A 72,089-nucleotide genomic window follows, 5' to 3' on the forward strand; every position below is an offset into this window, starting at 1 on the left:
TGAATCCAGCATGTGCATGTGAGTGTGTGAATGTGTGTGTTCGTGTGCATATGTATCATGCCTAGCTGGTATTTATCCCTGGGATACAATAGGAAATCTATCAGTATCAGTGTATTCTAAGACGCTAAGTGAGAAAGCAAAAAAAAGAATAAAGAAAAGCTATTCAGAGAAGAAATACAGGTGACAAGTAAATCCATCTGATAAATTAATCTCACTGATAATCAGACAGAAACAAATTTAAAATACTGTATTTTTTTGCCAATTAAATTGGGAAAAATAGGAAAAATTGTACCAAGCAATGATGTTGCACCCATGAGATGAGGGTGTAGATTATCACAATATTCTGAAGGGGGATTTAGCAAAACAGATTACAATTTTAAATAATTGTGGTCTTCATCTCAGAAAGTCCATTTCTAAGAGTATGTTTTAAGTAAATAATTGGACAAGGGTACAAATACCGTCTGTAAAAATATTTATTTTTCAAATGGTCTTTTTAGGTGAGGAAATATTGGCTTTTATTTCCTGTCACTCCCAACTCTGGATGTGATACCTGAGTTAGGTCATTAAATTGGACTTAAGGTGAGGATCTGACAGAGCTCCATGAATCAGGAGACAACTCATAATGTCAAAATCTTCTATTTTTGTGCATTTGGGTTAACATCAGTTATTTGCTTCCAAAATATTAATTGTTGACTATTAATTATCAACAGATGGGAAACACTTAGGAGTAACCTGAGCTACTGGCTCTCAAATTAGCGTGTGCATCAGAGTCACCTGGAGGGCTTGTTGAACCACAGATTGCTGAGACCCACCTCCAGAGTTTCTGATTTAGTAGACCTGAGAATTTGCAGTTCTGACAAACTTCCAGGTGTTGCTGATGTTGATAGACCAAGGACCACATTCTGTGAACCACTGCTGTAAGAGAAGCCTGCTGACTCTTTCTGTTTATTCATGGAGTAACTGACTAGAGAGAAAATAGAAAGAGACTCGAGGGCATAAGCCATTCTTACCTCCTCCTCTCTTCTGACATTCTATCTTTATTTTACTTTGAGGGACCTTTACAGCATCAGTTCAACATACGTGCTCTGAAACCTCACTGTAACACCCTCCTCTTCCTGTATAAAAATAAAGATTAAAAAACAAAACAACTTGGGCATGAGGCAAGTTCTTCCTGCAGCTCAGCTAATAGGATCTAATTACCAAAGTACCAGGATCTTTCTAAAAACCCCAAGAGCACGCTTAATGGTCTCTACTCTATTGACACTGGAGTCAATCTAAGCAAGGCTCTGTCTCGTATTAGAGTCTTCACAATCTTGGGCTACACTTTTCCAGCAGTCTCTCTACTCGTGGCCTTCTTATCAAAAGGTAAAGAGAAATAATGATAAAAGATAAAAATATGATTTGTCTATTTTACTTCTAACATAACCACCTTGAGAAAAGATGCAGAAAAAGAAGCATTTGGCACTTTGGCCGAAGTATCATGATCTGATCACCTGCATCAGTGGGGAAGATTGGGAATCAGGTCTGTCCAGTTGATCCTTTGCCAGAGAACACATCAGCACTTTGAGCTGATGACTGCACTTCATGGTCTAACTTCACATTTTATTAAACTATAAAATGTAATTCAATATGACTGAGGTAATGAGGCTTAATATGTTGGCTTGGTACACGTTAAAAGACGCAAATCGCTGGCAACCACAGTTCCATGTTTAACCCACCATCCCAGCCAGCGCTACCTGCCTTTGAAGCCTTTTTGTTCTCCTTTAAATTTTGAGATAGTAATTTTGTTTCTTTAGTCACATCATAAATTTCCAACTCTATATTTGCTAGAACAATTTATAATTAGAAAAATAGCCAACTATTCTCCCATAGTCAGTCCTTTTTTCTCTTTTATCTTTGTCAAATATCTTGGTAGTTAAGAACAGAGTCTCAGGCACGCTGTCACCAGAGTTTAAATTCTGGCCTTGCCATTTGTAGTTGTGTGACCTTGGGCAAGTCAGTTATCTTTTGTGTGAGCCTTATTTTCCTCAACTGTTCTCATTGGATTAAATGAATTAAAATATGTAGAATACTTAAAACAACACTTGGAATTTAGTATGTGCTTAGTAAATGTTAGCTCTTATTAAATATTAATTTCTTAGATGTTTTGGTAGCAGTCTCTGGGACAATCCTGTTTAGGGGACCAGGCCCCTAAACAAATGCAGCCTCATTTTTAAATAAGTGGAAACCGGTAGGCTTTAAATAAGCTGACTGACAAAAGTAAATTATAATATAGGAGCTTAAATTTAGCTTCCAACATTATTTTTTGTTAGAATGTAAAAATGGAAAATCTTTTAGCATTAGTTTTTAATTATTCATGGGTGACATGCTCAACAGATGAGCCTGTAGATAGCTGACCTGAATGGTTTCCCTATGGTTGGGCTTGCTGAGACCTGCCTGCCTAAGGAATTGCTGCTCCTTCCTGGACTGGACACAATGGACACAATGGAGCCTTATTTCCTTGGGGCCCTGTAGGCTGTCAAAAGAGCTCCACCCACCGCTTCTGCAGGATCAGCAGCCTCATGAGGCTCTGTGGGTGAAGACTCAGCCATGCAGAAAAAAGAACTCTGGGAAAACTGTTTCATTAAACTGATATATCATTATGAATTCATTCAGATAAATATTAACTATTTAGTTGCCAGCCACTGTGTTAGATTTTTAAGTTCAGTGACAGTAAGATGGATAGTTTTTCAATGATACATGAAAGAAAGTCCCTAATTAAAAAGTTTATTTATTCTTTAGCTTTATTGAGATTATAATTGATATATAACACTGTGTAAGTTTAAGGTGTACACAGGTTGATTTGATACACTTATATATTGCAAAATGATTACCACCATCACATCACATAATTATCATTTCTTTTTTCTGATGGGAACATTTAAGATCTATTCTCTTAGCAACTTTCAAGTATGTAATATGGTATTATTAACTATAATCATCATGCCGTACATTACATCCCTAGAACATATTCTAAAAAGAATTTTTAATTTAGAAAAAGAGGTAAGAGCTTTTCATTCTTTATTTTCATACAAAGATCTTTTCTTTCAGCAAATTCATGGCCTGCTAATATACAAAATTTTATATTATGTCATATATTGTTACATTATATATAAAACTTCTACTGTTATAAAATATCTTCATTCCTTTGCTCAGGAAAAACAGTATCTCATTTGTGATTTACTTTGCATTCCTTGATTACTAGTGAGAGTTAATATTTTATTGTCCCTTTGTAATTCTTCTTTTTTGAATTTATTAGGTTTTTTGCCCTTTAATTTTTATTGGCATCTCTCTTTTTTTTTTTTCTTTTGGCTCCGTTGGGTCTTTGTTGCTGCATGCGGGTTTTCTCTAGTTACGGCAAGCGGGGGCTACTCTTCATTGTGGTGTGCAGGCTTCTCTCTGCAGTGGCTTCTCTTGCTGTGGAGCACAGGCTCTAGGTGCGCAGGCTTCAGTAGTTGTGGCATGCGGGCTCAGTAGTTGTGGCTCGTGGGCTTAGTTGTTCCATGGCATGTAGGCTCTTCCTGGACCAGGGATCAAACCCGTGTCCCCTGCATTGCCAGGCAGATTCTTAACCACATCGCCACCAGGGAAGCCCGACATCTCATTTTTTAAGTAAAAAAATAACTTCATTGTATGTTACATGTTATAAATATGCCCTTTTTGTTTTCTTTTTGTCTTTCATTTATCCTAACGTCATTTCGCATGTACAGGCATACCTTGTTTTATTGGACTTTGTTTTCTCATGCTTCACAGATACTGCATTTTTTACAAATTGAAGGTTTGTGGCAACCCTGCATTGTTAGATGATGGTTAGCATTTGTTTTAGCATGAAAGTTTTTTTTTTTTTTTGCGGTACGCGGGCCTCTCACTGCTGTGGCCTCTCCCGTTGTGGAGCACAAGCTCTGGACGTGCAGGCTTAGTGGCCATGGCTCACGGACCCAGCCGCTCCGCGGCATGTGGGATCTTCCTGGACCGGGGCACCAACCCGTGTCCCCTGCATCGGCAGGCGGACTCTCAACCACTGCGCCACCAGGGAAGCCCCCAACGAAAGTATTTTTAAATTAAGGTATGTACAATTTAAAGACAATGCTATTGCACAGAATGGACTACAGCATACTGTAAACATAAATTATATATACACTATGAAACCAAAATATTCCTGTGACTAACTTTTTCCTGATATCTGCTTTACTGCAGTGGTTTGGAACTGAGCTTGCAGTCTCTGAGGTATGCTTATGTACAAACATAATTTTTATGTTGGCCAATCTATTATTTTTCCTTCTTTGGCTTTGCCTTGAATGTGAGGCTTTTAAAAACTTCCCTCTTCCAGTATATACTAGTATATAATAAACAAGTGTGTTTTTTTTTTTTTTCTTACTGTAAGGGTTTTTTTTGACATGTGCTTTTAATCTATCTTTAATATATTTTGAGGTATGGTATGATGAAGAGAAAATTATTATTTTTTTAATTAGCCAGTCAGCCTGATAGTATTTATTGAATAATATAACATTATAAGTTAATATTTTCAAAGATAATTTTGATGAGTTTAATTTTTGTTTCTTTTTTTAATTGTAGTCGATTTACAATGTTGTGTTAGTTTCAGGCATACAGCAAAGTGATTCAGTTATACATATTTATGTATATTTTTCAGATTATTTTCCCTTATAGGTTATTACAAAATATTGATTATAGTTCCCTGTGCTATATAGTAGGTTCTCGTTGGTTATCTACTTTATTTATAGTAATGTGTTTATGTTAATTCCAAACAACTCCTAATTTTTCCCTTCCACCCACCTCCTTTCCCCGTTGGTAACCGTAAGTTTTCTATGTCTGTGGGTCTATTTTTTTCTGGTATATAAATTCATTTGTATTAATTTTTTAAAAAATATTCCACATATAAGCAGTATCATATGATATTTGCCTTTCTCTGTCTAGTTTAATTCACTTAGTATGATCATCTCTAGGTCCATCCATGTTGCTGTAAATGGCATTATTTCATTCTTTTTTATGACTAATACTCCATTGTATAAATACACCACATCTTCTTTAACCATTCATCTGTTGATGGACATCTAGGTTGTTTCCATGTCTTGGCTATTGTAAATAGTCCTGCAATGAACATTGGAGTGCATGTATCTTTTCAAATTATAGCTTTCTCCAGATATATGCCTAGCAGTAGGATTGCAGGATCATATGGTAACTCTATTTTTAGTTTTTTAAGGAACCTCCATACTGTTCCCTATAGTGGCTGTACCAGTTTACATTCCCACCAACAGTGTAAGAGGGTCGCTTTTTCTCCACACCCTCTCCAGCATTGTTTGTAGATTTTTCAATGATGGCCGTTCTGACTGGTGTGAGGTGATACCTCATTGTAGTTTTGATTTGCATTTCTCTAATAATTAGCGATGTTGAGCATCTTTTTATGTGCCTTTTGACCATCTGTATGTCTTCTTTGGAGAAATGTCTATTTAGATCTTCTGCCCGTTTTTGGATTGGGTTGTTTGTTTGTTTTGCTATTGAGCTGTATTGGCTGTTTATATATTTGGAGATTAATCCCCTGTTGGTTGCATCATTTGCAAATATTTTCTCCCATTCTGTATGTTGTCTTTATGTTGATTTATGGTTTCCTTTGCTGTGCAAAAGCTTTTAAGTCTAATTAAGTCCCATTTGTTTATTTTTGTTTTTATTTCCATTACTCAAAAGGTATTGCTGCGATTTATGTCAAAGAATGTTCTGCCTTTGTTTTCCTCTAGTTTTATGATATCTGGTCTTACATTTAGGTCTTTAATACATTTTGAGTTTATTTTTGTGTATGGTGTTAGGGAATGTTCAAATTTCACTCTTTTACATGTAGCTGTCCAGTTTTCCCAGCACCACTTATTGAAGAGACTGTTTTTCCTCCATTGTATATCCTTGCCTGCTTTGTCATAGATTAATTGACCATAGTTGTGTGGGTTTATTTCTGGGCTTTGTATCCTGTTCCATTGATCTTTATTTCTGTTTTTGTGTCAGTACCATACTCTTTTGATGACTGTAGCTTTGTAATATAGTCTGAAGTCAGGGAGCCTGATTCCTCCAGCTCTGTTTTTCTTTCTCAAGATTGCTTTGGCTATTCAGGGTATTTTGTGTTTCTATACAAATTGAAAAAAATTTTGTTCTAATACTGTGAAAAATGCCAGTGGTAGTTTGATAGGGATTGCATTGAATCTATAGATTGCCTTGGGTAGTATAGTCATTTTGTCAATACTGATTCTTCCAATATAAGAACATGTTATATCTCTCCAACTGTTTGTATCATCTTTGATTTCTTTCATCAGTGTCTTTCTTATAGTTTTTAGAGTACAGTTCTTTTGCCTCCTTAGGTACATTTATTCCTAAATATTTTATTCTTTTTGATGTGTTGGTAAGTGGGATTGTTTCCTTAATTTCTCTTCCTGATCTGTCATTGTTAGTGTGTAGAAATGGGACCGATTTCTGTGTATTAATTTTGTATCCTGAAACTTTAACAAATTCATTAATGATCTCCAGTAGTTTCCTGGTAGCATCTTTAGGATTTTCTATGTATAGTATCATGTTATCTGCAAAAAGTGACAGTTTTACTTCTTCTTTTCCAATTTGGATCCCTTTAACTTTTATTTTTTTCTTCTCTGATTGCTGTGGCTAGGACTTCCAAAACTATGTTGTATAAAAGTGGTAAGAGTGGACATCCTTGTCCTGTTCCTGATCTTAGAGGAAATGCTTTCAGCTTTTTTCACCATTGAGTATGTTAGCTGTAGGTTTGTCATATGTGGCCTTTATTATGTTGAGGTATGTCCCCTCTATGCCCACTTTCTAGAGAGTTCTTCCCATATATGGATGTTGAATTTTATCAAAAGCTTTTCCTGCATCTGTTGAGATGATCATATGGTTTTTATTCTCCAGTTTGTTAATGTGGTGTATCACACTGATTGATTTGTGGATATTTGAAAATTCCTTGCATCCCTGGGATAAATCCCACTTGATCATGGTGTATAATCCTTTTAATGTATTGTTGGATTTGGTTTGCTAATATTTTGTTGAGGACTTTTGTATCTATGTTCTTCAGCGATATTGGCCTGTAATTTTCCTTTTTTGTGGTATCTTTGTCCAGTTTTGGTATCAGGGTGATGATGGTTTCATAGAATGAATTTGGAAGTGTTCCTTCCTCTGCAATTTTTTGTAATAGTTTCAGAAAGATAGGTGTTAAATCTTCTCTAAATGTTTGGTAGAATTCACCTATGAAGCCAGCTGGTCCTGGACTTTTGTTTGTTGGGTGTTTTTAAATCACACATTCAATTTCAGTACTTGTAATTAGTCTGTTCATATTTTCTAAAGGCAAGAAATCATCCACACACAAATATGACCTCTAAACCAATAATCATAAGAGGAGGAGAATAAGGATATTTGAAATGTATTTGAAATAAAGTGATCATCAACTTAAAACAATTACCTGTCTATATAAACTGCCATATCAAAATGTCATGGTAACTGCAAACAAAATATCTATATAAATATTCACAAAAAAAGAAAAGAGAATCTAAACATAACACTAAAGATAGTCATCAAATTACATGAGAAGAGAACAAAAGAAAAAAAAAGGGAAAAAAAGACCTACAAATCCAAAACAATTAACAAAATGGCAATAAGAACATATATATATCAATAATTACCCTAAATGTAAACAGATTAAATGCTCCAACCAAAATACAGAGACTGACTGAATGGATACCAAAACAAGACCTGTATATATGCTGTTTACAAGAGACCCACTTCTGATCTAGAGACACATACAGACTGAAAGTAAGGGGCTGCAACAAGGTATTCAATGCACATGGAAATCAAAAGAAAGCTGGAATAGCAATACTCATATCAGACAAAATAGACTTTAAAATAAAGACTATTACAAGAGACAAAGAAGGACACTATATAATGATCAAGGGATCAATCCAAGAATAAGATAGAACAATTGTAAATATATATGCACCCAACATAGGAGCACCTCAATACATAAGGCAAATGTTAACAGACATAAAGGAGAAATTGACAGTAACACAATAATAGTGGGGGACTTTAACACTCCACTTACATCAACGGACAGATCATCCAGACAGAAAGTCATAGATCATAAGGAATCATAGGATCATATGGAAATGCAGGCCTTAAATGACACATTAGATCAGATGGACTTAATTGCTATTTATAGAGCATTCCATCTGAAAGCAGCAGAATACACATTCTTTTCAAGTGCACATGAAACATCTATCCATCCAGGATAGATCTCATGCTGTGCCACAAAGCAAGACTTGGTAAATTTAAAAAAATTGAAATTGGGACTTCCCTGGGGGTCCAGTGGTTAAGACTTTGCCTTCCAATGCAGGTGGTGTGGGTTCAATCCCTGTAGGGGAGCTAAGATCCCACATGCCTTGCGGCCAAAAAACCAAAACGTAAAACAGAAGCAATATTGTAACAAATTCAATAAAGACTTTAAAAAAAATTAAAATTTTTAAAAAAAGAAAAGAAAATTGAAATCATATCAAGCATCTTTTCCAACCACAACACTATGAGATTAGAAATCAACCCAAGAAAACAGCTGCAAAAAATACAAACAGTATGGCTAAACAGTATGCTATTAAACAACCAATGGATCTCTGAAGAAATCAAAGAGGAAATCAGAAAAGACCTAGAGACAAATTAACAGGAAAACACAACAATCCAAAACCTATGGGACACAGCAAAAGCAGTTCTAAGAGGGAAGTTTATAGCGATACAAGCTTACCTCAGGAAACAAGGAAAATCTCAAATAAAAACGTAATATTACACCTAAATCAACTAGAGAAAAAAGAACAAAACCCACAGTTAGTAGAAGGAAAGAACTCATAAAGATCAGAGCAGAAATAAATAAAATAAAGACTAAGGAAACAATTGAAAAGATCAATGAAACTAAAAGCTTGTTCTTTGAAAAGATAAACAAAATTGATAAGCCTTTAGCCAAACTCATCAAGAATGAAAGGGAGAGGGTTCAAATCAACATAATTAGAAATGAAAAAGTTACACCCAACACCACAGAAATACAAAGGACCATAATAAGAGACTACTACAGGCAACTATATGCCAATAAAATGGACAACCTAGAAGAAATGGACAAATTCTTAGAAAGGTACAATCTCCCAAGATTGAACCAGGAAGAACTAGAACTAGAACTAGAACTAGACAAGCTTAAATTTTTAAATATTTTAAAAGTAACTTATTTTAAAAGTAACATATGGCCATGTTAGAAAGACTTTAAAAAAACAAAAAAAGTCGAAAATTATAATTATTATAAATTACATAAGCTATAAGTAATTATTTCACTTTTTAAATAGGAATAATCTGGTAGTTATATTTGAATTACATAGAAAGAAAAGAAATTGAGTTGAAATTTTAAAAGCTGCTAAACTTCAGCCAAAAGTTCTCTAAAGCTAGAGCAAAACTAGAGCTGTTGGTTCCTAAAAATTCATTATAAATTAAAAAGAAGTTATGAAATCTTTAAGATATTGGGGTTATTTTTTTGAGCTACATGTTTCTTACATGGGAATAAGTTTAAATTTTCCAGAAGATAAAATTTAGTCAGTTGTTTCTAAAAAATATTCACAAGTAAAAATCCAAAAATATCCTTTATTTAAGCCCTTTTATTTTTATAAAAGAAAAACAAATTTTAAGATGCAAACATATTTTTGAATGATTTTCCATAAATGATTAAAAGGGAAAGAATGTTCTGTGAACAAATATGCTATCAAAGTGACAACTCACTTTCAGGAAAAATACAAATTCATCACAACAAAATAAATATAGCTGTTTTGCTATTGGCCCAAGTACATTACCTATGAATTCTGAGTGACATTGGTCATCTCCTCACTCCTGAATTACCCAGCCTGCGGGGTTGTAGCTTAGTGTTTCAGACAGTACTTTTCCTTGGACATCATTTGCTAAATCTCATGCTGTGTTTGGGTGATGATTTTTGTGTGTGTATTTCTTCTAATTGCCTTTCTTTGTTCTTATTTATCAGAAGACATGTATGTCTTTACTTTATCAATACTCTATTGTACTTCTAAATTGTATAAGTGTGTAATGACACTTGTTTTCTTATTGAAGATATTCTTCCTGTAGCCTTGTTTGCTCTAATATGTATCAACTTCTGTCAGTTAGCTGCCTAGCTGTCAGAGTAGGATTTCTTGCATTCACTTCTTCATTGCACGGTGTGCTATATCTTATATTCTGAATGTTTGTCTTTCTTCTATCATGTTTTACAACAATTTCATTGACATATAATTCACATATCATACAATTCACCCATTCAATGATGTTTATTATGGTCACATAGTTGTGCAACCATCACCACAATCAATTTTAGAAGATTTTCATCACCACAAAAGAAACTTCATACCCATTAGTAGTCATTCCCCATTTCTTCCCACCCAGCCCCCACCCCAGCCCTAGGTAACCACTAATCTATATTATGTCTCTATATATTTGCTTATTTTGCATATTTGATTTGAATAGAATCATACACTTTGTGACTTTTTGCATCTGGTATCTTTCACTTGACAATGTCTTCAAGGTTCATCCATGTTGTAGCATGCATCAATACTTCATAATTTTTTATTGCCAGATAATATCCTATTATATAGATATACCACATTTTATTTATCCGTTCATTGGTTGATAGAAATTTGAGTTGTTTCCACTTTTTTGCCTATTATGGATAATGTTACTATGAATATTCATGTACAAGCTTTTGTGTGAACATATATTTTCATTTTTCTTGGGTATATACCTAGGAGTAGGATTGGTGGAGCATATGGTAAGTCTGGGTATATCTATGTTTAATCTTTAAGGAACTGTCACTGTTTTGCAAAGTGGCTATATCATGTAAAAATCCCACCAGCAGTGTATAAGATTTCCAGTTTCTCCACATCCTCATCAAAACCTATTATCTATTTTTTTATTATAGCCATCCCAGTAGGTATACAGTGGTATTACATTGTTATTTTGATTTGCATTTTCCTGATGGCTAATCTTTTATTACTGTTTAATTTTGCTAAAGTGTATCCAAAAGTAATTTTTTTTAGAAAAATACTTGTATGGGCCGAAATGCCCTTTTATGGGGTGGGGTCATATTTTGCAGTTTATTCTAATCTAATTCATGTATTTAAGCCACTTGAGACATCTTCTTAATTACTTAACACCCTCCCTATGGAATGAATATTTTCAAATTCACTTTTATTTGCTCTTTTCGTTTTTCTGTAGACTTGTAGTCACATAGGAAATGTTTCATGTGTTCACAGGAAAAGCATAGAGTGCATAAAAGCGGCATTAGAACATTATAAATTTCTTTTTTAAATTCCTATTTGTGTTTTTGGGCCAAGATGAAGACACACTTACTAAAAGGTGACTGGCAATTGAAAAAACAATGTGTGGGTCCTGGAGTATTCTAGAAGCTCAAGAAAAGAGACTCCCTCCCCCAAAAAAAAGCATAGTGTTCGCCTCTTACATAACAATTTCTATTTCTAGAAGCTATATAAAAAAGATAGAACTTCATAATTGAACAGCAATTTAAATACATTATTGACCAAGATTTCTCCTATTTGTAGTGGTTGAGGCATGGGCGTTTCTAAAGTGGTCAGTTTATCGGGGCTGCTGCCTATGGTCAAAGTCTGAGTGTACATGTCTAGGCATCACGTATGATCCTGGGTTGCACAAAGACACGTACATGCTAGAGCAGGAAAAATTTAAAAAGCTTCTGATCTAGGCTGCCCCCCCTTATTTATAGATGCAGAAATCAAGGTCTAGAAAGATTCAAGTCTTAAAGCTTGTTTGTAGAAAGAGGAGGCTTGAATGCAGGTCCTTTGACTCTTCAACCACTGTTCTTTGAACTAACCAGTGTTTAAGGTAGTGAAACACTTCCCATTTAATATACCTACACACAAACATCCACTCAGCTTCACAAAAATCTCCCTTGAAATGCTGAGGCCCATTCATTGACTCCAAGTTAAAACATCCTCTTCATCAGAACAATGTAAGATTTAAGTGTCACTTGATGTTGCTTTGTTATTCATTTTTGCTTCTAGTTATTCATATTTAAAAACCTATCTCAACCGAGAATTTTTTGGGTTTTTGTTCCTCTATATGATGCAAACATTTAGTTTTATCCATTGCATTCTCCTGGGGACAACTACCATTACCTGTTATTTCCCAGTTAATACATCTTTGTTGAGGACTTATTCTCTGCCTAGAACCCTGGCAAGCACTCTCCTGGGTGGATGCTCTCTGTGGAGTGTTGACAGGCAAAATAAAGGTCTTCACCCTTTGTGCCCATCACCATGTTTTGCCCTCTGTCTTCTTTATCTTTCAATATTATTCCTTCGCGACCCCTGAACCACCAGTGAAACCATTCACTACTGCCCAAGTATCCATGTCTATTTTTCCCTCAACCATTTCCCTTTCTACACAAAGTGGATGACCAGATGCATTGCCCCAAACTCTGCCCACTAGCAGGATTTTTCCTCACTGTCCTTTCCCTGGATCATCCCTGAGTAAGACTGTACTACAGTAACAGTCCATTTTCATGTGTGCCCACATTTGAACTGACTCATCTCTGAATAATCTCAGTCTTTTTCTTCCTCCTTCAGCTGGTCTGAAGGACTCCCATGTGGTCATAGATGTGAGCTGAGAGAGAGAAGCCAGTTAAATAGTGGTTGATGACATGGCAATCTCGACCAGTTGATCGTGCAGCTTACTTGTGTCTGTGGCCTTGCTCATCTCTGATCCTAGGTGTACCATTTCCATCTTACGATTGCTTTTGAGACTGCATGATCTATGGCTTGGTAAACAAAACCTATCTATGATGGACAGCTGTGGCTTCATAGTCACTTCGTGGTCTGGTTAGAAGCTCAGTCTTTACCAGGGCCCGGTAGCATAGCAGGAGCTGTATTTTGAATGGTGTATGTGGTTCTAGACTTTAGATGGCAGGGCCTTGCTCCAGAACCATAATGGTCTACCTTGTGATTTCCCTGTAAGGGCTGGTGATAAGCTCCACAGAATATTTCTTTTTGATACCAGTGCCTCTAGTACCATAGCATCTGCTGGATTTTGTGGTCCAGGGTACAGGGATGATTATCCCATGGACTGCATTTGCTACTTTATTTTCCACTTAATGCTCTCAGCCTTAGTGTCACTTAGTAAATGGATTGGAGCAGTATTCCCAGGTGTGAAATATGCTGCCTCTAGAACCTGTGTTTTCTTCATAGTGACAAAAGAAGCAAGATGCAACAATCTGTCCCTTAATTTAGAGGAATGTCTAAGCATGCCCTGGACCTCTGGACACTTAAAAACCTCACTGATGTAGAGGAAACTCAAATCTTTATAGAGTTTACCTCCCACCCTCAGGAACAAAGGTATTTTGCAATAGCCTTCAAGTCCAATTAACACGCCATGTATACAGTGAACCAACGTGATATTCTGTGGAATATCCAGATGGTTCTGGTCCCTTCATACCACACTATGATAGAGGGTTAGAGAATTGATGGAGCCCTGAGGCAAGATCTTAAATATTGTCATTCCTGCATGAATGGGAATTTCTTCTGATCCTCCTTCTTTGATAAGGTTGGAAAAGAAGTCATCTGCCCAGTTATGTTCCTGAAGATATGTTGATCTGTTTGAGTAGAAATACCACAACTGATATAGCATCTACAGTTAGGGCTAATGCTTGGTTGAGTTAGTGGAAGTCCAGTATCATCAGTGGGGATCCATCTGCTTTTTGTAGGGGCCAGACTGGTAAATTCAATGGAGAAGCGAAGGTGACCACCCTCTAGGTCTTTAAGGGTAAGACTAACCTCTGACAATCTACTCAGGATGCAAAACTCTTTTTGATTCACTCTCTTGGATAGAGGAAGGGGCAGTTTCATAAACTTCTACTTCGCCTTACCCACTATAATAGCTATTTCACCACAGGCCAAGGAACCAATGTAGGGTTTCTGCCAACTTCTAAGCATGACCATCCATGCTGAAAGGTCCACCAACTGGACCCTCTGAGCCAGACATGGGACATGATCCCGTTTATTACCTGGCACTCAGATGCCAGCGCTCTAACAGGGACTATGATGATGCTTTAAGTCCTAGGCTAGCAACAGTAACACAGAACATTTCCCAAGGAGTTCTCAGAATGTCTGGTTATCCCCTTTCCTCAGTATGTTGCTACCCAAGGTAGATGTTGTTCCATTCCAATTGGGAGACTCATTCCTGTACACTCTTGCTATGATACTGCAGGGTCCTTTCTGATCAGAACATGGCTTCCCTTTCTGTCAGTGAGTTCAAATCTGAGATACAGGCCCAAGTTTAGAAAATTGATGTTGGTGAAGCAGACTGATTGGGGTTGAGTATTCAGCCTTCTCTGAGCTCTACTATCCTGATGATTAATTTCTGGGCCTGGTTCTCAGATTTTTCTGTCCTCAGTTATTAGAAATAAGTCTCTTTCTATGCTGCCAATAAGACCCTCTGACTTTCACATTTTGTCTTATGTTGGGGATTAATCTTCCTCAGCATTTTGCTGTCTTTATCCTAATACATAGCATAAGAGCAGCCATCCAATTTCATGATCTCCATGATTTCTACTTCCCCCATACTTCTCAAACTCTCCTCAGATCTTGCACCAACCAGTGCACTCTTTTTAGCTGGTATCTCATTCCAGTTTGCCACTGGTAATAGCATTAATAACTGCACCAGTACTACCCACACACACTGGGGGCTCTGAGTCCTCAACCTGTCACTAGTGATGGGGTTCTCATTGGCAGCTGGCTGGCAAATAATCTAGCTCAAAAATTCCAGTTTAGAGGCTGCTTCCTAGGACCACTTTTGGTATCAACTCTCTTTTGTCAATTCCCCAGAAAATAGACTGTGAGATAAAGATTTGTATGCAAGAAGTTTTCAGGGGAAATGAGAGAAGTAAGACTGTGAGAAGGAGAAATTGAACTCCAATGTAGTTGGATCTGGGATCTATGGCACTGTGATGATATGTCAGGGATTTCCCAAATTGAGGCTAGGAGGTCACCAGAACCAGTCACTGGATTCTGGCCACCTCCAGGGAAGGTATGTTAACTTGGGTGAGTCAGGTCCCTTTGTCCACAAGCAAATACTATATGGAGCTGAGACAGCTGCGAGCCATCAGCAGCCAACATTTCTGGTAACTGAGGGGATGAGTACCTTGGTCCTGAAGAGGGCATCTGAGTGGTACAGGACAGTATACACTACATCGTGATCCAACTATAAAGATCCCAATGAATGCTACTGCAATTTTAGTCTTCTGTTGCATTTTAAGATTGCATAATTTATTTTAAAAGTCAGCAAAAGACAGGGCTTCCCTGGTGGTGCAGTGGTTGAGAGTCCGCCTGCCGATGCAGGGGACACGGGTTCGTGCCCTGGTCCGGGAGGATCCCGCGTGCCGCAGAGCGGCTGGGCCCGTGAGCCATGGCCACTGAGCCTGCGCGTCCGGAGCCTGTGCTCCACAACGGGAGAGGCCACAGCAGTGAGAGGCCCGCGTACCGCAAAAAAAAATCAGTGAAAGACAAAGAACCAGAAATCTAATGGAGCAAGAAAATATCCTGCTGGGGCAATATAAGCAAAATCTTTGTTTAGGGATAAGTCACATTTCTTCTGTTTTATCTAAGAATTATCCCAGGCTTTTGAAAAGGGAAGCATGTGTTTGAGATATTAAATAAACTGTCTGCAGGCTGTGAGGGTAAAGGCTACTAGAAGGTGCTAGAGATTTTTGGGGGGTTAATTGTGCACTCCTCTAGTTATTCTTCAACAGAAGTTCCAGTTGTACTTGTCAAAGGTATAAAGTTTCTATGAATGATGAAATCTTCTTTTCCCTTCGCTTCTGCTTTCCCCTTCAGTTCTCCCTGCTCCATCAGCATTTATCTCTGTGTGAGTCTATTAAGATGCTTTCTAGGGTGGACACAGAAAAATTAAGAGCCTATCAAGAAACTATAAGGAATAAATAATAAACTTTAAATTTATTTATTTAAGTAAATAAATGCACTTTATTTATTTATTTATTTAAATTTATTTTATTGATTTTTTAAAATTTTTGGCTGCATTGGGTCTTGGTTGCTGCACGTGGGCTTTCTCTAGTTGCGGCAAGCGGGGACTACTCTTTGTTGTGGTGCGCAGCCTTCTCATTGCAGTGGCTTCTCTTGTTGTGGAGCACAGGCTGTAGGCATGCGGGCTTCAGTAGTTGTGGCGTGGGCTTTAAGTAGTTCCTTAAACCAATGATTAAGGAAGTTGAGAATTTAGATTTTACTAACATTTTCACACTCTACGAAAGTCCAGGGAACATGATATGCCAACCATAGGAGAAAGCCCTATCGAACACTCAGCAACTCACCTCTGGGTCTATCAACCAAAATGTTGGTTAAATGCTTCTTTTGCCAAATTCTTGGAGATTTGAGAGAAAAATCTGAATTGTATCTCCATGACTTTACGGTGGGAGAAAACCCTCTGAGACATTATATGAATGTAGAAGCAAAGTCCTACAGATACATGTACGTTATGCTAATAAGAAAATACCTAGATGTAGAACTGAGGAGGGTCATTTCTTTTACACACACACACACACACACACACACACACAAACATACATACACATATTCTCCAGAATCAATTGAAAAGCTGACAGATCAACCACTGACAGCCAAAAACCTCTAAAATATGTTTTAAATCCTAAGAATAATTACTATTCTTAGCATAATGTAATGTCCTCAGCCTCTGACAGCATAGATCTCATTGTTAAGTACCTTGGCCTTTATTATGTGAAGAATACTCAAGGAAGCAAGAACCCAAGGATAGTAAATCAGGGGTTGTAAACTGCCATTCCATCAATTAAGTCTGATCCACTGATTTTTCTTTTGGTTTCTAGTATCTATTAATATTCTGAAAAATCAGAAACCTCAGCAACACTGAGCTTGCCTATATGAACCATGGCTTCACCATTTCTTTCCAGCTCTCTCCCATGTGCCCTTTTCACTCTATTGAGAGACTTGAATGCAACCCTAAGAAAAAATATCAAAACAGCTAACAAGGCAATTAGTAAACACAGGTTGCAAGAAGTTAAGGATGAATTATGTTGTTGCTTACCGAAGCCTAAGGATGTGACCAAGAGAAATAACTAAATAAAAACCTTGTTGTACAAGGCCTCTTATGTAAAGTCACTAATTTGATCATTATCCATTACATGTTTTTAATAAATTAGACAGTATGTTCACCTAAAGAAAGACAATGCCCTCTAGACACCCATGTTGTAGATGTTGTCATATAATGACATAAACAAGCTGTAGAACAAGAAAAAAACATAATTAGTATTTTGTTCTAAGTAAAGAAAATAAAATAGAACATTCATGAACAATTACAAACAAGTTCTTTCAAGTTACGAGATTATTAGCTGGGGCGTATGAACCATAAATTCTAAGGGAACAGTCACTTGGTAATTGTATTTAGAACACTCTTATTAACTTAGACCAATTCCAGGAATGAGTAGTAGGAACAAGCACAATTAACATAAAACTAGAGAGCTGTACTTAGGAGGAGGAACTCAGAAAACCCAGCTCTGTAGGATGGTGGAGACTTTAGGGAATCCATGGGGTTAGAACATGCAAAGTAGTTGCTTTTGAAGGCCTTAGAACAGTTAAGCCACTGGTATCATGTGTTACAGGGGTAGCATCAGGTTCCTGGCAAGCTGGCCTGGAATGAAGGAAGCAATTACATCATGACATTTGCCACACCATATGGCAGGTGGAGATATCTCAGGATGCCATCCAACAGCTCCTCCGCACAGGAACTCTTCTAGTGAGCGTCACTTGATACACGAAGCTTGTGAAGGAGTTCAAATTCTCGTAGATGATTATATTATCCAGATAAAAAGGCAAGACTACAACCTGAGAACTTTGCAAGAGCCAAGCCAAGAAAGAAATGCTATGTATAGTGATAATGAACTAGAAGTTAGAGGCCCAACCAAAGCCATAGAAACTATGGGCAATGGATCAATATTTACTGATCTCAGATTGAAGTAGCTAAGGATGTGGGACGAGGTCAGATTGGTGCTTAATATTACTTCTGTCTCTATTATTATTTTCATCGCACTAAGCATAATTATTCTTTATCATGAACTTATTATATGCCAGGTGCTGTGCTTTCTGCTTTTCCTATTTTAGGATGTTTAATGAACATTTGCTGAATGAAAGGGCGAGTTAATTCTTCCAGCCATCCTGCAGGGATTACAGATGGGAAGTTAAGCATCTTGCTCAAGGTGCCACTGCAAATAGGCCAAAAAAAAAAAAAAAAAAAGCTAAAAATCAAATCCAGATCTGCCTCATTACAAAACCCATGAATTCTATACTCATGGTTTGTGCTAGAAGCTGAAGAAAGATTGAAGTTATAAGTCACCAGTAACCACTCAAAGAGTAGTATTAATGTGCAATAAGAGAGAGAAAGAGAGTAGCTGAGCAGGCTCAACAAGGAGAGTCTAAACAAGGGCTAGAGACCTAGAAGTGCAGGAGAGGGGGGTGCAGCCAGGCAGAGGCTTAGTAAGATGGCTGTGCTGGACTTGGCATAGGTGCTCGCCCTCTGACTTTGGACATGAAGAATCTGCCTGTCAGTAGTCATGGTCTCTCATGGGTTCTGGCTTCACATCTCTAGCTACTGCTCTCTATAGGATGTTCTATTCTGTGGTTGAGAAGGTTGGGGGAATGAATGGGAGGTTTGTGCAGTACAGCTGTGGTCCTAGGTGCAGGTCATCCTTGACTCTGAATGTCCAGGTTGTTGAGGTTCTCAAAGTCTGGGGTTTACATAAGGTTTTCTCTCACTTTATGCATAGAATGAGCTCACAGGAAGGGGTGGTCCAAGCTGCCAGCACTTTTAATCTCTGCTTCTATCCCTATGGACTTTCATCTGTAGCCAACTGTGGGAATTATGAGCTGGGGAGGTGGGGACTCATTTGGCATTATGTCTGTAATTCATCACCACTCTCTACCCCTTGCTTTAAGAATTTTCAAATAGCTCTTCCAAGAATAACCCAGCAAATATGTTTATTTTCCAGGAATGGGGACCCTATCTGTCCCAGCCAGACAGCATTTTGTCTCACCCCATGCCAGTAGACATCACTGCAGAGTCATATAAATTATTATGTCAAGCAGCTAAACCATTAGGTACAAGATTGGGTACAAGAGTTGATCTGCTACCAACACTATTTTCCTAATGTCATCTAGTGTAGGACAAACGCAAGAAGAATTTGAAGCTAAGCCAGTGGACTTTGTTTGACAAATCCAGCTGATTCTCGATTATCCTGACTAATGAGGCACAGAAATTGCCTGAGAACAATGATGGATAAGTCTCAAGCTGTATTCAGCAAAGCACATCACCTATAGGAGGGTTATGACAAAGCCACAAAAAGGGTATGTGTCCCTGGATGTAAGTGGGACAACTAGACTGGGTTTTGAACTTATATTTCCAAGTCATACTAATGCACTAAATTGCAGCAAAACAGATGGACTTAACTTCAGAAAACCAAGGAAAGCTTCCAGAGAGCCTAATTGAACAGATTGCTATGGCCATATAAATAGGTCAAGTAGGAACTCATGCATGTTCCAGGGAAAACTCTGAGATTGTGTGTGTGTGTGTGTGTGTGTGTGTGTGTGTGTGTGTGTAGTCAGCTAAGCAGAAACTGGTAGAAACCATTTTTGCTGGAGGATGTATTGCTGTGCCATGGATGTGACTGTGTATCAAGATCCTTCTGATACTTGCAGTAACTGACTCTTTGGGAAATGATCTAAGTTAGCCTCGACAATCCCGAATTCCATACAAGTATTGCTAGGGTTATAGAGAAACTCTGTGTTTTGACTCTAGAATGCCAGCAAAGGAAAAGGCAACATGTTAAAACAATTCTCTACTAAATTCCAAGCATGGGAGCATTTCACCTACTTCATCATAGAAATCTGTTGCAATTATTACTAACAAAACCAAGTGTCTTCTATTAGTTAAGTCGTTCCAAAGGAGCATACATTTTTTCCAATTACCATGGCTTCCTCCCCTCTTGTAACCTACTGTAATTTTTTCCACAAGGGTTATTAAGTAATTTTGTTTGTTTAAAGCTGCCCAGAAAGTGTCCCTTCCAAATATTGTTCTTTTAAATTTTTATTCAGAGTAGAGTATGTTGAATGATGCCTCATTGTTAGATCAACCTTCTTAATCCCATTAAATAATGCAATCATAGGGGGTGGGTGGGGTGGCAGGAGAATGCAGGGGGGCAGATATATGAAAAAGGTGTCCACATCCTCATAGTGGAAGTGGATCATTATGGCCTCTCCCAAAGAGGGAATCACAGGCTGATTTTTGCCTTGGCATTGCCTGAAAGTGACCCTTGATGGGCATCTGGGCCCTGTCGCCTCTCACAAAGTCTTTGTCTCTGGACTTTAGACCCACCTCACTCATGTCACCATCCATGCCTTTGCCTCTACTTCAGCTTCCAGGGAAGCTCAGGCTGGTCCAAGTCCCATCTCAGAGCTTTAATACTTAACCTTTTAGAAGCTACAGAATGAACTCCTTTACTGGGCAGGGCGTGCTGGCCCAAAGCCCCAACCAAGTAGCTCATTGTATGGTTCCTCCCCTCCTGCCAAGACTTCCATTTTCCTTATTTTACCTTCTTCTAAACTTGGTCTTGCAATACGAATGTGGGAGTGCTGGAAATCCAGTCAAAGGAGCCTTCAAAAAGGTTACATGCAGTTGAATAGTGTAATTTGTCTAGTCTCTGCCTATCATTTACTGTGGCTTTCTAGGGGTCAAAGTAGTCAAGCATTTGGGGACTTGGCTGTCGAGGACAATAATTATAGAAGGTATGACCTTGGAATTTGGGAGGTGGGGTGGGAAGAAAGATGTGTCTTTATTCTTAATGATGAGTAATTATTATTTAGTGCACAATGAACAACTGGCCTAGTTTAGCCTTTTCTCTGGGTTCTCAAACTATAAGTTATTTTTAAGTTATAGGTTATAGCCCATTATCTCATGAAATAAACTTATTGAATCATGACCAGAGTTTTTTAAATAATAGAATGTATCAATAGTAAGGATGTGTTCTTTTACATACATATTTAGGATATGAGTGTGTACTGGATCAAAATGTAAAATACATTTCCTAACATAGATTGAGTTAAAAAAAAAAAAAGAGCCAAGGTTCTACATCAATACTCACATATTCAGAGATCCACAAGGACCAGGCAGATAACACACATTTTTGCTTAGGCCAATACCAGTCAGAATAAGGCTGTGAGCACAGTAGATTACTGGAGAGCTCATGCCCCATCTAAAGGTATGAATGATTCAGTATTTTAAAATGCAAAATCCACTATGCAGACCTAATTCAGTTGGGAAGAAGCCAATAAGCATGTTGTCCAATTATAAGTTGCAGTTGACCTCTGGAATAGGAAAAAGGTAAAAGTAGCAATGGAAAATGTAAGTTTGTGGCTGCTGAGAATACTCTGAACATGACTCCTGATAGGTCTTAAGGTATTACAGAAGCAAGGAAAGATGAGGGAAAAGCATGATCTCTGTGTGACCATTTTTCCTTGGCCTTAGAAGAAGAGTATGATGGTAGAAATAAGTTTGAGTCTTAATTCCAATACTTCTTCATTTTCTATGTGATTTTCGACAAGTTACTTAAAGAATCTGGCACTCAGTTTCTTCCTTTGTAATATGGGAATATTAATACCTATTTTATAGTGAAGATTACAGATAACGTATTTTAAATATGCAGCATTAGCGCGAACAATAGTGTTAAGTGGGCACTTTAATTATCATTCTGTGATCTCCACAAGGGTAACATAATTTCAGCTAATTTTAGTGATTAACTAAATAAATTCAGAAAGGGAATTACAAAAGATTTTATTTTCACTCTGGTTTTTGAGAAATCCTTTGAATATTTTAATCAATCACATAGTGGGAAGATATGTACTGGTTTGGGAGGGCTATTTGACAATATCTAGTAAAAATATTTCTAAAAATCTCATATAAAGCCTCAAAAAATTTAAAAGGATTGAAATTATACAAAGTATTCTCCCCAATCACAATAGAATGAAAGTAGAAATCAAAACACAGAAAGGAATGTGGGAAATTCATGACCATGTGGAAATTAAACAACATATTCCTAAATAACAAATTAATCAATGAAGAAATCAGAAAGATTAATAGAAAATAGACTGAAAAGAATGAAAATGAAGACACAAAACAAAAATTTATAAAATGCTGTTAAAAAATACTTAGAGGGGAATTTATAGCTGTAAATACCTATATTAAAAAATAAGAAATATCTCAAATCAATAACCTAAACACCTACCATAAGACAATGGAAAAAGAAGAACAAACTAAACACCTAAAACAAGTGGAATGAAGGAAATAATAAAGAGTAGAGTGAAAATTATGAAATAGAGAATTACAAACAATAGAGAAAATCAACAAAATAAAAGTTTGATTCTTTGAAAAGATCAACAAAATTGACAAACCTTTACCTAGATTGACCAAAAAACAGCAGAGAGAAAACTCAAATTACTAAAGTCAGAAATAAATGAGATGATATCATTACCAACTTTACAGAAATAAAAAGGGTCCTAAAAGAATACTATGAAAATACTATAAATACTATACTATAAATTGGATAACTTAAATGTAATGGATGAATTCCCAGAAAAACACAACCAGCTAAATAATCAAGAAGAAATAGACAATCTAAATAGATCATAACAAAAGAGATTGAATGAGTAATCAAAAAACTCCTCACAAGGAAAACCCCAGGCCAAAACAGCTTTACTGATGAATTCTACCAAATATTTAAAGAATTATTAGTAATTATTCACAGATTCTTCCAAAAAACGGAAGAGGAGGGAACACTTTCCAAATCATTCTCTGAATCCAGTATTACTCTGATGTCAAAACCAAAGACATCACCAAAAAAAACCCAAAAAAACCCCAGGATTCTACAGCCCAGTATCTCTCATAAATATAAACACAAAATTCCCCCCACACACAAAAAATAGTAGCAAACTGAATCTACCAACATATTAAAAGGATATACACCATGGCCAAGTGGGATTTATTTCAGGAATAGAAGGTCAGTTTAACACCTGAAATCAATTAATGTAATATACTATATCAATAGAATAAAGGACAAAAACAACGTGGTCTTCTCGATAGATGCAGAAAAGGCATTTGACAAAATCCAACACCGCTTCATGTAAAAATATTCAAAAAACTAAGAATAGAAGGTCACTTCCTCATCCTGATAAATGCTATTTACAAAAATCCCTACAACTAACATTATACTTATTTATAGTTGACATGATCTTGTAGATAGAAAATATAAAAGAATCCCCCTAAATACTTAGAGGTAATAAACAAGTTCAGCAATTTTTCAGGATACAAGATCAATATACAAAATCAATTGTTTTTCTATATACTTACAATCCAAAAATAAAATTAAGAAAACAACTTCATTTACAATAACATCAAAGAAGAATAATACTTATGAATAACTATAACAAAAGAAGTACAAGACTTGTACATTGAAAACATATTGTTGGAATAGAATTTAAAGGACGTAAGTAAATGAAAAGACATCCTATGTCCATGGATTAGAAGGCAGTATTATTAAGATAGCAATACTCTCCCCATTGATCTACATACTCAGTACAATCTCTGTCAAAATCCCAGCTGGCTTCTTTGCAGAAAATGACAAGCTGATCCTAAAATTTGTATGAATATACAAGGGACCCAAAATTGCAAAACTGTCTTGGAAAGGAACTAAGTTGAAGGATTCACACTTCCTGACTGCAAGACTTACTGCTAAGCAAATGTAAGCAATACCATGTCGTAGTGATTAAGGATAGATCAGTGGACTAGAATATAGAATCCAGAAACAAATCCTCACATTTACAGTAAATTGATTTTTGAAGAGGGTGCCAAAACAATTGAATGGAGAATGAAGAGTCTTTTCAGCAAATGGTGCTAGGACAACTGGAAATTCACATGCAAAAGAATGAAGTTGGATCCCTGCCTTACCCTATATACAAAAATTAACTCAAAATGGATCAGAAATCTAAATGTAAGTCAAAATTATAAACTGCTAGAGGAAAACATGGATGTAAATTTTCATGACCTTGGCTTTGGCAATGGCTTCTTATATATAATATTAAAAGCAAAAGTGAAAGAGAAAATAGTTAAACTAGATTTCATCAAAATTAAAAACTTTTGTGCTTCAAGGTCACCACAGAGAAAGTAGAAAGACTGAATGGGAGAAGATATTTTAAATCATGTATCTAACAAGGAATTTATATCTAAAATATATAAAGAACTCTCACAACTCAATAATATAATGATTAAAAATAGGCAAAGAATCTGAATAGAAATTTACCCAAAGAATATATACAAATGTCTAACAAACACAGGAAAGGGTGCTTAACATCATTTTCTTTAGGGAAATGCAAATCATATTATGAGATGCCACTTGACACCCACTAGGATGACTCTAATCAAAAAGATAATAACAAGTGTTGGTAAGGATGTAGAAAGAATGGATACCTCAGACACTGCTGGTAGGATTTTTTTTTTTTTTTGCGGTACGCAGGCCTCTCACTGCTGTGGCCTCTCCCGCTGCGGAGCACAGGCTCTGGACGCGCAGGCTCAGTGGCCATGGCCCACGGGCCCAGCCGCTCTGCGGCATGTGGGATCCTCCTGGACCGGGGCACGAACCCATGTCCCCTGCATCGGCAGGCAGACTCTCAATCACTGCGCCACCAGGGAAGCCCTGCTGATAGGATTTTAAAATGGCACAGCCACTTTGGAAAACAATCTGATAGTTTCTTAAAAGGTTAACCATGAAGTTACTATATGAACATATATCAAACTATTAACAGTAGTTTCTTCTGGGATGAGGAGGTCAGTAGGTGGATGGGGACTAGAACCGAGGAAGTGGGATGAAGGAACTGTCACATTACACTGTATAAAGGTCTGTTTTGTTTCTATCTTTTCAATAATTTAGTATTTATGTATTACCAGTATAAGACAAAAACAAATAGAAAGCTACATAAGATGGATGTAACACATGCACCAAGTCCCAAGGCACTTCATCAAATTGGTGTAATAATCTTACTGATCAGAATAAACTGTACTATGAATGCAGAATTCACATGCTGTTGGCTACCTTTGTTAGAGCAGAATTACATTCTATGTGACATTTACTTTGGTAGGAAAAGGGATATGGCATGCTTTGACAAATATCCACATCTGGTCCTCCCACTTCTTCAGATCTTTGCTCAAATATTTTCTTCTCAGCCAAGTCTTGCCTGCCTTCCCTACTTTGAACTTGAGTACTCAACTCAATCCCCGTTAGTCCCCATTGCCCTTCCTTGCTTTATTTTCCTTCATAGCCTTTTCAGCCATCGGATACCCTACAGTTTCACTTACTTGTCTAATGTCCACTTCCTCCATCTCACTGAAGGTAGGAACATCTATCAGATATTTCATGGCTGTAACCCTGGATCTAGAATGATATCTGGCACATAGCATGTGCTCAATAAATTTTTGTTGAACCAATGAAAGAATGATTTAATAATTGCATTTAAATAAAGGACACTATGATTGTGGGAGCTACTGGCACAGCTGGGATGGAAAAGTGTTGTCTCTCTGAACTCTCATCACCGAATCTTGCCCATTGAGTGAAATAATTTAAAAACTGGATATAGATGGCAGCAAGGTTTCCAAATTTTCTTCCATTGGTCAAAACCCCCAGTTGCTCTCATTCACCCACGATTCATCACTGACACTCACAAAGAGGGGAAAAATGAGAGCAGAAATGTCATTTCCCTTTCTCCCTACTTTTAGTCAAGCTGAAATAATCTGAAACTTATTGGGAACATGAGACTTCAGGCATTTCAAAGCTTAACTTCCAGATCATTAGAGCATTGTATCACCCATCTGAATTTGGACTTGAGATTAACATAAGTTTATTTCTATACTAAGCTGATTTTTCCATCCATCCATTAAGGTTTCCTTCTTAGTGAGCCTTTATTTAAATCCACATTTCTTTTTCCTTCACTATTCCCTGGGTATGTCTGAACATGAAAATACTTCCTTTAATTGTCAAGTCCAACAAACCAAGATAAAGTATAGCAATGAGTGGGTTCTTAGATCTTTCTCTGTATGTGAATATACTAAGCTTGAATGCACAAAGCGTTAAACCGTTTTTGAAGGCACGTTGTATTTTTTATTTTAGTTCTTTTTCCACAGGAGGACTCTCTGAATGTATAATGCAGGGCCAGTTTTGGAAGACCAAACATAGAGAAGAAAGAGGAGATTAAAGAGGATTAGCAGCAAAGACACCTAAAAGAAGAGCACCCGTGGGTGGAATGGGAGGTGTTCATTGATTAAGAGTTGGAAAAACTAATTTCTTTCCTATAGTTCCAAGGGATTTCATAGCAACAGAAAAGAACAGAGTCCTAGTCCTTTAAAACCATGAGGCACCATTTTGTCTGACATATTTCTTCGATATCTTCCAAGGTACATGGAATATAGGTATTCCAAAATGGGTGAAAGAGAAATCTTCCTTGTCATTGTTTAAAACCCCTCCAAGGAGACTCTGAATTCTGTTTAGAAAGACAAACCATTCTTCTTCCTGTAGGAGCCTAAGCTCTTCAGATCTCATCTACATCTCTCTTGTTTCCATTTAAATTTAGTGCCTCCTCTGTAGTGCTTAGAGTAAAGAGAGAGGCTCCCCCTTCCTGGGAAAACTGAAGCTTCCCACTGGCCCCCAGCTCCACATGGGATGGGGCATGGCTTCACGCCACATGATTTACCCTGAGGTGCAAAAAACAGTGTTCTGTAAACAGTTCTAACAACTATTATAAAGTACTAAGGCTGCTCTCCCAATCAGGTCCCTGATAAGTTGAGCATTCCTTGCCCTGTCATAACAGAGCACATGTTGCCTGCAGGTCTAGCTGTGAAAATGACAGAGCAATGCTCCCAAACAGGTTGGGTGGTGAACATGGGCCCCATGACTCACCCTTACCTTAGTTCTAACAGACAGGCTTTGGAAACCAAGCTGGTTAGGGTCTGCTAGGTGGATTCCATGTGCTGCTCCATCCTGTCTGAATTGCTCAGAAGGAGTCTTGAGCCCTGTGTGTCTAGGCGGGATGGGAGTGGGGCAGATCAAGAATGTGGCATCAGAATAGAAGCAGTGATTTCCTAAGTCCTTGGTCAGCTGTGCGAAGCCTAATGTCTTGTTTAGTGCAAGTTTCATGAAGTCAAACCACCAGATCAGGCTTGGGGAGGTTACCTGTCGTTCGGGCTGGTTTTTACCCTTCGGGTTTTGTATAAATTTGAAAACAACAAATAAGACGTGAGCATTTTTCTTGCATACCCTCTGTCATCCTAGTCTCGATTTCAGTAGATTCTGCTGTGTCAGCTGAATGGGAGAAATATGCGGCTCATGTCCATGTTTCCATAAGCATATAATATTACTTATACTACAAAGTAGTAATTATTCCGATAAAACGATGAAATATTAATAAAGGTGGAATTATGAGTTTGACATTACCAATGGCAATATAAAGATTATCGATTTTTTTTTTTCTATTACTGAAATGGTTTGAATTGTATTCCTTGTCCAAGGCCTCGGGAATTATTAAAATTCCTTGACTACACAAGCATCTCATGAAATGTGTTAATGAGATTGTTTTCTGATATGCAAAAGTGTTCTGACACAGTTTTTAAATGCATGCTGCACATCCCCAACCAATTATCATACAAAATGCAACTATTTCTCTTTGTCGGTCACTAGCGCCTGAATAGACAGCATTAGACCCAGCTGCATAATTCTGGTTTAATTTTCATGTCTGATACTATAGTAATGTTGTGAGGCATTTACTTAGCAACAGGGGTAAATGTTTGTTTTAAATGTGATTTCCTTTCTTCAGCCTCTTTGGAAATATGCCTAAATTAAGAAACGTGCCTTCAGTTTCTTCAGAAGAGCAAGCGTGTGTTTGCACACACACCTCGGCTTGGCTTGTTTTTTCTTCCTCCCTGTGGTGATTGTGATGAGGTGAGTGTTTGTGCTAGCAAAATTCTGGAGTGCGGACAAACTGTGCTGCACTTTTATTAATGCAAGATGGAAAATGTGACCAAAATATTGTAGAAAATCTAATTTATGTCTGCTCAATCTTTGTATTAGTTTGCTGGGGTTGCCGTAACAAAGTACCTCAAACTGGGTGCCTTCAACAACAGAAGCTTATTGTCTCACAGTTCTGGAGGCTGGAAGTCTGAGATCAAGGTGTTGGCAAGGTTGGCTCCTTCTGAGGGCTCTGAAGGAGAATCTTTTCCATTCTTCTCTCCTGGCTTCAGGTGGTTTGCTGGCAATCTTTGGTGTTCCTTGGCTTGAAGATTTCCACCTTCATCTTCACATGACACCCTCCCTGTGTGTGTGTCCAAATTTCTCCTTTAAGGCACCAGTCATATTGGATTAGGAGCCCACCCTACTCCAGTATGACCTCATCTTAACTAATTACAACAAACCTGTTTTCCCATTCTGAGATCCTGAGGGTTAGGATTTCAACATATGAATTTGTAGGGGATACAATTCAACCCATAACAAGCTTCAAATAAATAATAGACTATGTAATTCAATGAATATATATTAAATTGTAAGTTGATTCTTCAAGATTAGTGTGACATTTGCTTTTCAACTTCCAGTAACTCCCTCAGGACTCTGGTGTCTTCCTTTACCAAGCAGCAGAAAGAAGAGTTATAATTTGCAGCAAAGCCCTTACTGTCCACCGAATTTCGGTCCAGCCTTTCCCATTACAAGATATTAAAAAGACCTTATTACCAAGTGCTCCTCATTTCAGTCACTGTTTCCCTCACTGTTTCTATTAATTTTGATAAACATATGAGAGTACATGCTTTGTAAAGGGAAGGGGCAGCCTTCACTGGGAGTCAAGCTTAATCACAGCATATGTATTAAACTGAGCCCAGAGACCTTTTAAGGTTTGCAAATTCTTATGGCGTAATAAGTTAGGAACCTAAAACTCAGCATCGTAAGCTATCTTCCAGACCCTAAAGAATACGTAAAAGGATACTAAGTTGGAATAGTTATAGGAAATGGCACATTGAGAGACATGGCTGATCAGGACCTCATCAATTGTTGCAAGATGCACAGACTACCAAAATCAGGAATTAGGACGAGAGCCACACAAGAGATGGTGGGAAGGGGACGTGTATTAGTAGGTGTGAGAGAGAGGTTCAGTCTAGCAGGCAGAATAATGTAGAGTCTGAGAGGCCTGATAACAGATAGCAGGTGGCATGCAAGGCTGGCACAGCCCTGGGGAGGCCCAACTTGGAGTCACAGAGGTGGGTGGTAAATCTTGGCCTTGGGAAATTCGGGAGCAGATGGTGATCAGAAACACAGGCAAGCAGTTGAAATTTGAGAGGTCAGACCCAAGCCACAATGCTTCTGGTAGGAATTTTCTCTCAGATATGGTGGAGACCCTCCTCAACACTTTAATTTGTCACTCCTCAGTTTTTGGAGGCATTGCTCTTTCTCTGTTGGCATCCTGCCACTCTAATGCTCTTTCTCCCCGATTCTCCTGCTTGTTATTCATTCACTAAAACCCTTCTGCTGTGTGTTTCAGGGAAGGAAAGGTGATCGTCACAGGGGCAGATGCAGTAAAGCAGTGGGGAGAGATGTCCGAGTGGGCTGAGGAGGGGGTGGGAGGTAAGAACTAGAGAGTCTTGCTGTGACAGGAAGCGGTTGAACGAGTGGTCTCTGAAAGAGACCGGGCAGTACTCGGGGTCCTGACTCTTCACTGCCCACACTCACTTTGAAGTCATTTCACTTATATCCTTCCCTTTCAATGCCATCCATACACTGATTACTCCTCAACTTGTACCTTCAAACCTGACTTCTCTCCTAAGCCTCAGACTCATGCTTCCAACTGCTTACTTGAGCTCTGCATTTGTATGTCTCCAACAGAATCCATTCTCTGCAAAGTTGCCAGAGGGATCTTCTAAAACTGTAAAGTAGATCATGCCATTTTCTTACTTAAAGGCTTCCAATGGCTTTCTAAAATACTTAGAATAAAATCCAAATTCCTGGTCTTCCCTGGTGGCGCAGTGGCTGAGAATCTGCCTGCCGATGCAGGGGAAATGGGTTCGAGCCCTGGTCTGGGAAGATCCCACATGCCGGGGAGCAACTAGGCCCATGAGCCACAACTACTGTGAACCTGCGCGTCTGGAGCCTGTGCTCCGCAACAAGAGAGGCCGCCATAGTGAGAGGCCGGCGCACCGCGATGATGAGTGGCCCCCACTTGCCGCAACTGGAGAAAGCCCTCGCACAGAAACGAAGACCCAACACAGCCAGAAATTAATTAATTAATTTTAAAGAAATTCCAAATTCCTTTTTGTGGCCCTCAAGGTTCTACATAATTTTCCTCCCTAATCTCACTTCCTATCATTTTCCCGTTCTTTCACTATGCTCCAGCCACACTACCAAATTTATGTCTGTTGGTTGAGCAAGCTCTCTGATTGTGAAGTTGTAGTTCATTTTACCTGGATGATCATCCACCAGATCTTCACTTGATTTCCTCCGTCTCCTCACTCAGGTCCAAGTGGATAGGTCACTGCTTCCTCAGTGGCCTTTTCCAGACACACAATTCAAAGTAGCAAAGTCCATCCACCCACCCAGACACTCTTTGGCGTTATACTGGTTTACTTGTTTCACAGTATGTATTCTTGCTTATTTGTTTACATCTATATTGCCTGTTTTTACTCCCAACCTCCCATCACCAAATAGACCATAACTCAAGAGAATAGAGACCATGGTGGTTTGTGTTTGTTTTTGCTTGTTTGTTTGGCTCAGCATGGCATTTCCAGTACTCAAGATAGCACCAGGTATGTAAATGTTCAATAAGCATTTATTGAATAAGTGACTGGAAATATGCCCAGAATCCAGCCATTTCCTACCACCTCAACTGCTTCTGCTCTGGTATAAGCCACTGTGTTCTCTTGCCTCAGTTACTGAAATAGCCTCCTAATTGATTTCCCTTCTTCTGCTTTTGCCTCCCTCAGTCTATTCCCAACACAGCAGTCAGAGTGAACTCATTAAAAAGGAGACAAACACTTCCCTGCTCAAAATTCTCCAATAACTTCTCATCTCAGAGTAAAATCCAAAGTCCTCCCTTTATCCAAATCTTTTGCTACCTCTGATTTTATCACTCTTACTCTCTCCCTTCCTCACTGTACTTCATCTATAGTGACCTCCTTGATATCCCCTGAGGACACCAAGCATGTTTCTGCTTCAGAAAGTTTGCACTTGCTGTTCCCTCTGAGTGTAGTTTTCTTCCCCAGACATCCAAATGGCTTGCTCTTCTCTTGCACTTCCTTCAAGTCTTAACTAAAATGTCACGTTATCATCAAGACCCTAACAGTCTACCATAGTATAAATATTATATATTACATATATAATTTGTATATATTATATATTTATATGTTATAATATATAATATAATTATAATAATATAGTCAACACCAGGCCTATCTTGAAAAAAAAAGTATCAGTAGAGAGTCAAGCATTTAGCTCAATTTGATCTGTATCAGAAATCCTGGTATCATTTACTTAGCCTTACAAATTATGCTGTTTCAGTTCACAAGTAATGAATTTCAGCTATTCAAGATATTGACTGTATTTTGAGATATCCCTCTTGAGAAAAACCCTTGAAATCATTGAAATGGTGTTTATTGACATCATTAGGGTCATGGAGAAATGATTGTTTTCACTTTCCTCATTTCAAAAACCCTTATGACAAATTTCTCCTTGGCTTCCTCATACTTTAATGGAAAAAAGCAAGGTTTTGATACAAGATGCCTAAGTATTTGCTCATGAACCAAAAAGATATATGCTTATTGGCTAGAACATAGTAGTATTCAGTTTTCCTCATTTATTTCAATATTAGATCAAGATCAGGAAATATTCTGCTAACTGTTCTCTTTGCAAACAGTAGGGTTCTAATGCTCAAGTACTTTAGTCTCCTTTAATGTTCACAGCAGCATATATAAATGGTGTCCTTTAGTACTGATCCCATACATCTATCTCATGAATTGTATTTAACTCTTTTTTTTTGTATTTAATTCTTTGCTAACTATTTTAAAATGTTATCTTTCTATACCATGACTTTTCAATATTAACATAATAAAAATATGTTGATCATTTCTTCTTCATATATGCTCCACTTATGCTGAGAGATTATTCAAATTCTATACATGAGTGGTTTTAGCCAAATATGAAGCAAAATGTATGCTATCAACTATATAAGCTCTTAAACGATTTATGCTGTTATATTATTAGTATTTTATTATCAATGCTGTAGCTTCTGAAACTGTCAAATTGTCTCTACATTCCCTGGAATCACCAGAGGTTTATGGATCACACTTGAAGAAACACTGTTACCTCGATGGGGAACCAATAAAATTGTATTAAAGATTATTTTTTTAAATATATTTAAAGGAAAGATGAGTAGGGCAAATGAGGAAAGAAAGAGTAATGGTGGGAGGAGGGAAATAGAGAGCATGTTCTTTTATACACTCATTCTCCCAGTCAAATTTGCCAAGGCAGGAAGTGACATCAACAGCAACCAGAGTCCTATGACCAGGGGACCCTACTCCCCCCCCCTCTCCTCCAGAGGGAACATAAGAAATGGAGAACCAAGTCCACTCAGGTCTATGGCCCCAATCTTTCCTTGTTTGAGATTCCTCTCAGAACACGGTACATTCCTCTTCTTTTCTATTGTTGGTAGTTCTCCCATATTGAAACTCTTGGGCAGTGATTTGCACATTTGGGAGGGCTAGAGATTGTCTCCCCCAAATTCATATGTTGAAATCCAATCCCCAGTGTGATGGTGTTTGGAAATGGGGCCTTTTGGGTGATTAGGTCATGAGGGTAGAGCCCTCACGAATGGTATTAGTTACCTTATAAAAGAGACCCTAGAGAGCTCCCTGCCCCCTTCTACCATGTGAGGACACAGCAAGAAGATAGCCATCTATGAACCAGGAAGTGATTTCTCACCAGGCACCAAAACTGCTGGAGCCTTGATCTTAGACTTCCAGCCACCAGAACTGTGAGAAATAAATTTCTGTTGTTTATAAGCCATGCAATCTATGATACTTTTCTATGGCAGCCTGGACTAAGGGAGGGAGCAATTGGAGCAGAATGGATACTACCTTTTTGTGCTGCACTAGCTTTTGGCTGTGTGTCTACCCATGGCTGGCCATCCTCACCCCATATCCTAGTGCAGAGTATAGCACTCGCCACGTTAATACAGCTTGACAAGATACTTGACTTTCAAAGTGCTTTCACATTCATTATTTCATCTGGGTGTGGCTAAACTGCCCTGACCAAGCCAAGGAAATCTCCCCCCTGAGCTGGAAAGAGGTTTATTGAAGGTACAGTTCAGTCACAATACCTTCTCCCCTTGAAGGGAAACATTTACAGAGTTGATGAGGTCTCTGCAAGAGCAGGAAGGATACAAGAGCTTTCTACCATCCTATCCTGTCTATGAAATTTAGTTTTTGCTGAAAGAAAAGACAGGGGAGTTTTTAAGAAATGGGTCAGGATAAAAATGAAGTTTAGGTCATTAAGAAAGGAAGAAACAGTCCTCTCAAAACATGGGTGCAGCTCAGAGATATTTGACTCATCGGAGTGATAAGATTTGCTGACATGGGCTGCGTGCTCCTCAACTTCACAGAGACTTTCAAGTGCCATACTCCACTGAAAACACAAATTCCAGTTCAGGCATGTAGCTTAAGAGATTCTTATGTAACCTTTGCTGCAAAGAGCTAAAATCTTTAATCGTGTTGATGGAATATGTAAGATTTCACTGAACTGAGACATTTGAAGTAACACTTAAGGACATCTGCATTTATGCCCCAGACACCCAGGTTCTAGACGTGGGTTAGGTTTCCTCTTTCTTTATAGGTATCATAGTATCATGGTATAGGTATCATGGGCAAAAGCTGCCTCCTTCCTCCCTCCCTTCCTCCCTTCCTCCCTTTCTTCTTTTCTTCCTTACATCTTTCCCTCCTTTCCTGCCATCCTCACACTCTCTCTCCTCTCTTCTTTCCACAGCTATTTACCACCTATCATGTGGCAAGCTTGATGCTCTACTTCAGAGGTTCTAAGATAATTTGTACATCACTTTGCCTGCCTTAAAGATGCTCATAAACCAACAAAGAGAGGCATCTGATCCATGTGTTATCAACTCAAGGTGAGTCTTCTCTTGCCAATATATTCCTTTTTGTTTCATTAATACAATTCTGCTTCTTTAAAGGAGATTTAAACACCTGTGAAACCCCATCTTGTTTCACATTCTCAGGGTAAAAAGCACAAATTCAAATTAATGTATGATACAGTTAGTGAACATAAAATATACTTAATTAACGTATTCCACATGTTAATTTGAGCCCTCAATTGGGATGTAGTTTCTTTATATGCATGAAAACTTGAGTTTTCAATGAAACATTAGTGTTTGTGCAGCGATTCAAGCTACTAACAGGGTTACTGAATGTAGGAAAATACTTCCTACAAAATAGACTCTAGGGAAACATCAAGCCCTGACTCTGTGATCATTACAACACAGCAGAATAATAAGTAACTAAATGTATGTTACTTTTCTTTGAGTGTCATTTAGGTGGGCAAAATAACAAAGTAACTTCAGATCTGGCATATAATTTTCATCAAACTTCAAAATTTGAGACATTTAAAGAAGCAAATTCAGGGTTTCTTGTTCCCTAAATAATGTGAATTCATTTACCTGAACCCCTTCCCCCAAGTACACAAAGTATAACATTATTCAAAAGGTGTAGTTGAGATAACAGTAAAAGTAAGAACAATTCTCAGGTGGCAGGTAATCTGAAAAGCAGAGCACAATCCCATGAGGCACAGCTGAGGCTTCCCTTGGCCGTTAACCCCAGGTGGAAGTGAGTGTGGGGGAAATCGGATGTTAGGACTTTGCTGGTTCAAGTGCCCTAAGAGCTTTTATTTTAAGATCCTCAGGGTAGTAGAATAAATCCTTAAGCCCATGAAGAGAGAACTAGAAACTTTAAAGGGCTGTTCCTGAGTAAAATACAGGACTGAAAATGCTGTGTGCAGTGACACAGGAAGGCAACAGGAAAGTTTATCTGTCTCTGCCTGAGTTCCTGGGCAATTTATATTTTGGGTCTGCTGCAGGCATAGATGTGGGGTTTGAGTTTACACTACCCTCAAGGTCCTCAAGGTTTAGGAATCCTCACAATGAGAAATGAACGCCAATGTGCCCCTGTACCAATGATAATCCTGGGGCACTTGTCAGACACAAAGACCCCACCACTCCAAAGCATACATGCTCCATGACTCCCACCGATGAAGTGCTTCTCAAGTTCAACTTTCACAAGTAAACAATCCAAGATGGGTAAGAAACTAAAGATGGAACAGGTAGCAGCGTTAGAAGATCAATATTTTCACGTTACAGCATATTCTAATGGAGAATATAAAATTATTGTGTTCATATAATTAAAGGTAATGAAAAGAATCAAAACTGTAAGAAATACACAAGAAACAAATATCAAGAAGATTAAAATAAATCAAATGGAACTTTTAAAATTAAGCAATAACCAAATGGCTTATGGAGCATATTAGAAACAGCTGAAGCAAAAATATTGAACTAGAAGATAGATCTAAGGAAATTAAGTAAAGCTCAATTGAGGAAGATAAATTAAAAATATGAAAGTGAGATTCAGTGACATGAAGAGAGAATGAGAAGGTCTAATATATGTCTACTAAAAGTTCAAGAGGGAAAAGAAGAAGAATAATGAAGAGTCAAATAGTAAGAGGATGGCTGAGAATTTTATAAAATTGATGAAAAGCATGAATATTTAGGTCCCAGAATAAAAAGTTTTAAGTAAGATAAATAAAGGAAAAACTACTGACAATAGACCCCCTTGTGGTAACAGTAGAGCCAGAGTACAATTGGCTAATATCTTCATATTGCTGAAAAAAATAGCTGGCAACCTAGTATTATAAATCAGACAAACTATCAATCAAGAGTGAAAGCATAATAAAGGCAATTTTAAACAAAATGACATAGAGACTTTACCACCCACATACCCTTGCTAAAGCAATTATTAAAGTATTTACCTCAGATAAAAGAAAATTGGACCCAGAAGGAAGAGAGGTTTCCAAAAGCAATAGTGGGCAAAATAATTGGCAAACATAGGGTAAACCTAAACACATGTTAACAGTATAAAAATGAAAATAATTATGAACAATGTGAGATTCATAAAAACAAGTCAAAATAAAAATCTGAGAAAATGACATGTAAGAGAAGGGGGGCCATCAGAGTTAAAGTTTCTAAAGTCCTTGTAATATTTGGAAATGTGGTAAAATTCTTGATCCACTTTGAACTTTGTTCAGAAGGCATGCATTTTTAAAATCAAACCATAAACCATAACATCATAAAGATTAAGTGTATAATTTCCTAACCAATGAAAGGAAAGAATGAATTAAGGAATATATCAGTCTAATACTTGTTTTGAAAAGAGGGGAAAAAAAGAAAAATATGTGGTATAGAGAGCATAAAATAAAGTGATAGAAATGAAAACTGTCAGGGATAGAATAACTTTAAATGAATTAACCTCATCAATTAAAAGACAAGGATTACCAGATTGGATTAAGGAAACAGAATCCAGCTACTTGATATTTATAAAAGTTGTACTTTGTCTTATTCTTGTTGTATTAGTCTGTTCTGGCTGCCATAACAAAATAGCAGACTGGGTGACTTAAACAACAGAAATATCTTTTCTCACAGTGCTGGAGGCTGAAACTCCAAGGTTAAAAAGCTGTCAGGTTTTGTTTCTTTTAAGACCTTTCTTCCTGGCTTGTAGATGGCTGCCTTCTTGCTATATCTTCACACGGACTTTTATTGGTGCATGCATGGAGAGGGAGAGAGAGAGAAGGCTCTGGTGTCTCTTCTCATAAGGACACTAATCCTGTTGGATCAGGGTTCTACCCTCATGACCTCATTTAAACTTAATTACTTCCTTAGAGGCCTTATCTCCAAATACAGACACACTGGGGTTAGGGCTTCAATATATGACTTTTGTGGGGACACAAACATTCAGTCCATAACATTGGTCTTCCATAAGTAGAATACAAGGCGAAGATTCCGATGCTAATTGGAATGTGGTAGGGGACGAACAGAGCAGGAGGGTGAGAGGAAAAAAAGGAAGTAAAGCACTGATGAAAAAGAACGCAGGTGGAGGACCCACAATACCTGATATCGAGATTTACTATAAAGCTACAGTAATCAAGGTAATGTGGTCTTGATAAAAGAATAGACAAACAGGCTAATGAACCAAAATAGAGAGCCCAGAAAGAGATCCACACAAATATATCCAATGGATCTTTGACCAAGGAGAAAAGGCAATTCAGTGGAGAAAGCATAGTCTTCTCAACAAATGGTACTGTATGTCAACAACTGGATATTGACATGCACAGTAAAAACCTGGGTAAGACCTTACACCTTCCTCAAAAGATAACTCAAGATGGGTCATAGAGATAAATGTAAAATGCAAAGCTATAAAGCTTCTAGAAGAAAACATGGAAGAAAAATCTGTAAACTTTGGTTTAGAGATGAACTTTTAACTACAACACTAAAACCATGACGGATAAAAGAAAAAAAATTGATAAGCAGAATTTTATGACGATTAAAACACTTCTGCTCTAAGACATGGTTAAGAGAATGAAAAGACAAACCACGACAGATAGGTAGGTAGGTAGGTAAGTAGGTAAGTAGGTAGGTAGATAGATAGATAGATAGGTAGGTAGATAGACTTATTATAAGGAATTGGCTCATGGGGCTATGAAGACTGAGATGTCCCAGGATCTTCAGCTGGAGACCAGGAGAGCCAATGGTATAGCTCCAGTCTGAGTCTGAAGGTCAGACTCTACTTAAATTGCTGAAGAAAAAAGGTGAGTTAGCACAAATTATAATGCTGAAAATAAAAGAAGGGACCAGAATTTAGATATAATAGATGTAAAAATTCATAAGTAGACACCTTTGATTCTGGCAGTAATGGAGTAATGAGGATCACAATCATCTTCCCACTGTAAATACATATAAAACAAAATATATGAAGAAGCTCTTCCCAGACATTGGATAACAAGCAGCACTGGGCTCTGATCCTCTAGTGAAGGGATGCGGTGAGGCCCACATTCACCCAGCTCTCTGCCTGAGGGCACTTTCCAGACTAGGACACTTTCCATTCACACAAGAAGTAGGAACCTATTAGACAGCAATGATAGGCCTGGATGGAGAATGCAATATGGAGTTTGGGGCTGCTGAGGGAGCTGGAATTTATGGGACTAGGGTACCAGGAGGATAGAGTTGTACAGAGGAAGAACCCCCAAAATCTCTATAAGGGTCCTCTGGACTCTTAAGCAGAACAGTAAGCTGTGAATGCACAAAGCAAGACTCAAGGATGCCTGCAGAGAGCAGTTTCTAGGAGACAGTGAAGAAATCAGGGATTCTAAGAGTGACACATTAAAACATTGGTGTTCTGACAAGCCAGAGTGGAGAGACCTCATGAACAACCCAGGCATTCAACTGAAGCTTCAAAAATACTTTGCCTTTAGCAGAGCTGCTCTGGCCCCACAGTAAGGGCTATCTAGACTCTTCCTAAAATGTCTAAAATCAAGCTTCAGTAGGATCAAGCTGATCCACCATAAAATTCTACACTCCTTAAAGAAAGACAATATAAGCCAAACTCTCACAATGGAGCCTCCATAAAGTTGACCATATGATAAAAATTTGTTAGACATATCAAGAAGTTGGAAAATGTGACCCAAACTTGGATAGAAAACAGTCAATAAAAACAGCCATAGATGAGGCAGTTGTTGCAATTAGCACACAAAGGCATTAAAACAATGATTAGAAGTATGTTCAAGGACTTAAAGGAAAAGCTGGCCATAATGAGAGGGTGGGCAGGCAGGCTCAGCAGAAAAGCAAAGACTACAGAAAAGAGCCACACAGAAATTCTAAAACTAAAATAATAGTCTCTAAAGTGTTAAAAAATTGTTAGATGGGCTTAAAAGTAGCTTGAGAACTACAGAAGAGAATATTAGTGAATCTGAAAATAGGTCAATAGAAACTATTCAAATTTAGACATACAGAGGGAAAAAAGTGAAAATAATAAACAAGGCCTTAGTGACATATGGGACAAGAAGAAAATATTGTATCATTAGATACACAGAAAAAAAAAGGAGAGAGTGGGGTGGAAAAAAAATTTTTGAAGAAATAATAACGGGCGTTTCTCTGGTGGCACAATGGTCAAGAATCCGCCTGCCAATGCAGGGCACACAGGTGTGAGCCCTAGTCCGGGAAGATCCCACATGCTGCAGAGCAACTAAGCCTGTGTGCCACAACTACTGAGCCTGCGCTCTAGAGCCCATGAGCCACAACTGCTGAAGCCCCTGCACCTAGAGCCTGTGTTCCACAACAAGAGAAGCCACCGCAATGAGAAGCCGGCACACCACAACAAAGAGTAGCCCCCGCTCACTGCAACTAGAGAAAGCCTGTGCAGAGCAACGAAGACCCAACGCAGCCAAAAATAAATAAATCTCTTTTTAAAAAAAGAAATAATAAAGAAAAAATTTCCAAATTCAATGAAAATTTTAAACTCACATTTCCGAAAGTCTTTAAAATTTCTAGCAGAATAAACACAAAGAAAACCACACCTAGGCACATCATAATCAAGTGGCTGAAAAGCAAAGGTTAATAGAATATCTTAAAAGCAGGCAGAGGGAAAATGAAGAGAAAAATAATCTTAAAAAAAAAAAACCTGCTACCATCTCAAGAGAAATAATGTAGAGAAGATAAAAGAAAAACATTTAACAGTGCTGAAAGGAAAATCATAAAACAAAATACCTATCAACCTAGAATTCTATATCCAGTGAAAATATCCTTTAAGAAAAAGGCAAATAAAGACATTTTAGTATAAAAAAGAGCCGAAAGAATGTGTCAGTGTCACAGCTTCAGCTTCACTACATGAAACATTAAAGGAATTCCATAAAGCTGGTGAGAAATGATACCAGATGGACACTGAGACCTTCATTCAGGGATGAACACAGTGTGCATTCTAAAAGGACACACATACATATTTGAGATAGGCCTGTAACAGAGATGACATTTCAGTTAGCTGGGGAAAGGATGGAACTTCTTCTACAACTGTGATGTTCTATATATAATACTAAGTTACATATGTGCCTCATATTATACATAAACAACTCCAGATGGATTGAAGACTCAAATTTGAAAAACAAAACTTTTAAATTATTAGAATAAAAAGTAATGTCATTGGAATAAGTAGTTGTTTCTTAATTAAGATAGAAAAAAACACAAACAAAAATTTAAGAATGACAAATTTGAACTACATTGTCATTAATAATAAATAAAAACTTTTCATAATAATAAAAGCTTCATTGTGACAAAAAGATGTGTCATATATTGGGAGAAGATACTGGCAACTCATTTATCAGGCAAAGAATAAAGTTTCAGAATACATTTTATTTTATTTTTTTGGAAAACAAATATAATGTTTATTTTTATTTGCTTTTTACATATCTTTAACATCTTTATTGGAGTATAATTGCTTTACAATGTTGTGTTAGTTTCTGCTGTACAACAAAGTGAATCAACTATATGTATACATATATCCCCATATCCCCTCCCACTTGCGTCTCCCTCCCACCCTCCCTATCCCACCCTTCTAGGTGGTCACAAAGCACCGAGCTGATCTGCCTGTGCTATGTGGCTGCTTCCCACTAGCTATCTATTTTACATTTGGTAGTGTACATATGTCAATGCCACTCTCTCACTTCTTCCCACAGAATACATTTTAAAATCAGTAAGAAAAATGCAATGAACCCAATAGAAAAAAATGGTCCATTTTTAGCATGCAATTCACAAAGAGAAAAAAATAATGGCCAGTGAACATAAGGAAAATGTGATCAACCTCACCAGTAGTCAGGAGCAGATAAAGTAAAACAACATTGAGATAGCATTTTAAACTCCCCAAAACATAACATAATAACTAGCCTGATAATACCAAGTACTGGCAAGAATGTGGGGAAACAGGAGGTCTTCCACGTTGCTCTTGGGAGTTTCATTATGACACCCTTCTGGAGAGCAATCTGACAATATGTGTTCAGGTTGAAGATATGTATGCCCTAGGACCCTGTCTTTTCCTTTCTAGATGTCACCTAAAGGGGAGCTCTCAAGCATGAGAACAAAGAGACATGTACAGTGATGTTTTTTGCAGCAATGTTTGTAATAGCAAATGTATAGGGGAATGAATAATAAGTTGGCTTATCTATACACTAAAGTTATATATAGGTGTCTAAATGAATAAATTTGATCTATGCATTTTAACATGGATAAATCTCAAAAACAATATGGAGTGATAAGTCCAAATAGCAAAAGATAGTGATATTCCATACGAAACTTAAAACCCAAAATATTAGACTAGATTCTTTATGTTTACTATATGTATAGAAAAAGTACAAATCCATGCATTAAGAATGGTGTACCAAATTCAGTATGGTGTTTCCTCTAAGGATGGGGGAAACACAGGTGGGGGTAGAGCTCTGGCTATATCCAAAACATTTACTATAAACATTTATTACAAATATAGAAAATAAAATTTTTTAAATGATAGAATCCTTTTAATCTTGGGCCTGTAGGTGTTTGTATATTATTTTCTATATAATTTCTTTGTTTTATTTCAAACATGCTTCCTTTTAAATTTTTTTAAGTATATCGCACATTGAAATTATACAAATTCTAATTTTATAGCTTGATGAATTATTATAAAGGGAACACACCTGTGCATCTGAGGAATACTCTGCTCAGGTTCTTTGCAGAATTCATAGAAGCCCTTAGGAGCAAAGTGAACCCAAATGCCTGACCTCTCAGCTTTGTTTTTCTCTTAGAATATAGCCCCAATATTTTCCACTGGCTATTTTCTTTTTTATAATTAAAAAAAAAATTTTATTTTATTTCTTTTAGGCTGCGTTGGTCTTTGTTGCTGCATGGGCTTTCTCTAGTCGCGGTGAGCGGGGGCTATTCTATTCTTCGTTGTGGTGTGCGAGCTTCTCATTGTGGTGGCTTCTCTTGTTGCGGAGCGCGTGCTCTAGGTGCACGCGGGCCTCAGTAGTTGTGGCACATGGGCTCAATGGTTATGGCTCATGGGCTTAGTTGCTCTGCGGCATGTGGTATCTTCCCAGACCAGGGCTCAAACCTGTGTCCCCTGCATTGGCAGGCAGATTCTTAACCACTGCGCCACCAGGGAAGACCCTCCACTGGCTGTTTTCTCTGAGATGTCTCCAGATATTTAAAAACTCTTGTCCAGATTTTCTAGTTGTTCTTTCAGATTACCAAGCTCACCCCTCAGCCCAACCAAGGCCATCCCCCACTCACCAATAAAACAAAACTTTTATTCACACGCACGGACACACACACAACAAATCCAATAACTAAAGACACTAAAGGGCATTTTAGAGTCGAAATTTAGTGGGACTTGAGTACTATGATAAATATTATCACAAGCAAAAATAAACTAAAATTTTAGCGTAACGTCAGAGGCATCCATCAGGGAGGAACTGGAAAGCATGAGCAAATAATATCATTAGTGTAAGGTGCTTGCTGTTTCTGATTGACAAATAAATAGATGGGAAGCACCCTGAATTCTTACCAAAGCACATAAAATGTGTCTGGAAGTAAGTGTTGTCCCTAAAATAATAAGAATCCTGAAAGCCAGGTGAAATGCCAAAGGACCATTAGCAAATTGAGCATGAAAAATAAGAGACTCACTCAGTTTTACCAGGGACACATAACGTCCAGTTCAAAGACTACATTTCCAGTCACCCTTTCAGCCAAGATGTGGTCACATGACAACATGACAAAGCTCCAGACGAATGTGAATCAAAGTGATATGCAAAGATTCTGAAACCTGCCCTTTAAGGAAAAGGCCCCTTCTCAGGTGAAGGCAGGAGGTGGAGTAGCTGATTTAGAGTCAAATGGAAGATGAGGGTTGAGGTTGGCAGAGCAAACAATTAGGAGTCAGAGTCCCTGACACCATCACCATTATATTCAGACTGTTAGCGAAAGAGAAATTCACTTCTATTCTGTTTAAGCCATTGTTATTTTGGGATCTTTGTTACAGAAGACAGGCTTGTAAGCTTGGACAGTAACACACTATTCAAATTGTCCACGCTTCTCTAATACGACACCAGATAAGCTGGTGAAAAAAATATGTGAAGGTGACTGTCAAACAAAAATAGAGATAAGGAACAGGACACAATTACCAAATATATTTTAGGGTCAACACCCATTAGACCGACTCCTTAGTTTTCTCTCATTTTACAGTGATGTTCTGAGGATCTTGTCCCTGTGGCCTGTCCCTGTTCAGTGCTTATTTTCATTGCCAGTATAATTATTTCCATTTTTAACATTTGAATGATAAGGACATTGGAAATTTACTTTTAAGTGTTTTCCTTTTTTCTAGTCAATCTTAGATTTTTTTTTTTTTTTTTTTTTTTTTTTGCCCAGGTATGGTACAATGAAGAAACTAGAATCTATTTTTCCCAAGGTACTGGATATTATGACTTGGCTTTGGTTGGTTTGGCAATATTTTTTCCCCAGATACATCCTTTTTACCAGAAAAAGCACACAATGATTCTTTTCCCTGTGAATGAAAACAAGGAATCCTTTCTACAGCATTTTTTCTGTAATTTTCTGTGAGATTCTAAGTCTGAAGAGGGGCTTCTTTAACTACATTTTGCAAAATTCATGATCTGTTATTGGCTCCTATTTCTCATTTTTCACTTTATCCAGATTAATCAAAAGATAATGATTTTTTTTTTTTTTTTGCTAGCAGTCCTGGATTATTTTTGCCAGTTGGCTGAGGAGTTGAGGATATGGAAAACACTATGCAATTAAGATCTGGCTAGAGTCCCCTGTAGGCAAAAGAATCAAAAGATCAGTCCCAAAGTGAAGAGCACATATTGTCATGGAAGATGCTTTCTATCTAGTCTAATGCACTCATCCAGAGTTCAGGCACCTAGAAATTGTCCAAATCTCAGGAGACTCAACTGGGTTGAGGTGACCCATTTATCACGTGCATGAAGTTTTTCATGCTAGAACATACCTATGAAATGATTTTTTCCTATAAATTATTATCAAACCAAGAACTATATTACTTTTGTAAGCAAGTCAAAAGAAACCATCAATAAATTGAGAAAATTCTCATGCTTAAAAGCCACTGCCCGCATACCCTGAGAAAACCATAATTCAAAAAGAATCATGTACCACAATGTTCATTGCAGCTCTATTTACAATAGCCAGGACATGGAAGCAACCTGAGTGTCCATCAACAGATGAGTGGATAAAGAAGATGTGGCACATATATACAATGGGATATTACTCAGCCATAAAAAGAAATGAAATTGAGTTATTTATAGCGAGGTGGATGGACCTAGAGACTGTCATACAGAGTGAAGTAAGTCAGAAAGAGGAAAACAAATACTGTATGCTAACACATCTATATGGAATCTAAAAAAAAAAAAAAAAAAAATCTGAAGAACCTAGGGGCAGGACCGGAATAAAGATGCAGACATAGAGAATGGACTTGAGGACATGGGGAAGGGGAAGAGTAAGCTGGGACGAAGTGAGAGAGTGGCACTGACATATATACACTACCAAATGTAAAATAGATAGCTAGTGGGAAGCAGCTGCATAGCACAAGGAGCTCAGCTCAGTGTTTTGTGTCCACCTAGAGGGGTGGGTTAGGGAGGGTGGCAGGGAGACGCAAGAGGGCGGGGATATGGGGATATATGTATATGTATAGCTGATTCACTTTGTTATACAGCAGAAACTAACACACCATTGTAAAGCAATTATACTCCAATAAAGATGTTAAAAAAAAAAAAAAGCCAGTGCCCTGTAAATGTCTGTGATTCTTTTTTAATCTTTGTTGAAGTACATGTATAAACATCCTCAATTAGAATAGTGCTCCACAACTCTTATAATTATAGAGAAACCACTAACAACATACATGTGTTTGCTTTACCAGGGAAGAGCATTAGAGCTCAAGAATAGAAAATTCTGAGATGAGGGATTTGTGGTAAAAGGAGACTGTGCTTGGGCTACTTATTATACAAACCCTCATCATTTCCTTCCCAACCAGCCCTGCTAGATCTTGGGGCAAAGAATCAAAGCCTTGTTCTCTCATTGGTACAGGCTTCACTTTTAATGATGTCCTCTTTCATTTTTCTTTCTTTATCTTTTGCTTCTTTTCATTAAAAGATTCTTTAGTTTACCAGAGTTTAGTATGAAATCCCATCAATATTATTGCTTCTTTTTTTTTGATGTTAATGATTGATGTGTAAGAAAAATCACCTCCTTGAATTTGAGTTGTGCAGCCAGTACCTTCTGGCCATTTGTTTTCATTGCTGAAATGGAGACAAATGCTGTGGCAAAAATTTTCCCTTCCCTTCAGTTGCTGGCCAAAAATTGCTAAGGCAGCTCTGAACTGAGACAAAGTTTTGAAAAGGAAAAGAACATTCAAGAGCCCAAGCATCCTAGAATTGTATTTTCTTTTAGTCATAGGCCACATTTCAGAACAAATAGAAACACCCCCTTAAGGTTTAATTAATCATTTTCATGGACTTTAATTCTTATTTATATTCTGATGGAGGATGGGAGAGCACATGGTTTACAGTCATACACATTTTCTTTTATTGTCCACAGAGCATTATAACCACGACACAAGACTAGGGAGGCCTTCCTGTGAATTAGGAAGGACACATTTTCCACAGCCATCCATGTGAAGAATCTCAGTCTGAAATAACCCTCCTGTCTTTAAAATCAATCAAGTAATCAGTAGGAATTTACTACGTGCCTTGAGCCACGCTCATCTCTGTAGGGGAAAACACACAATCCTTTGTTCATGAAGGAAGTGAGGAGGAAATATGACACATATTAAAAATAAAAGAAGAATGACAAGTCAAAGAGTCAAAGAGCTGTGTACCCAGAGAGCACTGTTTTGACCCAACTTACTTTTCTTGAATTAGACTCTGGAATGTTGCCATCGGTCTGCTTTAAGGATTTCTAAGAAACAACTTGAATGAAATTCACTACAGTATTTATTGTAAATTTGTTGAAAACATCATTTGCCTTCACTAAATAAATTAGCTAAAAGTTGTTGAAATAACAAACAAGGAGGTAGTGTGATATACAGATAAAAGTGCCAAAGGGGTTAGAGAAAAACAGGGATACACAGGGGAGGCTTCTTAGAAGAGGGAGACCTGAGCTGTGCCTTGAAACCCTGGATGAGTTATGGATAGAAAAAGGGCACTAGAGGAGTCAAGGCCGGAAATATGGTCATTCATGCATTGATTCCATGAGATTTATTAGCACATGCCATAGTATATACCAAGGACTGAAGCTGTCACAACAAAAACGGGCAAAGTGTCTGCCCTCAGGGAACTTATGTTCTAGTGAAGAAATACAAGATAAGAGTGAGAAGTATTTAACTTTGGCCTTTTCTTTCTTTCCTGGATTTCCTGATCATAAAGTCAGATAGAGCCAGAGATGTTCATATTGCCTAAAGAAAGACTTAGGACTGTTATGGCAGGAAGAGAAGAAAATAAACAGTAAATATTTGCTGTTGTTTTTTTATTTATTTCTTCCAAGCCAGGAAAATCAGAGGAGAGGCTGGAGGAGAGTGGAGTATAAAAGTCTGTGACATGTACACACACACATGCGCGCACAGAGGAAAGAAAATAGGGTATAGATGAGGTATATCTGTGCTGAAAAGAGAAAGAGAAGTGTGAGGTGGTACCTTGGAGGAGGTCAGTCAGGGAACTGGGGAAAGTCAAGGAGAAAGGAAGCTGTTAACAAAAAGAGAATGCCAGTAACTGCCTGGGGTCAGAAACAGGAGCCAGCCACCGTGGAAGCTGCAGACCTCTGGCCTTTGGACTGGGAGCGCCTGCTGGCCCCGCAGAGGAGGTGATGAAAGGGCACTCCCTAGGCAGCTTCTCGCCTGCATCCTGCTGTGATCATACAACTGAAAGCTGTTTGCCTCTCACTTGAGAACTAGCTGAGACTGTGAACTACTCGGGACACTTTTTAACTCCCTGCCACACTCAAAAGAAGGTGTGAGTTCTGGATCCCTGGAGGAGGGGAGGTGATACAGAAGGGAAGATCCCATCACTAGTCTCTGTTGGGTTGGCTAAAGGGTAGAAAAGCCCATCCTTCTTACCTATGCCTGCACATTTACACAGGTACATGCACACACATGTGTGCAAGTACATACGGCTACAGAAAGGGCTGTTCAACTCAAATACAATTTAACTGTGAGAAATTTTTTGACTCCGCAAAACCTGGAAGTGCATATGGATGAAAAACATAGCTATCTCAATGTTTCCCAAACTTACCTAATCATAAGAATCACGTGTTAAAAATGCCACTTCCCAGGCACCTAGCCTGCAGGGTTAGTGGCTTTGCCCTGGACCTGGGAACCTGTGTTTTTGTCCAGAGTCCTCTGTGAGTCTTCACCAAGTGTAGCCAAAAAGTTGTACATTCTCCCCCATCTAGTGCCCAGCAAGGACCTCACCCATTGGTCTTGGTGCTCCCTCCTGCTGAGCCTGCATTCTCTGCTCCAGGCAGTCCCTACCAATCTCTCAGAGTCGCCATACGAGAGAGGACAAAACCAATCTATCGTCCCAGTGTAATTTATGGGTGATAGACTAATGATGTGAAATTCACATTTTTGAGCTGTTATGCTCAAAAGGCAGTGCGTGTGTTGTCTCCTAAGCCATGCCTTGTGCTGTGGTAAAAGGCACCTTCTTTTGCTGATGGTGACTCTAGTTGTCAAGATCTCGTGGCCATCAGGAACCTACTCTCAGGCATTGACCCTGTGCATCCCTTGATAAAAATGTTGGAACTAATAGTCTAAGGTATGATGTGTTTGAGGCCACAGAGAAGGCTTCACAGCCTGCTCGCCTACAAGGAAACAGGGAATGTGACTGCTATGTGCACAGCTGACTCCTTTGTGGACCCACGCTGTTTGAAAAGGGGCATATTAGCTAGCTAGCCAGTCTTGTAGCTAAAGTGGATAATTAGCCAGTACCCTGCTAGTTTTAGCCTGCCACAGTTTCTACTTCTTTCTCCAGTGAGAGTTTTCACAAAAGTGGGTACTGCTTTCCTAGCCAGTCTAACAAACTGGTTATGGCTCAGCTTTGATGTCAAACTTCCGTTTCAATCTAATTCAGTCGCTTTGCATCTGTGTGACCTTGGGCAAATTTCTTACCCTCTTCTCCTATTTTCCTTTCTGCAAAGTAGAGATGAAGGTAGTACCTAACTCATGGGTTGTTGGTTAGGACTTAACCAAATAATGAATAGAGCACCTAGCCTGGTGCCTGGCAGTCATGTTGTCTCACCATGGGGAATCCCTATCATTCATTATCCCTGGTCAGAAAATCATCCTTGCTGTCAAAACCTGACCATTGATTGTTTATGTGTGTGTAACTTCTTATTCAGGCTGTTTTTTGTTATGTTGTGTTGCCTGTATAAAGTTTAGACTGTAGAATATTTCCTAGTTCATTCAATCTGAACACCCTCCTATTATCTCCTTTCCACTGACTCACTATTTCAAACCTTTTCACAGGGTTTATCCTGAATTTGGGAATTGCTTTAGGACATCTAGAAGTGTGCAAATTGTTTTTACCTAGCAAAACCACTAAAACACTAGTAACTACAATGTGGGTTTTCTTCATAGAGCCAAGAAACCAAATTGCTACATATTCAGTCGTTTCCTTGGAAAAGCATTTGTGGAGCCCAAGACTAAATCAGGTGCCTCTAAAAAAATGCTCTCATGACTTTTTTTCAAAGTACTCCACAGGTTGTAATGTTCCACTCATTTGTGTGGTTTTTGGCTTGAGTCATCCATTATTTTTCAATCCCACTTTAAACTTAGCTGGAATGGGCAACAGATCCACTTGTCCCCAGCATCGAGTATAGTACCCAGCACAGAGCAAGTGCTCAGTGAATGTTTGCTAAGTGCCGCAACGCTGCTGGTGTTGATCATATCCCCTAGGATCCTTTTAGTGTTGGTGTGTGTCCCTCCCCTGACTTCTGTGTGCCTTCACTTCTAGTGGCCTGCACCTTGACTTTGAGGGACTCCCCTCAGACATCTAGAGCCTCATTATCAGGATGTTCCAAGAGCTGGAAGGGCCTGGGGTTTTATATCTCCCAGACCCTTCCTTAGCCAGTGGCATAGCCCCTGACTCAAAGGAGACAAACTTTGAGGTGTAAATCATACTCCCAACTCTCTCTACGGGATGGACTTGAAGCCCCACAAGACTTTGCCTGATATCACCCACGGCTGGACTCCTTCTCCTTCCCTCCTCTGCTGCCTGCATTCCCTTGCACGTTTCTCTGCATATCTTCACTAAATCAGTTGCACACAAATCCTTGACAAAGGTCTGCTTCTGGGGAATGCAACCTAAGACATCATGTAAACTGTTTTTAGAAACAAACTGTCCCTGAAAATAGAAAATCTTTGTTCACTTACTATGTCCTTCCAAGGCTTATAAAGGTTAAGTTTATGGGGTTCGGTTAGATACTACATAGGAGCCAGAGATTCATCAACAGAATAGGGATACATGCATAGCTCATCTGTGGGTAACAAATGACCGTGTGCAACAAGGGTAGAAGAAAATGGTAAGATGATAGGAGCTTTTTGAGGTAGAAAAGTGACTATCAAGAGCATCTTCGATTTGCTGATACACAGCACACTTGGGAACACTGCTTTCTTGGCAAATGGGGGTTAAAAAATTTTGACCTGTAGCCAGGTAATGAAAAGAAATGTATATTTTTCTTAGGTGTGTCTAAGCCATTTTAAAAAACCATTTGAAAAGCTGAGCTCTATAAACATGAGAGAAATTGAGTTATTTGTAGTGAGGTGGATGGACCTAGAGTCTGTCATACAGAGTGAAGTAAGTCAGAAAGAGAAAAAATACCATATGCTAACACATATATATGGAATCTAAAAAAAAAAAAAAAAATGGTTCTGATGAACCTAGGGGCAGGACAGGAATAAAGACACAGACATAGAGAATGGACTTGAGGATACGGGGAGGGGGAAGAGTAAGCTGGGACAAAGTGAGAGAGTGGCATGGACATATATACACTACCAAACGTAAAATAGATAGCTAGTGGGAAGCAGCCGCATAGCACAGGGAGATCAGCTTGGTGCTTTGTGACCACCTAGAGGGGTGGGATAGGGAGGGTGGGGAGGGAGACACAAGAGGGAGGGGATATGGGGATATATGTATATGTATAGCTGATTCACTTTGTTATACAGCAGAAACTAACACACCATTGTAAAGCAATTATACTCCAATAAAGATGCTAAAAAAACACAAAACAAACAAAACAAAACAAACAAAAAAATAAAAACAATCTGAAAGGCTAAAAAAAAAAAAGAGAGAGAGAGAGAGAAAGTGGCCAAAGAAATTTCAGTTTTGTAACTGTGAAGGCTGCATGCAAAGGAGAATGGGGATATTTGCAAGCTGTCAGAAAAGACCCAGGATGTGCATGAATGTGATTATAAGTATGAATGTTTGCAGGGGATTATGTCCATGTTAAAGTAGTTTATTTTTGACAGCAAAAGGAAAATGTAGAATTTCTTCAATGTGAAGACATTTCAAATAACACCATGTAAGATTTCAGAGGGATAAGGCATGGAGTAAATCAGAATAGTGCTTATTCTCATTACCAGGACAAGAATAAGCAATAAGATCCTTATATATGTGTTTATATATGGATAGGTGTATATATATATATATATATATATATATATATATATATACTCATTTAAATGAAAATTCCAAATGTAGCCCACTCCCTCAGGCATAGCTAAAATTACTCACTTTTATCTCTTGCACTAGAAAACAAATTTTCTTGGCTTAAAACACTTCTGTATATATCTTAAATAATTTGACACCACTACAAATTTTGGTCAACGTACAAAATATTCAGTGGGAATGTAACTTTCTAGATGACCAATTATCCTTCGATCACCATGTCAAAATTGGTTTTATTATAGCCCAGCTGTGGAATTAAGAAAGCTTGACTATAAAGATGACTTCCTGTGACTTTGAGGATTTGTATTTTTGCTGAGATTCTTTCCATACAGGTGTCATTGTAATTGAACAGACTAAACAGCAAATAAGCTTTTATTTAGTTATGTAATTTTGTTTTGCAATGCTATAAAATAGATAATTTTGAAACACTAGGGAGGGGTAGGGTAGAGGAGGGGAAAAAGCAAACATCCAGAAAACTTTTGGCTAAAAACTCTTTTGGAGATACCAAGAAACTAGAGAATTATACTCTGGGCTCACACCTTGAATTCTGTGCTTCAGAGGCCAGGAGTGCACTATTGGCTCCTTATTCCTTTTGGAGTGAAAGTCCTTTTCCAACCATATCTGATCTCTCTTACTCCATCGCAAGCACAGCTTCTCTACAATAGCCAATCAAATAATAACAGAAATTGATCAGACTCCATTATCCTTTTAATAAGATCCCCTGCCTCATTTTCTTTAGTCTTGTGTGCCTGTGTGAATAAGGGAATTAAAAACAATTCAGAGTAAAAGTAAATGTTTCTGCTTTATTGAGCAGATAAAGAAACTGAGGTCCAGAGAAATGAAGCTGTTTGAATGAGTTCACACAGCTTTTTAGTGGAAGAATCAGGGTTACAACTCTGGACTCCTGATTCCCAGGCCAGCTCTTTCTACAACCAACATTCCTCTTTCAGGGCTTTGATGCAGTGTTCTTTCCTACCAATATATCACCATTTGTTTATCAATTACCTGTTGATAAACATTTGCTTTGTTTCCAGTTTGGAGCTATGAACATTTCTATATGTCTTTGTATGACATATGTTTACATTTATCTTGTAACTGCCGACGAGCGGAATGATACATGTTTAATTTTTAAGAAATTGCCGAACTATGGTTGCACCATTTTACGTTCCCAACAGCATGTATGTGAGTTCCCAGTTTCTTGAAATTCTCACCAACACGTGGTATGGTCAGATATTTTAATTTTAGCCATTCTAATATGTATGTAGTAGTATTTCATTGTGGTTTTGATTTGCATTGTTCTTATGACTAATGATGCTGAATATGTTTTCATGTGCTTATTTCCCATCTGTATATCCTCTTTGGTTAGTATCTGATTAAATTTTTTGCCAGTTTTTAAAAAAACTGGATTATCTGTTTTCTTATTATTGAGTTTTTAGAGTTCCTTATATAATCTAGATGCAAATCCTTTATCAAGTACATGATTTGACATACTTTCTTTCAATCTTTCTTTTATTTTTATTTTCTTAAGAGTTTCTATCAAAAAGCTCAAATTTTAAAATTTCCTGAAGTCTAATTTATCAATTTTTAATATTATGATCACATTTTTGGTGTTATAGTTAAAAAATCCTTTGACCAAACCAAGGTCACAAAGACTTTCTATGTTTTTTTCTAAATGATGTCTTTTTTGTTATTTAGTTTTACATTTAGTCTATGACTCATTTTTAGTCAATTTTTGTATGTGATACAAGGTATGATTCAAAATTTATTCATTGCATATGGATATGCAATTTTTCCAGCACCACTTATTCAAAGATATCCTTTCTCCATTGAATTATCTTTGTACTTTTGTTGAAAATTAGTGGTCAATATATATGTGGGTTTATTTCTGGATTCTATTCTGTTCCATTGATACAATTATTGATCTTTTTTTTTTTTTTTTTGCGGTATGCGGGCCTCTCACTGTTGTGGCCTCTCCCATTGTGGAGCACAGGCTCCGGCCGAGCAGGCTTAGTGGCCATGGCTCACGGGCCCAGCCGCTCCGTGGCATGTGGGATCTTCCCGGACCGGGGCACGAACCCGCGTCCCCTGCATCAGCAGGCAGACTCTCAACCACTGCGCCACCAGGGAAGCCCTAATTATCGATGTTTGTCAGTGCCATCCTGTCTTGATTAATGAAGTTTTATAATAAATATTAAAATCAGGTAGTGTTATTCTCCAGCTTTGTTATTCTTATTCACAGTTGTTTTGGCTATTATAGATCCTTTACATTTTCATATGAATTTTAGAATCAGCTTGCCAATTTCTATTAAAAAAGCCTGAAAATATTGAATAGTTGGATCTTTCTTTTATGTCCAATCTAACAATTGTTGCCTTATAATTAGGGTGTTTATAGCATTCCCATTCAATGTGGTTATTGATGTGGTTAGGTATAATTCCATCGTGTTGTTTGTTTTATATTTATTCCATTCATTCTTTGTCCTCCTTTTCTCCCTTTTTTGGATCAACGGAATTTTTTTTAATGATTCCATTTTATCTTGTTTGTTGGCTTATTAGCTCTCTTTGTTTCATTCTTTTAGTGTTGCTTTAGGGTTTATAGTGTACATTGTTAACTTATCACCGTCTATCTTTAAGTGACATGTCACCTCATGTTTATTTTGAGAAATTTACAATAGTATACTTCAAATTCCTCCTACCTAGCCTTGGTACTATTGGTGCATTTCAATATCCTTTATCTGTTATAAACCCTATACTACATTATTATTTTTGTTCAAATAGCCAGTTTTCTATTGAAGTTATTTAAATCACAAGAAAACAATCTTGTATACTTACATTGTTTTCATTCCAGTGCTCTTCATTTATATGTGTAGATCCAGATTTCTAGGTGATGTCATTTTCCTTTTGCCTGGATAAGTTCCTTCATGCTTCTTGTGGTGTGTTTCTGGTAGTGATAAAGTTTTTCAGGTCTTGTATGGTGGAAAAAGTCTTTTTTGCCTTTGTGTTTGAAAGATATTTTCCTGGGGCATAGAATTTTAGGTTGACATTTTTTCTTCTGGATATTGGCCACTATCTTTTCTCATTGTTTCATATATATATATTCATATATATATATATATAAATCTGCTGTTCCTTGGCTTTATTCCTCTGTATATAGCACATCTATTTTCTCTGGTTGCTTTTAAGATTTTCTCTTTATCACTATTTTTGAGCAATTTTATTATACTGTGCTTTAATGTAGTGTGTGTGTGTGTGTGTGTGTGTGTGTGTGTGTGTGTCTGTGTGTGTGCTGGGTTTTGCATAGTTTCTTGGATCTATGGGTTTATAGTTTTCATCAACTTTGGAAAAAATATTTTACCATTATTTCTCCAAATACTTTTTCTATCATCCCCTCTCTTTCAGGGACTCCAGTTACACATATATTAAGCCACTTGAAGTTGTTCCACAGCTCACTGGTATTCTTTTCACTTTTTTCAATTATTTTATCTCTGTGTGTTTAATTTTGAACAGTTTCCATTACTCTATAATCAGGTTCACTACCTTTTGTTCTGCCATATCTAATCTGAAACTTGTCCCATGTAGTTACATTTTCATTTCAGACATTCTAGTTTTCATCTTTAAAAATTTGATCCATGCCTTTTTTATATTTCCATGTCTCAACTTTCTGAGTGTATGGAATATAGTTATAGCAACTGTTTTATTGTCCTTGGCTGCTAATTCTAACATCTGTGTCAGTTATGGGTTGGTTTTGATTGAGTTTTCTTCTCATTATGAGTCATATTTTTTCCTTCTTTTTCCATACCTGGTCATTTTTTTATTGGATGTTAAGGATTGTGAATTTTACCTTTCTAGGTGTTGGATATTTTTGTATTTCTATAAATATTCTTGTGTTGTATTCTGAGACATAGTTATTTGGAAATATTTTCATGTTTTCAGATCTTTCTATAAGACTTGTTATGTAGTACCAGAGCCATGTTTAGTTTAGAGCTAATTATTCTCTACTACTGAGGCCAAGGCTATTCTTAGTACTCTCCCAAGTCCATGTGACTTACAAAGTTTTCCACTCTAACTGTTGGGAATAGGTACTTCCTGACTCTGTATGAGCAATGGGTACTGGTCCCTCTAATCCTGTTGGTGATTCTCTTCCCAGTCTCAATTACTTTCATCACATGTATGTGGTGATCAATACTCTGCTGAACTGAAGGATCGACTCTGTGCAGTTCTCTGGAGTTCTTTCTATGTGACTTTTTCTTCTCTGAACTCTGCCTTATGAATTACAGCTGCCCTGATGTCCCTAGGTACCCAGCTCTGTCTCTTTAACTCTGATTCTGCTGGACTACACCTGGTTTTCCCTCTCTGCTCCATGACCAAGAAACTTTCTCAAGGTTGTAAGCTTGGGCAGCCAGAGTTCTCACCTCATTCATTTCTCATATCTCACAGTCTATGTTCTTCATTGCCTAATATCCAGTGTCTTGGAAACCAATGCTTCATATATTGTGTCTACTTTATTATTATGTGTGAGGCAAAAGGGAAAATCCAGTTCCCAAAACTCCATATTGGCCAGAAGTGGAAGTCCTAGCATGGTTTTTAATCCAGGTTTGTCTCCATTTTCCAGATATGAAAATTAAGGCTTAGAGAGGATAGATAACTTAATCAACATCACACCTCTGTCAAGGACTATAACTAGGATTGGAATCAGGTTATCTGAATTCAGAGCCTTTGTGTTTCTTCACTACTTTACATTACCCTAAATCCTGAATATTTAAAATCTAGGCATGATGAAGCAATTACAATGGATGCTTAACTGCAACATATTTTTAATCAGAGGACCTCATTCTCTAACCATGCCAGCTAACAGAGTATTTACTGTAGGTCTTTGGATAACTTTCAATACGAGAACCCCTGCAGGAGTTCGTGACTTTAATTTTCATATGTATTACTCTACAAGCATGACACCCTTTCCTAACCGACCTTTTAAAAATAAATAATCCACTATGCCTATATAAAAAGCACCGTCCCATCAAATCACTTCACACTTCTTTTTGCCTTCCCAGTGTATAACGAGTGAATGTGACCAGAGGAAATTGACCATCTGCAACATAACACAGAGCTGCTTTTTCTGCAGTGACTGGGAGACCACAGCTCTTTCTCTAGATTTCAGATAAAGCGATGCTGCTATGCAGACATTCAGAATTATATGCAAAAGCATATTTGTGGCAAAACAGTCTTGGTCCCTTAGCCTCTGCCAGCAAAGGCCAAAGTAAAATTTCACTAAACAGTCTCACTTCTTCTTTCTAACCCTAGCTTTTATTGTGTTACTGAAATCTATGAAAGTTTATATTTTTCCTAAAAACCCTAGCATTATATTTAACTCATGTTTATTCAAAAGTTTGAACACGTTTAGGAGTCCTTTTAATAGATATTTTGTATAAATTCTCTGTTAATCACATGGCTGGATTAAAATGAAGTAGCGACTAAACCAGTGGTCTTTCTCCTTTTGATTATTCACTTGATAGCCTTTAATATCTGTGAGAAATGAGCAAGATTTAGGGAACATAGGAGGGTAGAAGCTATACATAACTAATAGAGTTGTGAACTGTCAACATATTCATGAGGTTACCACAGATGTGACCTCTTTAGAAAGGCAGCATTAAAGGCATTCCTTTTTCATATGAAAAAAATTTAATATGCATTGCACAGTACATGAGGAGGAACTGAAACCAGTTTGGGAAATGACTGAATTAGGCTCCTTCCTTGCTGTGTGACTTCTCAAATGCTGTAATTTATATCTGCAAGGGGTTTGGAGGCTTGCCATTTGGAGAATCTGCCTGTAAAGCTGTTTCATCTCATTGACAAGCTGAGAGATTTCTTCTTGGTTTGGCTTAATTGTGTGTTCTTTTATTTTGTACATTGTCATCATTTTGGAAGACACTGAGCTGCTCTTGGATGCATTGATCAGAAGGATTCACTTTAGTAATTTCCTAAAAGAGAAATACACGAACCTGCTAGACTTTCAAGTGCAGAGAAGATAAGTAACTCAATTTGGAACTCACTGGAGTAAACCCAATGGCTCCATCAACACTAGGAATCATTTTTCAGAGCAGTGGCATGCTGCATAAGATGTGAGATAGTTCTGTGTGCTGAATTAATTCCAGGGACTTGAATACATAGGTCAGTGAACACATAGAAACATTTTTGGTTCTAAAAATAATCATGGCATCTTTCATTTACACGTGGTATTATAAATTTGAAAACATCTAAGTTCACATTCCTAAAGGAGTTTACAATCCAGCTGGGGAAACAAAACAAAAATATAAAGAAAAATTAAATGCTGAACTGTATGGTACTGATTGTATAGGCATACAAAATTAGGAGGAAAATCTGTATTATCTAGAGTAATTGAGGGAAGCTTTATGAAGGAGACAAAAATTGCTGGGTAGACGGGGTGAAGAGAGACATTCTTACAAATGATGAAAAACAGCATGGGCAAAGGCAAGGGGTTGGAAATAAGAGCAGCATACATGAAAGGAGGTGAGCTGTTAAAGAATCCTGAAGGGGAGGGCTGGGAAATAAAGTACCATCAGATGACGAGTGGCCTGGAAAGACAAACAGAAGAATTTGTAACTAATGCCAAAAATAACATTAAGCCACTGTAGATTTTTGAGCAAACGACAGCTTTAAGTACAGTTTTATAATTAGCCTGGCAGTGATGCGCAAGGTGGATGACAGAGAATATGAAGTGAGGGGGACCAGCTCGAGCCTAGTGGAGTCATTCAAGTTAGGAGGACTATGTCAGGGATTTGAGGAAAAAACAAAAGAGACAGAAAGGATCCATTAATATTCTGAAGGAAGAAATAGGAGGCTTGAATGTCCCACTTTTCACTGTTCTCTGTATCCCCAATGGCAGATTTCAGACATGGGGACAGGTAGCGGAGGATGGAAGTGTGTATCTGCCCAGTTCTCTCTTATCATCTTATGTAGATGTTCAGCTACTCAACCTCTTTGGGTGCCATCTCTATAAGTAACTGAACTTTCCACAAGAAGGGATAGAGTGTGGCATGGTGTTTAATTGCATGAGGATCAGAACATTGGTACTTTTTTTCCCCTTCTGAAAATAGAATGAACATTTTTAAAGTTAAAATTGAGAAACTAGAAACAATGATGACAAAATGAAGGAAAAAGAGTTTTCCAGGAAGGAAAGGAAAGTAGTGGGAGTCAGAAAGGAAATATAATTGAAAAGAGAAAAGAATAGAGAGAGGACAAAAGCAGACTGCCAGCTCCTGAGGGTTTGAATTGCCTGGGCTAAGATCCAGTTCCTAAGTCTGGTCTTCCTGAAGAATGGTAGAATTCTAGAGTTTAGAAACCTTCCCCCTCCTTTTGATTCTTGAGAAAACTGATGTCCAAAGAAGTAAAGTGGCTTGCTCAAAATTAGATACTTAATGAGAACTGCAGACAGGGCAAGAACATAGGTTTGTTAACTCCTGCTTCAGGTCTCTATTCCAGCCCCACAGTTCCTTTCCTAGAAAGGAGTTAGAGATTTATTCCACACGGTGTTAAGGCCTGCCTACTTCAGACAACTACTTTTTGGTCACTCATTTAGGCTGTCTTGGTCCAGTTTTCTTCCAGAGGTGAAAGATGCAGTAATATAAACTATAAAAGAAAAGGTACCATAATCAGAGAAACAAATTTAAAGGAAGAAAGAGAAGAATGAGAAATAAGAAACTAAAAGAAAAAGCATTGCCAAAACAATCTTGAAAACAGAACGAAGTTAGAACTCTCAGACTTCCTGGCTTCAAAACTTATTACAAAGCTACAGTAATCAATATACTGTGATACAGGCATAAAGACAGACATTTAGACTAATGGAATAGAATAGAGGGCCCAGAAACAAATCCTCACATATATGGCCAAGTGATCTTTAACAAGGGTGTTAGGACCATTCAGTGGAGGAAAGGACAGTCTCTTCAACAAATGGTGTTGGGAAAACTGGATATCCACATGCAAAATAATGAAGTGATACCTTTATCTTACACCATATACAAAAATTAACTCAAAATTAATCAAAAACCTAAATGTAAAACCTAAACTATAAAACTCTTACAATAAAACATAGGGGAAAATCTTCATGACATTGGATTTGGCAAGGATTTCTTGGATATGACACAAAAAGCACAGGCAACAAAAGTAAAAAGACACATTGGACTACATCAAAATTAAAAACTTCTATGCATCAAAGGACACGGTCAACAGAGCAAAAAGGCAACCTAGGAAATGGGAAAATATTTGCAAATCATTTAACTAATAAGGTGTTAATATCCAGAATATATAAAAACCTCCTACAATTCAACAACGATAATAAAACAATCTGATTAGAAAATGAGCAAAGGACCCGAATAGACGTTTCTGCAAAGAAGATATACAAATGGCCAATAAGCACATGAAAAGATGTTCATGACTAATCATTAGGGAAATGTAAATCAAAACCACCATGAGGTACTACCTCATACTCATTAGGATGGCTATTACATAAAGTAAACAAACAAACCAGAAAGTCACAAGTGTTGGTGAGAATGAGGAGATATTGGAACCCTTGTGCATTGCTAGTGGAATTGTAAACTGGTATAGCTGCTTTGGAAAACAGTATGGTGGTTCCTTAAAAAATTAAAAATGAATTATCATATGACTCAGCAATTCCAATTCTGGGTGTATATCCAAAGGAATTGAAAGCCAGACCTCAAAGAGATACCCGTATACCTGTGTTCATAGCAGCACTATTCACAATAGCCGAGGTAGAAGCCCTCCAAGTGCCTATGGACAGATAAATGGATAAATGAAATGTGGTATATATTTACAGTGGAATATGATTCATCATTAAAAGTAAGGAAATTTTGGCACATGCTCCAACATGGATGAATCTTGAGGACATTATGCTGTGATATAGGCCAGTTACAAAATGACAAATACTGTATAATTCCACTTGTACAAAGTCTTAGAGTAGTCAGATTCATAGAAAGAGAACATAGAATGGTGAGTGCCAGAAGCTGGAGGGAAGGGAAAATGAGATGTTGTTATTTAATGGGTATTGCACTTCAGTTTTACACGATGAAAAAATTCTGGAAATTGGTTGCACAACGATGTGAATATACTTACCACTACTGAACTGTACATTTAGAAATGGTTAAGATGGTAAACTGTGATGAGTTCTTCACACAATTAAAAATAAAATTAGGGCTTCCCTGGTGGCGCAGTGGCTGAGAGTCCGCCTGCCAATGCAGGGGACACGGGTTCGTGCCCCGGTCCGGGAGGATCCCACATGCCGTGGAGCGGCTGGGCCCGTGAGCCATGGCCGCTGAGCCTGCGCGTCCGGAGCCTGTGCTCTGCAACGGGAGAGGCCACAACAGTGAGAGGCCCGCATACCGCAAAAAAAAAAAAAAGAAAGAAAAAAATATAAAATTAAAACAAGAAAAGCATTCAATGCCATCATATATTCATATCTTTTATATCCTCTTCCCAGAAATGTTTATGTAATTAATGTACCTGAGAAAATTTAAATGAACACATTTGTTGATATAAACGTATATTTGTCCTATTCATGAATAGACAAAGATATGACTCATTTGCATACAGATATAGCTACCTCATTTTTATATTTTATTTTTCTAATTAGATTTTTAATTAAAACATTTATATTGGTTTTAAAGTAAAAAACTTAAATACATATATAGAAATAATGTGACTTCAATAATTATAACTAACATATTATTTAAATATCATAAATATTAAAAAAGCATATGCTTGAAAAACATATTCAAGATGGTGTAAAGAATACACATATTTTACAAAGTTGTGAACTGAAAAATAGAATTAAGATTATAATCAGGGAAAATTTATTAGCAAGTTGAAATAATTTTCTACATAAATAAAAAATCACTGCTATTGAAAAGGATTCTTTGGACTGAATAATCCATATTCATAGTCTACATTGATCAAATCCACTGGACAATTGTATAATTTACTCTTCACCTTAATTCTATAGCCAGAGACTGAATTTAAACCTCTCACATTAAGGAAATCAACTGGAGAATTCCATCTTTTGTTTACTATCCCCCTTGTGGCAATGAGGAACTATCTGACCACAGTTAAATTACTGATCTCTCCATTTCTTTATATCCCTTCCTGGTGAACAAGAATTCTATCATGTACCAAGGGTGAAGACACTTTTCTTAAGATGTTGAGACATAATTCTTTTTTTTTTTTTTTTTGCGGTACGCGGGCCTCTCACTTGTGGCCTCACCCATTGCGGAGCACAGGTTCTGGACGCGCAGGCTCAGTGGCCATGGCTCACGGGCCCAGCCGCTCCGCGGCATGTGGGATCTTCCCTGACCGGGGCACGAACCCGTGTCCCCTGCATCGGCAGGCGGACTCTCAACCACTGCGCCACCAGGGAAGCCCGAGATATAATTCTTAATTTGTGGAATCTGCTATCTTTGTGTGCATGAGGCAAAAGATGTCCTACAACATTTCCCTTATACGCTACCCCCACCTCATCAGCAACATCCCTTCAAAGCAGGATATAAAGGAGAAAAGAAAAAATCAACATTCAGGTGTAATTATTTTCCAACTGCCTCTTGGAAAGAGTATGGGAGGCATTGCCTAACATGGTGCTAGCCTGTTGCCTCCATGTAAAAAGTGAACCTGGATTCATTTGCTCAAAATATGGAAGGTACTTGGCCAGGGCCAAGGTATTACAAATGAAATAGGGTTTCTATTTTCTAGGAACTTGCAATCTAGAGATGAGGAAAGCACAAAAATTTGCGTATATATTATATATATATATAGTGATATATATACATATTCTTTATATAAAGTCTTTTTGTATATTTATATTAATTAGGAGATAGATAAACATATTATAAAACATCAATTGGTATATATACATACATACATACACACACATAAACACAGACATGCACCCTTTTTTCCAAGATATATTTTCAATCTTAACAAGTTAATATTTCATTTAAAATTCAGAGGCTGTTCTTTTTTAAATATAAGATTATTCTAACTTCACCTGAAAGTGAAACAAAACATTCAAGAATAACTAAAAAAAATTTTTGAAAAGCATTAAAATTTAAGTGGAGACATACTCTATTAGCTGTTTCAGAACCACGCTTGTCGTGAATTGAAGATGGCGGAAGAGTAAGACACGGAGATCACCTTCCTCCCCACAAATACATCAGAAATACATCTATATGTGGAACAACCCCTACAGAACACCTACTGAACACTGGCAGAAGACCTCAGACCTCCCAAAAGGCAAGAAACTCCCCACGTACCTGGGTAGGGCAAAAGAAAAAAGAAAAAATAGAGACAAAAGAATAGGGACGGAACCTGCACCAGTGGGAGGGAGCTGTGAAGGAGGAAAGGTTCCCACACACTAGGAAGCGCCTTCGCGGGCAGAGACTACGGGTGGCAGAGGGGGGAAGCTTTGGAGCCGCGGAGGAGAGCACAGCCACAGGGGTGTGGAGGGCAAAGGGGAGAGATTCCCGCAGAGAGGATCGGTGCCGGCCAGCACTCACCAACCCAAGAGGCTCGTCTGCTCACCCTCCGGGGCGGGCGGGGCTGGGAGCTGAGGCTCGGGCTTCGGAGTTCGGATTCCAGGGAGAGGGCTGGGGTTGGTGGCGTGAACACAGCCTGAAGGGGGCTAGTGCGCCACGGCTAGCCGGGAGGGAGTACAGGAAAAAGTCTGGAGCTGCCGAAGAGGCAAGAGACTTTTTCTTGCCTCTTTGTTTCCTGGTGCACGAGGAGAGGGGTTTAAGAGCGCTGCTTAAAGGAGCTCCAGAGACAGGCGCGAGCCGCGGCTATCAGCACAGACCCCAGAGACGGGCATGAGACGCTAAGGCTGCTGCTGCCGCCACCAAGAAGCCTGTGTGCGAAAACAGGTCACTATCCACACCGCCCCTCCCGGGAGCTTCTGCAGCCAGGGTCCCGTCATCCACGGACTACTTCCCCGGGAGAACGCATGGCACGCCTCAGGCTGGTGCAACGTCATGCCAGCCTCTGCCGCCGCAGACTCGTCCCGCATCCATACCCCTCCCTCCCCACCCCGGCTTGAGTGAGCCAGACCCCCGAATCAGCTGCTCCTTTAACCCCGTCCTGTCTGAGGGAAGAACAGACGCTCTCAGGTGACCTACACGCAGAGGCGGGGCCAAATCCAAAGCTGAACCTCGGGAGCTGTGTGAACAAAGAACAGAAAGGGAAATCTCTCCCAGCAGCCTCAGGAACAGCGGATTAAATCTCCACAGTCAACTTGATGTATCCTACATCTGTGGAATACCTGAACAGACAACGAATCATCCCAAATTGAGGAGGTGGACTTTAGGAGCAATGATATATATATATTTCTTCCCTTTTTCTCTTTTTGTGAGTGTGTATTTGTATGCTTCTGTGTGTGATTTTGTCTGTATAGCTTTGCTTTTACCATATGTCCTAGGGTACTGTCTGTCCGTTTTTTTCGTTTTTTTTTGTTTTTTTATTTTTTTAAGTATAGTTTTTAGCACTTGTTATCATTGGTGGATTTGTTTTTTAGTTTAGTTGCTCTCTTCTTTCTTTTTTTAAAAAAATTACTTAAAATTTTTTTTTCAATAATTATTTTTTATTTTAATAAATTTTTAATTTAATTTAATTTAATTTTATCTTCTTCTTTCTTTTTTTTCTCCCTTTTATTGTGAGCTGTGTGGGTGACAGGCTCTTGGTGCTCCAGCCAGGCGTCAGGGCTCTGCCTCTAAGGTGGGAGAGCCAAGTTCAGGACGTTGGTCCACAAGAGACCTCCCAGCTCCATGTAATATCAAACAGCAAAAATCTCCCAGAGGTCTCCATCTCAACGCCAAGACCCAGCTCCACTCAACGACCAGCAAGCTACAGTGCTGGACACACTATGCTAAACAACTAGCAAGACAGGAACACAACCCCACCCATTAGTAGAGAGGCTGCTAAAAATCATAATAAGGCCACAGACACCCCAAAACACACCACCAGACGTGGACCTGCCCACAAGAAAGACAAGATCCAGCCTCATCGACCAGAACACAGGCACCAGTCCCTCCACCAGAAAGCCTACACAACCCACTGAACCAACCTTAACCACTGTGGGCAGACACCAAAAACAATGGGAAATACGAACCTGCAGCCTGTGAAAAGGAGACACCAAACACAGTGAGTTAAGCAAAATGAGAAGCACACAGCAGATGAAGGAGCAAGGTAAAGACCCACCAGACCTATCAAATGAAGAGGAAATAAGCAGTCGACCTGAAAAAAAAATCAGAATAATGATAGTAAAGATTATCCAAATTCATGGAAATAGAATGGAGAAAATACAAGAAACGTTTAACAAGGACCTAGAAGAAGTAAAGAGCAAACAAACAGTGATGAACAACAAAATAACTGAAATTAAAAATTCTCTAGAAGGAATCAATAACAGAATAACTGAGGCACAAGAACGGATAAGTGACCTGGAACATAAAATAGTGGAAATAACTACTGCAGAACGGAATAAAGAAAAATAATGAAAAGAATTGAGGACAGTCTTAGAGACCTCTGGGACAACATTAAACACACCAACACTCGAATTATAGGGGTCCCAGAAGAAGAAGAGAAAATGAAAGGCAATGAGAAAATATTTGAAGTGATTATAGTTGAAAACTTCCCTAATATGAGAAAGGAAATAGTTAATCAAGTACAGGAAGCACAGAGTCCCATACAGGATAAATCCAAGGAGAAACACACCAAGACACATATTAATCACACTATCAAAAATTAAATACAAAGAAAAAATATTAAAAGCAGCAAGGGAAAAACAACAAATAACATACAAGGGAATACCCATAAGGTTAACAGCTGATCTTTCAGCTGAAACACTGCAAGGCAGAAGGGAGTGGCAGGACAAATTTAATGTGATGAAGGAGAAAAACCTACAACCAAGATTACTCTACCGAGCAAGGATCTCATGCAGATTTGATGGAGAAATTAAAACCTTTACAGACAAGCAAAAGCTAAGAGAATTCAGCACCACCAAACCAGCTTTACAACAAATGCTAAAAGAACTTCTCTAGGCAGGAAACACAAGAGAAGGAAAAGACCTACAATAACAAACCCAAAACAATTAAGAAAATGGGAATAGGGGCATACATATCGATAATTACCTTAAATGTAAATAGATTAAATGCTCCAAGGAAAAGACATAGACTGGCTGAATGGATACAAAAATAAGACCCGTATATACGCTGTCTATAAGAGACCCACTTCAGACCTAGGGACACATACAGACTGAAAGTGAGGGGATGGAAAAAGATATTCCATGCAAATAGAAATCAAAAGAAAGCTGGAGTAGCAATTCTCATATCAGACAAAATAGACTTTAAAACAAAGACTATTACAAGAGACAAAGAAGGACACTACATAATGATCAAGGGATCGATCCAAGAAGATAGAACAATTGTAAATATTTATGCACCCAACAGAGGAGCACCTCAATACATAAGGCAAATGCTAACAGCCATAAAAGGGGAAGTCGAGAGTAACAATCATAGTAGGGGACATTAACACCCCACTTTCACCAATGGACATATCATACAAAATGAAAATAAATCAGGAAACACAAGCTTTAAATGATGCATTAAACAAGATGTACTTAATTGATATTTATAGGACATTCCATCCAAAAACAACAGAATACACTTTCATTTCTTCTTTTTTTCACACACACACACTGTATTTTATTTTTACAAGAGACAAATAAACTGACACCAAGCATTGTAAATGGATGACCACAACAAAAGCAACAATGATTGCAATTACCAAACACGAAACAGACTCGTACTATGTCGTAATATTGACATTCAGTCCAGTAATCCTCCACTGTAACAGCTCCTTTACTTTGCAGTGAAAATTGATTTGTATATTTTTTGCCCCTGAGTCCTTGTGGGATTTTTTAAATTCAAACCGAAAGTCACAACAATTATAATCATCCTCATCAGTTCACTCAGTCCCATGTAATTAATTTTGTTTCATCTTGATCTTTTGTTAGCACTTTTATGAATTCATCAGTTTTCCGTTAGAGCTCTGAAAATGCTATTCATTCAGTTCAGCAGTATAGTCAGTTACCAGAAACCTGTATAAGTCAGTCTTTTCCATGAAGTCTTTGAAGATGAAACACTTTTATAGGAACATTTTTGCGAAAGCATCAAAGTATACCCAGAACTGTGTGTAAATGACAAAAGACTTAAAAATGACCATGGTTAAAGATTTGATGAAAGTTCATAATAATGCAGTTGACAAGGAAATTTATTTCTGAGATATACATTTTAAAGTAATAACTAGAATTATGACTTACAACATTATACCAGAACATATAACATTTTTAGAAATTTCATGTAATGTCTGAAACATTTATATTAACATATTTCCATACAAATAACCCAAAGAAAGTTTAGTATTAGTTGTTTTTTTGTTTGTTTTTTATACTGCAGGTTCTTATTAGTCATCAATTTCATACACATCAGTGTATACATGGCAATCCCAATCGCCCAATTCAGCACACCACCATCCCCACCCAACTGCGTTTTCCCCCCTTGGTGTCCACACGTTTGTTCTCTGCATCTGTGTCTCAACTTCTGCCCTGCAAACCGGTTCATCTGTATCATTTTTCTAGGTTCCACATACATGCGTTAATATACAATATTTCTTTTTCTCTTTCTGACTTACTTCACTCTGTATGACAGTCTTTAGATCCATCCACGTCTCAACAAATGACTCAATTTTGTTCCTTTTTATGGCTGAGTAATAATTCCATTGTATACACGTATCACAACTTCTTTATCCATTCGTCTGTCGATGGGCATTTAGGTTGTTTATATGACCTGGCTATTGTAAATAGTGCTGCAATGAACATTGGGAGCATATGTCTTTTTGAATTATGGTTTTCCCTGGGTATATGCCCAGTAGTGGGATTGCTGGATCATATGGTAATTCTATTTTTAGTTTTTTAAGGAAGCTCCATACTGTTCTCCATAGTGACTCTATCAATTTACTTTCCCACCAACAGTGCAAGAGGGTTCCCTTTTATGCACACCCTTACCAGCATGTGTTGTTTGTAGATTCCCTGATGCTGCCCATTTTAACTGGTGTGAGGTAATACCTCATTGTAGTTCTGATTTGCATTTCTCTAATAATTAGTGATGTTGAGCAGCTTTTCATGTGCTTCTTGGCCATCTGTATGTCTTCTTTGGAGAAATGTCTATTTAGGTCTTCTGCCCATTTCTGGAATGGGTTGTCTGTTTCTTTAATATTGAGCTTCATGACCTTTTTATATATTTTGGAGATTAATCCTTTGTCCGTTGATTTGTTTGCAAATATTTTCTCCCATTCTGAGGGTTGTCTTTTCATCTTGTTGTTGGTTTCCCTTGCTCTGCAAAAGCTTTGAAGTTTCATTGGGTCCCATTTGTTTATTTTTGTTTTTATTTCCACTACTCTAGGAGGTGGGTCAAAAAAGATTGTGCTGTGATTTATGTCAAAGACTGTTCTTCCTATGTTTTCCTCTAAGAGTTTTATAGTGTCCGGTCTTACATTTAGGTCTTGAATCCATTTTGAGTTTATTTTTGTGTATGGTGTTAGGGAGTGTTCTAATTTCATTCTTTTACATGTAGCTGTCCAGTTTTCCCAGCACCACTTATTGAAGAGACTGTCTTTTCTCCATTGTATATCTTTGCTTCCTTTGTCATAGATTAGTTGACCATAGGTGTGTGGGTTTATCTCTGGGCTTTCTATCTTGTTCCATTGATCAATGTTTTTGTTTTTGTGCCAGTGCCATATTGTCTTGATTACTGTAGCTTTGTCCTATAGTCTGAAGTCAGGGAGTCTGATTCCTCCAGCTCCATTTTTTTCCTTCAAGACTGCATTGGCTATTCGGTCTCTTTTGTGTCTCCATACAAATTCTAAGATGTTTTGTTCTAGTTCCATAAAAAACGCCATTGGTAATTTGATAGGGATTGCATTAAGTCTGTAGATTGCTTTGGGTAGTATAGTCATTTTCACAATATTGATTCTTCCAATCCAAGAACATGGTATATCTCTCCATCTGTTGGTATCATCTTTAATTTCTTTCATCAGTGTCTTATAGTTTTCTGCATACAGGTCTTTTGTCTCCCTAGGTAGGTTTATTCCTAGGTATTTTATCTTTTTATTGCAATGGTAAATGGGAGTATTTCCATAATTTCTCTTTCAGATTTTTGATCATTAGTGTATAAGAATGCAAGAGATTTCTGTGCATTCATTTTGTATCCTGCAACTTTACCAAATTCATTGATTAGCTCTAGTAGTTTTCTGGTGGCATTTTTAGGATTCTCTATGTATAGTATCATGTCATCAACAAAGAGTGACAGTTTTACTTCTTATTTTCCACTTTGTATTCCTTTTATTTCTTTTTCTTCTCTGATTGCCATGGCTAGGACTTCCAAAACTATGTTGAAAAAGGGTGGTGAGAGTGGACATCCTTGTCTCGTTCCTGATCTTAGAGGAAATGCTCTCAGTTTTTCACCATTCACAATGATGTTTCCTGTGGGTTTCTCGTATATGGCCTTTATTATGTTGAGGTAGGTTCCCTCTATGCCCACTTTCTAGAGAGTTTTTATCATAAATGGGTGTTGAATTTTGTCAAAAGCTTTTTCTGCATCTATTGAGATGATCATATGCTTTTTATTCTTCAATTTGTTAATATGGTATATCACATTGATTTATTTATGTATATTGAAGAATCCTTGCATCCCTGGGATACATCCCACTTGATCATGGTGTACGATCCTTTTAATATGTTGTTGGATTCTGTTTGCTAGTATTTTGTTGAGGAGTTTTGCATGTATATTCATCAGTGATATCAGTCTGTAATTTTCCTTTTTGTACTATCTTTGTCTGGTTTTGATATCAGGGTGATGGTGGCCTCATAAAATGAGTTTGGGAGTGTTCCTTCCTCTGCAATATTTTGGAAGAGTTTGAGAAGGATGGGTGTTAGCTCTTCTCTAAATGTTTGATAGAATTCACCTGTGAAGCCATCTGGTCCTGGACTTTTGTTTGTTGGAAGATTTTTAATCACAGTTTTGATTTCATTATTTGTGATTGTTCTGTTCATATTTTCTCTTTCTTCCTGGTTCAGTCTTGGAAGGTTATACCTTTCTAAGAATGTGTCCATTTCTTCCAGGTTGTCCATTTTATTGGCATAGAGTTGCTTGTAGTAGTCTCTTAGGATGCTTTGTATTTCTGCGGTGTCTGTTGTAACTTCTCCTTTTTCATTTGTAATTTTATTGATTTGAGTCCTCTCCCTCTTTTTCTTGATGAGTCTGGCTAATGGTTTATCAATTTTGTTTATCTTCTCAAAGAACCAGCTTTTAGTTTTATTGATCTTTGCTATTGTTTTCTTTGTTTCTATTTCATTTATTTCTGCTCTAGTCTTTATGATTTCTTTCCTTCTGATAACTTTGGGTTTTGTTTGTTCTCCTTTATTTAGTTCCTTCAGGTGTAAGGTTAGACTGTTTACTTGAGATTTTTCTTGTTTCTTGAGTTAGGCTTGTATAGCTATAAACTTCCCTCTTAGAACTGCTTTTGCTGCATCCCATAGGTTTTGGATCATCGTGTTTTCATTGTCATTTGTCTCTAGGCATTTTTTGATTTCCTCTTTGATTTCTTCAGTGATCTCTTGGTTATTTAGTAATGTATTGTTTAGCCTCCTTGTGCTTGTGTTCTTACGTTTTTTGCCCTGTAATTCATTTCTAACCTCATAGCATTGTAGTCAGAAAAGATGCTTGATATGATTTCAATTTTCTTAAATTTACTGAGGCTTGATTTGTGCCTCAGGATGTGATATGTCCTGGAGAATGTTCCATGTGTACTTGAAAAGAAAGTGTAATCTGCTGTTTTTGGATGGAATGTCCTATAAATATCAATTAAATCTATCTGGTCTATTGTGTCATTTAAAGCTTCTGTTTCCTTATTTATTTTCATTTTGGATGATCTGTCCATTGGTGTAAGTGAGGTGTTAAAGTCCCCCACTATTTTTGTGTTATTGTCAATTTCCTCTTTTATAGCTGTTAGCAGTTGCCTTATGTATTGAGGTGCTCCTGTGTTGGGTGCATATATATTTATAATTGTTATGTCTTCTTCTTGGATTGATCCCTTGATCATTATGTAGTGTCCTTCCTTGTCTCTTGTAACATTCTTTGTTTTAAAGTGTATTTTATCTGATATGAGTATTGCTACTCCAGCTTTCTTTTGATTTCCATTTGCATGGAATACCTTTTTCCATCCCCTCACTTTCAGTCTGTATGTTTCCCTAGGTCTGAAGTGGGCCTCTTATAGACAGCATATATATGGGTCTTGTTTTTGTATCCATTCAGCAAGCCTGTGTCTTTTGGTTAGAGCAGTTAATCCATTCACGTTTAAGGTAATTATCGATATGCATGTTCCTGTGACCATTTTATTAATTGTTTTGTTTTTGTTTTTGTAGGTCCTTTTCTTCTGTGTTTCCCACTTAGAGAAGTTCCTTGAGCATTTGTTGTAGAGCTGGTTTGGTGGTGCTGAATTCTCTTAGCTTTTGCTTGTCTGTAAAGCTTTTGATTTCTCCATCGAATCTGAATGAGATCCTTGCCAGGTAGAGTAATCTTGGTTGTAGGTTCTTCCCTTTCATCACTTTAAGTGTATCATGCCACCCCCTTCTGGTTTGTAGAGTTTCTGCTGAGAAATCAGCTGTTAACCTTATGGGAGTCTACTTGTATGTTATTTTTCATTTTTCTCTTGTTGCTTTCAATAATTTTTCTTTGTCTTTAATTTTTGCCAATTTGATTACTATGTGTCTCAGCGTGTTTCTCCTTGGGTTTATCCTGTCTGGGACTCGCTGCGCTTCCTGGACTTGGGTGGCTATTTCCTTTCCCATGTTAGGGAATTTTTCCACTATAATCTCTTCAAATATTTTCTCGGGTCCTTTCTCTCTCTCTTCTCCTTCTGGGTCCCCTATAATGTGAATGTTGTTGCATTTAATGTTGTTCCAGAGGTCTCTTAAGATGTCTTCATTTCTTTTCATTCTTTTTTCTTTATTCTCTTTCGCAGCAGTGGATCCCTCCATTTTGTCTTCCAGGTCACTTATCCGTTCTTCTGTCTCAGTTATTCTGCTATTGATTCCTTCTCATATAGTTTTCATTTCAGTTATTGTACTGTTCATCTCTGTTTGTTTGTTCTTTAATTCCTCTAGGTCTTTGTTAAACATTTCTTGCATCTTCTTGATCTTTGCCTCCATTCTTTTTCTGGGGTCCTGGATCATCTTCACTATCATTATTCTGAATTGTTTTTCTGGAAGACTGCCTATCTCCACTTCATTTAGTTGTTTTTCTGGGGTTTTATCTTTTTCCTTCATCTGGTACATAGCCCTCTGCCTTTTCATCTTGTCTATCTTTCTGTGAATGTGGTTTTTGTTCCACAGTCTGCAGGATTGTAGTTCTTCTTGTTTCTGCTGTCTGCCCTCTGGTGGATGAGGCTATCTAAGAGTCTTGATGGGAGGGACTGGTGTTGTGTAGAGCTGACTGTTTCTCTAGTAGGCAGAGCTCAGTAAAACTTTAATCCACTTGACTGTTGATGGTGGGGCTGGGTTCCCTCCCTGTTTGTTGTTTGGCCTGAGGCCACCCAACACTGGAGCCTACCTGGGCTCTTTGATGGGCTAATGACAGACTCTGGGAGGGCTCTCGCCAAGGAGTACTTCCCAGAACTTTTGCTGCCAGTGTGCTTGTCCCCACAGTTAGCCACAGCCCTCCCCCACCCCGCCTCTCCAGGAGACCCTCAAACACCAGCAGGTAGGTCTGGTTCAGTCTCCCATGGGGTCACTGCTCCTTCCCCTGGGTCCCAATGTGCACACTATTTTGTGTGTGCC

Source organism: Monodon monoceros, unplaced genomic scaffold, assembly GCF_005190385.1.
Source record: "Monodon monoceros isolate NGI ecotype Baffin Bay Population unplaced genomic scaffold, NGI_Narwhal_1 Super_Scaffold_12, whole genome shotgun sequence".
Lineage (NCBI taxonomy): Eukaryota > Metazoa > Chordata > Mammalia > Artiodactyla > Monodontidae > Monodon > Monodon monoceros.